At 40.2% G+C, this 72,089-nt stretch overlaps 6 protein-coding genes across 6 annotated transcripts in view; 1 reads left to right on the forward strand and 5 right to left on the reverse strand.

Moving 5' to 3' along the window:
• The window catches only part of LOC308525452 (olfactory receptor 52P1), a gene marked incomplete at both ends in the record, with an annotated part of 990 nt that extends 921 nt beyond the window's left edge, over positions 1–69 (reverse strand). The window contains one exon of the mRNA XM_081100272.1: positions 1–69. This exon is cut by the window's left edge and continues 921 nt beyond it. Coding sequence (XP_080956398.1) covers positions 1–69 — 69 coding nt within the window.
• A 10,627-nt stretch (positions 70–10,696) lies between these two features.
• LOC308525453 (olfactory receptor 52P1-like) lies at positions 10,697–11,632 on the forward strand (the record flags this gene model as incomplete). The annotated part of the gene is made up of 1 exon (XM_081100273.1): positions 10,697–11,632. The coding sequence occupies one exon, from the start codon at positions 10,697–10,699 to the stop codon at positions 11,630–11,632; it is 936 nt and encodes a 311-aa protein (XP_080956399.1).
• A 9,268-nt stretch (positions 11,633–20,900) lies between these two features.
• Positions 20,901–21,878, reverse strand: LOC308525454 (olfactory receptor 52P1-like; the record flags this gene model as incomplete). Its single annotated transcript, XM_081100274.1, has 1 exon — positions 20,901–21,878. The coding sequence occupies one exon, from the start codon at positions 21,876–21,878 to the stop codon at positions 20,901–20,903; it is 978 nt and encodes a 325-aa protein (XP_080956400.1).
• Positions 21,879–25,453: 3,575 nt separating this feature from the next.
• Positions 25,454–26,467, reverse strand: LOC308524050 (olfactory receptor 52D1-like; the record flags this gene model as incomplete). Its single annotated transcript, XM_081098204.1, has 1 exon — positions 25,454–26,467. One exon carries the CDS (start codon positions 26,465–26,467, stop codon positions 25,454–25,456), a length of 1,014 nt encoding a protein of 337 aa, XP_080954330.1.
• An 11,662-nt stretch (positions 26,468–38,129) lies between these two features.
• Positions 38,130–48,640, reverse strand: LOC308525455 (uncharacterized protein; the record flags this gene model as incomplete). Its single annotated transcript, XM_081100275.1, has 2 exons — positions 38,130–39,107; positions 47,705–48,640. The coding sequence occupies 2 exons, from the start codon at positions 48,638–48,640 to the stop codon at positions 38,130–38,132; spliced, it is 1,914 nt and encodes a 637-aa protein (XP_080956401.1).
• Positions 48,641–61,896: 13,256 nt separating this feature from the next.
• LOC308524041 (E3 ubiquitin-protein ligase TRIM22-like) overlaps positions 61,897–72,089 on the reverse strand; it is a gene marked incomplete at its 5' end in the record, with an annotated part of 10,916 nt that continues 723 nt past the window's right edge. The window contains 6 exons of the mRNA XM_081098195.1: positions 61,897–63,133; positions 63,384–63,410; positions 63,708–63,808; positions 66,632–66,654; positions 70,753–70,971; positions 71,603–71,698. Coding sequence (XP_080954321.1) covers positions 62,538–63,133; positions 63,384–63,410; positions 63,708–63,808; positions 66,632–66,654; positions 70,753–70,971; positions 71,603–71,698 — 1,062 coding nt within the window. The 3' untranslated portion in view covers positions 61,897–62,537. The remainder of the gene's footprint in view (positions 63,134–63,383; positions 63,411–63,707; positions 63,809–66,631; positions 66,655–70,752; positions 70,972–71,602; positions 71,699–72,089) is intronic.

Raw genomic sequence — 72,089 nt, forward strand, 5'->3', positions numbered from 1 at the left:
GAAGAAAAGAGAAGTGTCCAGATTAGTGTGATTTGGAGACTCCATGGTCTGGCCAAGAGTTCTGAGCATCATATCTGGTCAGAAGCTCACACACTATATCACATTACCTGAAAAGACAACACAGAACAGGGGTATCAGTGAGACTAGAGTAAGACTTATTAGCTATACAATGTTAGGCAAGCTTTATCATCTATCAAATGGGGTTAATAAAGTACAATCTGTAGGATTGATAAGAGAATTGTATGGGTTAATATTTGTAAAGAGCTTTGAATAGTGCCTGATATACCATACTTGTTAAATAAAATTAATGAATGTGAGACAGGGCTCAAATAAGCATTTATATTAATTAGAGTTGTTTTCTAGCTAAGATCTGTTGTCCTCAAAAGTACTAGACCTCTCCTTTTTCTCACTCTCCTTTCTTTACCCCCCTTCCCCACCTCCTTCTCGCCTTTCTTTTCTGGAGTATGGGGAGAGATTAGGCAGAACCCAAACTACCAACAGTTCCCTGAATGAAGATGGACATCATTTTGTTTAGTTTTTGAACTTAGAATGGATTCTGGTTTGGGACCTAGTGCTTGATAATTATTTATGATCATAAGATTAACATAGTTGTTTCCACTGCTTTCACTAACCAAGAGATAATCCCAATATCCCCAATGAACTTTCATTTGAAATTCCAGAACATGCTTTATGTACCCTCCCATGTCCAGTTTCCACTTCCTAAGATTTTGAAGTTAATCCTAAACAGGGTTCTACTTCTGAAACAAACACTTGCAGTCTTTTACAGTCTATTGCTGCATTAAACCTTTATTCACATTTTATCTGTGGTTCTTAGTGATTTCAAAGATAAGATATAGCCCAATCCTTCTCAATCTGGTCCTTTCCCAATGTCAGGAAGTCAGTTTCTAATTCTACCTTAACTCGTGCCTGGACAGTGAAAAATCTTTGTGGAAAAATCTTACGCAACTATCTCATTCATCCCACCTTTCCCTTACCTCTACTCCCTAGGACACAGTTCAGAGCAAGGAGTACTTAAACCCAAAGCAATTCTGCAGATCATGTGAAACCATGATGGTAATGGGGTAGAAACGAAGGTCTATTCGTTAAGATAATATCTGAGAAATCACTTTAACTGGAAGTTTTCAAAATGGGAATGAACTTGACTGACTAGAAATTCATATTCATTTATTCAACCACATATATTTAATGGGAACCTCCTCAATAAGTCACTTTATTCTCAAAGCTGGGTAACCAGTCCTGCAATAATCACTACAAAAAATAAAAATAAAAAAGCCACAGGTTCTAGGAAATTTGAGGAGTGAGACAATAGTTATCAAAGGGAAATCAACTCTGCCACATGTACCTAACTCTGTCAGGTGAGAAGAGATGTAAACTCTCCTATCCTTAATAGTCCAGGTACTGTGTATGCATAGTCACTGGAAAAGAAAATCAGAGAAGTTCCTTTATTTTTGGACGTAAGAGCAGATTATTCCTTACTGTGTAGGTGGTTTTAAAAGACGAAACAACACTTGATAGCCCAAACATGCAGGTAAACAAAGTTAATTATTGTTTTGTCTTCATAGACATAGGGACTAACAGCAGGAGAGGAGATTGGTGACAAATGCTATTCTAATCACAGCTCAAGGCCAATAAGCCACATGGCTTCCACAGAAGAGAGATAAATGTGACTTGTACCAGTAGATGTGTATGAAGAGTTTTGTTGGACATACTACTCTGTGAGTATATATCTGTGAGGTCAGATGCAGAAAAGATCTAAGGTTCTCATCAATTTGACCCAGGGTCCTAACTTCCATAAGGAAAAAACACATCAAGGTTAAAGTTTGAACTTGTCCAAAAATGTGACTACTATTGATGTGATTTAAGCTCTTGAGACCACCTAATATTCATATAAAAGTATACTACGGATTTCATGCTTGCTTTCAACATATTCTTTGAAGAGGCAAATATTTTGAAGGCATAGGATCTTTGAATTTTTAAAGCAGGAATGTGTGGTGGCAAAAAAGACTGTAGCCATTGGCATCCATAAAACTGGGAACAAACTTTTGTGTTTATCTTTTGGTGACAGTGATGCCTTGGACAAGTTAATTTTCTTGTAAGATCTTATAGTTTTCTGACCTGTAATGTGGTAATAATAATACTCTATAAGGTTGTTGAATGGAAAAGAACTTTTTATTTCATCGAGAACCTTCGAACGTGCTCAATAAATGTCATCGCCTTCCTTTTAATAGGAAAGTGACCTCATATCTCATACAGAATCCTCACGCAGTTTCCTTAGCCAACTAGAGTCTATTCTTAGCTTGAAAATTTATATAATAAAAATTGTTCCATTCTAGGGCATACTTGCTGATAAAATCAATGTTCTTTTTATTTTATTTTTTCTATATGCTTTCTAGGGTCACCTAACAATCATTAGGAGATAGGAAAATAGCTTCCCTGTCTGCTCTCAGCCAAACTAGATGCACTCAGTTCTGGTTTTTATGACATAGGTTTGCTTTCTGAGATAATGTTGCCCTACCTATGCTCAATTGGGTAGCTCAAGAGAGAATGGAGCTAGAGTTAGAGGAAGAACCAGAAAAGCCATGCTCACTACACCACCCCAATCACTTTGTTTATGCCAGACATTCCTACAGTTTTCAATCATCTCACAAATTCACTCACCCAAAGCCAGGAGGCTTAACTTTATTCTTCACTGAGGCTCCTTCCTGCTCTTTAGGTTTTTGATTCTATGCTTTTTAAAAAAAAAACTGAACTGAGCACAAATTACTACAAATTACTGGAATAGATTTACTTCCTAATTTTATTAATGTAAGTGAACATTATTTACAGTCCCTGTAATTTATAAGGAATTCCAACCTTTATACACACCAGCTTCTTTCTAGAGCTGTGTATGCTTATCATGCCACCCAGTCCCACCACCATCCCATCCAACTCACAGGAATGAGTCAGTAGTCTCGAACCATCTCTTGTATAAAATATGATATTAATAGCTATTTGTGACCATTCTTACCCAGTTTGAACCTGTCCGCCTGGCTCAATCTCTAACCAATTCTAATTGTGACATTAAAGTCAATGTCACCAGTAAGATAAAAGTTGTGACACAAGTTGGGAGAAAGGTTGAGGATAAAAAAGACATATTTCTGAAACTGCACCACAGCCTACGGCTGTCATTCTATCTGTACAATAACAGCTAAACTTAGGCTACCTCTGCCTATTGTGAGGACACTGGAGCACATCAAAGCTCAAGATAATCAATGATGTCCGGCTGATTCACCTGCCCAATTTATTGCTGTTGATCTCTGCACTGTCATTAGGCACACACACTTCTCAAGTGCTTAGTGCAGTGATGGCGAACCTATGACTCGTGTGTCAGAGGTGACACGCGAACTCATTTTTTTGGTTGATTTTCCTTTGTTAAATGGCATTTAAATATATAAAATAAATATCAAAGATATAAATCTTTGTTTTACTATGGTTGCAAATATCACACAGCCATCTTGGTTCTCCAAAAAACTTCTATACGTGACATGGCACCAGAGTTAAGTTAGGGTTTTTCAAAATGCTGACACGCCGAGCTCAAAAGGTTCGCCATCACTGGCTTAGCAAGTAATTATTTCCTTTTAGTGATTTCAGGAATATTATAGCAAATGCTTAGACTTTCTTCACAATGCCTCCCATTTTCCTGGTCTAGCTAACAAACCACTTGCTTCTTTCTTTGCTGTGAGCTCCCCACTCTGCTCCCTTCCCAGCCACTGAGCCTAATAACAAACTAAAACTATTTTAGGAAGCCAGTTAAGACTACACGGAAGTGTTATTCGGCAAAATCCCTTTGCCTGCCCTCTAAATCTCATTCCTCCTGCTTTGAAGTAAACTTCCCTTCACCAATTGCACAGATAGACTTCTGTTAAGAAATGTCTTTTCCATACTTTTCCCTCAACCCAAACTCACATGTTTCCAGCTGCAGAAATTAGGAAGCACAGCATTGTGGAAGCATCCTCAGAGGACAAAAAAGCACTACTAGTCTCCCATGTTCAACTACCTGAATGCTGGGACCAGAGGTATTATACTGATGAAACCTATCTCACAGGCCCACATGGGAGTTTGGTGGGTGGCCCTGGGCTTATGGCTAGAGCCATCTAGGGAGCTTCTGTGTTCCCTAGGAAATCACTCATTCAAGCTCTTCTCTTCTATTTGCCCAGACCAGAATACAAAGCTGAAGGCAGAGGCTTTTGTTAAAAAGTTAGGGAAAATATATTTGTAACCTACTTCCTTGGAACAATATCTATTTTTTGTTTGTGTTTTAAATCTCCACATGTCAGATACAACACACACACACACACACACACACACACACACACACCTCCTATTGGTTATGTTTTTCTGATAAAAACTTTAATGATACAGAAGCTACTGTATTATCTTAATTTATTTCATTGTATCATTAGTGTATATCTACCAGAAATTTGGCATGTTTGAGAGAAGAAAAGGGACAAATAAAAGAAACATAAAAAATGGAAAATGATACAAAACAGACGTAGAGCTATGAAAGTATTATATGATGTTACTCCAAAAACCTAATGAAAATATGTATGAAATCTGAGACAAATTATATAATTTTCAAGAAAATATAATGGGAAGAAGGTGGTATTAGATATTTTAATTTTAAAAAAATAGAAATGTGTAATAAATCATGAAAATTTGAAAACATTTCTAAATGCTTTTAGAGCCAAAATGCAAACAAATTCACAATCACCTTCACTCCTTTTATATTGAGCAGTGTACTATATGTCGAATTCATGCACTAAGAAAAAATAATAAAAGAAATAAGTGTGGCCGAAACTGGTTTGGCTCAGTGGATAGAGCGTCGGCTTGCAGACTGGAAGGTCCCAGGTTCGATTCTGGTCAAGGGCATGTACCTGGGTTGTGGGCACATCTCCAGTAGGAGATGTGCAGGAGGCAGCTGATCGATGTTTCTCTCTCATCGATGTTTCTGACTCTCTATCTCTCTCCCTTCCTTTCTGTAAAAAATCAATAATATATATATATATATATATATATATATATATATGAATGATATTAGCAAATTTTTTTTGTTTGGTTGGTTTTTGTTTTTTATCCTAACCTGAGGATATTTTTTCTATTGATTTTTCAGAGAGACTGGAAGGGAGAGAGGGAAAGAAGGAGAGAGAGAGACACATCAATTGGATGTCTCCTGCATGCCCCAAACCAGGGCCAGGTACATGCCCAGGTACATGCCCTTGACCAGGAATAGAATCCATGACCTTTCCGTCCATAGGCTGACACTCTAACCACTAAAGTCACACGGGCTAGGGCATGATATTAGTATTTTTGTAGACAATGTACAGAGAATTGATTAGACTATTACAGGAGTTCAGCAAGATTGACAGATATAAAATTAACATAAATAGGTGAACAAAATGTATGAAAAATATGAGCAACATAAGAGATTTTATAAACATAACATATGTGCTTAAAGAACACCACAAAGGAGCATATACTAGTATGCATAATCCATAGACACAGACAATAATGTGTGAGGGCCAAGGGAAGGGGAGACTGGCACTGGATGGAGGTGGACAAAGGGGAAGGAGGAATGGGAGACATCTGCAATAGTGTCAACAATAAAAATTTTAAACAAATTTTTAAAAATGATAAAATGTGTACTCATATATATAAACCTAAGCATAGTTGAATCAGATCACCCATATTCCAAATATATGTGAAAATGGTAACTGTCATGTTACATGAATTTTACCACATGTAAGCTCCAAGAGTTTTCACCCCAGAGTGCAGGCTAAGGCAACAGAGGCCACCTGGGGCATGCTCTTCTCAGAATAGATCCCTGGCATACAGGGCCAAGCCCAACAGCACAAACACATTTAGGGCCTCTCCTTGTGTTATGTCTGCAGCCTCCCAATGTTCAAGCAAACCATGGTCAAGTCCCACATAGATGGAGTGGGAAAGAACATTCTGCCCGAGGTACAGGGGAGTCATATTTGTTAGAAAATAACTCACACTGCCATACATGTTTTTAGTATTCACTGAGTTTCCCTAATAAAGAATTAAAGACTGGTCCTAACTTAATTTATTTAGAACTTTACCAAGAAATGTTAAGTCAGCCCTGGCCAGATGGCTCAGTTGGTTGGAGCATCATCCTGTACACCAAAAGGTTGTGGGTTGAATTCTTGGTCAGGTCACATACCCAGGTGGTGGGTTTGATCTCCCATCAGGGAACCTACAGGAAGCAACTAATCAATGTCTCCCTATCACATCAATGTCTCTCTCTCTCTCTCTCTCTCTCTCTCTCTCTCTCTCTCTCTCTCTCCCCTTCTTCTCTCTCTGAAATCAATGGAAACATATCTTTTGGGAGGAAAAAAGAAATGTTAAGTCTCTAATGGCAATGTAGCATGTTTTGTTTGAGTTCCCTACACCACTCATTTCTATCCAGCTGCATTTGCAACTGTCCTGTTTATAGAGACTAACACCTAACTTCACTAGATTTCTGTTTCTTATTATGCCTGAATATCAAATATTGGAAAACATACTGCTTGTCTTTATTACAAATACTAGAGGCCTGGTGCACTAAATGCATGCACTGAGGAGGGGGGGTGTCCCTCAGCCCAGCCTGCACTCTCTCCAATTTGGGATCCCTTGGGGGATGTCTGACTGCCAACAATAGGACTTCCCTCTCACAATCCGGGACTGCTGGCTCCTAACCACTTGCCTGCCTGCCAGCCTGATCACCCCCTAACCACTCCCTTGCTGGCCTGGTCGCCCCAACTGTCCTCCCCTGCAGGCCTGGCCCCTATAAAATACCCTCCCCTGCTGGTCTGATGGCCCCCAACTGCCCTCCCCTGCTGGCCATCTTGTGACAATATGAGGGCAGCCATCCTATGACAATGTGGGGGCTGCCATCTTGTGGTGGCCATCTTGTGATGACATGAGGGTGTCATCTTGTGACAAAGTGGGGGCGGCCATCTTGTGGTAGCCATCTTGTGACGACATGGGGGCAGCCATCATGTGATGATGCAAGGGTGTGAGGGTCAATTTGCATATTACCTCTTTATTATATAGACTATATTAAACATGCATGTGTATATTACACATATACTTATGATATATGTATGTGTCACATGTTATACATAAATTATTACCCCTATTGCAAATTATTTTGATTCTCTTCTGTATTACAACTAGAATACTATATAGATTTTTGTTTATAAAGTAAATTAGGCATGGAATTTTATAATTAAAAATTATGTAAGAATAATTTGGGCTTGGGAGGGATAGACTCACTGTTTAGCATACATTAACACTAAAAAGCAAAATTTTCTCCATACCATCATCATCTCAAAATGAGTAAAAATAATATTAATTAGAATCTTTATCAAAGAGAAAGAATTTAATGCCAAATTTAGAATTCTCAAGAGAATTCTATATCTTTATAGGTTAAAGGCATCACCAAAAAGCTGTCCCTATTTTGACAGAAATGAGAAGAAAAAAACTACCCAAAGGTGAAAGATTTACATCCTTTAAATGTGGAATCTTGAGAGCTTGCATCAGCATCTCTGATCAGCTGCAACTAAACATGAACATGTTATCAGTTAAAACTTATAAATAGTCCCTACTTGCAGTGCCCAGAATACAACTGCCTATGCATTAACCCCACACTTCTCAAGAGTGGGTAGAGGGTGTTTCAGAAAAGCAGTATCATCACCTGAGGATTTGCAAGACAACAAATTATTGGGTCCTACCCCACACCCACTGAATCAGAAATATTGGGGATGGAAATCAGCAACCTGTGCTTTTAAAATCCCCCTAAAGTTTGAGAATAACCACTTTACTTTTTTTTCAACAGTGGTTATATAAAGAAATTCATTAAGGAGGCGTTAGGATGCAAAATTATTGTCTTTTTGTCTTTTAAAATTAGTGTCCATTTAGAGAATTCTATTCTCATTTGATAGGAAGTTATTATTTGTTAAATCAGTCCTTCTCTTATTATAATGGCACAGACATGCCTGAATTTCCTCACAAGTGGCATTAATTGTTTTGCACAAAGATTATAAACTATTATCTATTGAAAAATGACCTTATTCAAAAGTCTCTGTTAAAGGGTTAAAGCTATATCTATACAGGAACACTGAATGGAGGGAAGTCACATAACACCATCATTACATGAAAACTGAAAATGGCCAAAATTATCCCTTTTCCTCTGAGAACTGCTTTTCAGGTCTCATTCTCTTTGAATACAAGGCCCAACGGGATCCCCTAATGAGCTATTTTTTTCACCACCCTCTTTCCTTGCCCTCTGGAGAGTCATGGCTGTGCTTATAGTTCTTGGATAATAAAATCATAGAGTTTAAATTTTCCCTTATGTAGTGTGAGAGCCTTGGTCCACTCTAACAAGAAGTCTTATATGTTGTGTCTCAAGACAAAATACAGGAGGAGAGCCAGGGTGGTCAGAAAGCCCCTTCCCAGGAACTAACATCAGCTCAACAATGACAACAACAACAAAAATAAACAGTGTTCCATGAAACATGAGATAGACAGATTCAAGTTGTAACTTCCAAACAACAAGGTTCTGGTTATCAGCAGAAGGGAGGCTGGTAGGAAGAATATAATAGAGCATTTCCAGGTAAGTACCAATATAAATAATTAAAACTACCCACACCTCCCCTTCTTTCAATAATATTGTTGTCTCTAAGTGAAGTCTATCTGTAGCCCCCACAAATTCTGTTTAACTGGTATTTATTTGCTAGCCACCCAGCAACCTCTACCCCAGATACCTAAAAGTACTGCCTCACTTCTGAAAGTTGAGCAAGTTTACAGAGGATGTAGAAGGTGAGAGAGAGAAAGATTTCAAGAATCAGGTTGATTCCTATATATTTCTTATATAATAGGAAACTAGTAAGAATTATAGTATCATGTTGCTGACATTTTTTAAGATAACAGGGATACTCTGTAGACAATAAGCCATGTGTAGGCAAAGGAGAAGCAGAAAGAGCAGTGAGGAAGTTATTTCAGTATTACAAGTGAAAACTAAAGGTGCCCTGGATAGAATTGGAGGTGTAAATGAGAAGAGTGGAAAGTACCACAAGAAAAGGAAAAGGTAATTAGGCAGGGGACATTAGTATAACTGCTGGAAAAAGTTTTGTGTGAGGGAAAGAAAATATGATTCAGTTCAGAACAGTAAACTCTATATAAAAATGAGGCAGGATATTATTTTTAATAGGAAGGTACAGTTCATGGGTACTAATACAATCAGTTCTATTTTGATGGTGGAGAAGTAAGAAATGTATCTTTTAGTTTATTCTGTGTATTTTTTTTAATGAAAAAGAAAGGAAGATCACCTTCTGATTTTGAGGAGAGAGATGGGCATTCTAGGAGATGAAGAAGAAAGATAGTAGCATGTCTACTAGTGTGTGAATAAAAATGTTATGTTATGTTTGCCTGGCTATGATGAGAACTCACTTAGGGATTGTGATAAAACTAGAATCAATGATTATGTTGCATGTTTCTTGGAAGTCATGTTCAGCTGCTCCTGTCTAGATGTAAAGAAGACAGATTTGGGTTTAACAGGATTTTGTTCCTTTACTACAGTAGTACAATTAAGAGGAACAAAGAAGTGGAGAAAAAAACACACAAGAAAGTGATTGTAATGATAAAACACTAGAAGCCCCACACACAAAATTCGTGCAAGAGTAGGCCTTCGCAGCCACAGCAGCTTCCTCAATCCCCCGGCTGCAGCCCCAGCTTCGTCCGGAAGATATTCCAGTCTAATTAGTATATATCATTTTTATTATTATAGATGCTTTCTGTCCTGGTGAAGAGCTAAGATGGCAATAGATAGGAAAGATGGTAAATATATATATATATTTATATTTATTAAATATATATTAAATATATATTACCAAAGAGAAAAAAAATCTGCTTAATTCATGATGAGTACTCTTAGGTAGCCCATTGGACTGATTTGAGGTAAACCCTTCATGACTAAGGGAATTAATTTACACATTAGGGCCAGTTGTAATAGAGAAAGGTGCACGTGTCATGTAAAAAACTTCAGAGAACTGGCCAAGTGCATAGATGCTTAGCTTGATAAGTAGTGGTTTTTTTATTTGGACAATACATCTCTTATACTTTGTCCAAAAAGAGAGAGCCCCAGGGAGAAATAGAATTATGACCAGAGAGTGGATCCATAAAATAGGGACAACCCATAAAAAGGAAGAAACTCAAAGAAGATTTTCCCCAGTAGCTCAGCACAAATGCAATAGGGATGAGGAATCATATTTCCTTTTTATCTAGGAAGCTTCCCAGTGAGAAAATACTGGTTCTTCTATGGGGTTCTTCTATCATTTAATCAATAATAAAAACTCAGAACTCTAGATAAAAAATTTAAGTGTATAATTGCTGAACTGGGAGGGGAAAGAGTAAACGTCCCACATACAGGGTGAAAAGACTGAACATCATACAAAAGTGACTGTGAAAATAATATAGTGCTTTGATATAGATGTAAAGCCCAGTTGCACACTCTATGATTTCAAAGAGGTATTCTTCCATCTTAGCAACTCATTTAATGCCAAACTGATAAAAACAACCTACTACCTATGTCTCATTGGCAGGTGTCTAAATTTAACAACTACCAACAGTTTCTACTATGCTATTCTTCAACCATTCCAGCTTCCTGACCTTTACTTTGATGGGCATCCCTGGCTTAGAGTCACAGCACTTGTGGATAGCTCTTCCTTTCTTCTTCATGTTTTTGGCTATTCTCATTGGCAATGGTGCAATCCTCTTACTGGTGGCCACAGAACCCACACTTCATACACCAATGTACCTGCTCCTGGCCCTGCTGATGGTAGCTGACCTCATATCTACTCTGGCTCTGATGCCCAAGCTCCTCTGCCTCTTCTGGTTCAATGATCATGACATAACTTCCAATGCCTGTTTCACCCAGATGTTTTTCATCCATGGAGCATCTGTGGTACGATCAGCCCTACTTGTTGCAATGGCCTTTGACCGCTTCGTGGCTGTGTGTGAGCCATTACACTACAACACAATTCTGAGCCGCACCTTAGTTGGACGCCTGGGACTCATAGCTCTAGCTAAGGGTGTGATTATTGTCTTTCCCATGCCTCTTCTACTTCAAAGGTTGACCTTCTGCCACATGATCATTCCTCACACCTACTGTGACCACATGGCTGTGGTAAAAATGGCCTGTGACCACACCAGACCTAATCGTATCTATGGGCTCTTTGTGATTCTGCTTGTGGTGGGACTTGATTTGCTGCTTATTGGCTTCTCTTATGGACTTATCTTGAAGGCTGTGGTACGCCTCAAGTCTCAAGATGCTACCTTCAAAGCTCTCAACACCTGCTCAGCCCACTTCTTTGTCATCATTGTCACTTACGTGCCTGCACTCTTTTCCTCCCTTATTCACCGCATTGGTCTCAATATCCCACCTCAAGCCCACATTCTCCTTGCCAATCTTTACCTTCTTCTACCCTCAATGCTCAACCCCATCATCTATGGTATAAATATGAAGGAAATACGAGGCAAGATGGTCAAATGTCTGTGCAGAGAACTTGCATAGTCTGTGGGTCCACACAACAAACAGTGAGGGCAGCTGACAATGCCTTTGCCATATTTTGCATTGAAGGTGAGAATATGCAGAGAGACTTTATGTCTAACACTCATGATCAGCATGTCAGAGTTTAGAGAAAAACTAATTAAAAAAAATACTGAATATCCTATTGTCATCAAAGTATAATCTCAATTACGAAGACATAGCATTCAAACCTTGGATAAGCAGATGATGACACTGGATAATAAAAACCATAAGAAAAGTTCAGGGCAATAACTAAGGTTGAAGTAGCTCTGTCCTAAGGGAGGAGAAAATGGAAGACTCCTATCTTATATTCTTCCCATTTTATTAGGCCCAGAAGAAATACCATCTGTTGAGGTGGCTCTGTGCTAGTTATTCTAGGTATCTATCTATAATAATAAAAGCGTAATATGCTAATTAGACCAGATGTTCTTCCAAAAGACCTTCCAGATGAAGCCTGGACTGTGAGGGAAGCCTGGGTCCCAATGTGTCAGAAAGAAGCCAGTCCCGGCAGCTGGGTGAAGGAAGGCCTACTCTTACATGAATTTCATGCATTGGGCCTCTAGTCTATATATAAAAGCCTAATATGCTAATTGTCCCTCTGACCATTCTTTTGACTATTTGACCAATTGCTATGATGTGTACTGACCACCAGGGGGCAGACGCTCTGACTGTAGGTTAGCTTGTTGCTGGGGTCCAGCCAATAGGGTCTTGGCGAGATGGGTTGGACATGCCCTGAGCCAATTGCCCCGGTTTCTCCCTGGCCTCTAAAATATTTCTTTCAGTGTGCATGAATCCGTGCACTGGGCCTCTAGTTTTTATATATAATAGACCATGGAATCATTTCAATTTTAACTCAATTTATGTAATAACATTCATTTTTCAATTAAAGTTATGAAAGCTCAATTTCTTTGTAACTTTCCCATAGTCACACAGGTAGTAATTGGTTAAGCCTGAATTTAAATAATAATCTTTCTGATTATAAAATATCTTTCCACTCTACACGTTGCCTCTCTAAAGACAACCAAGAGTGAAGAAGTTATACATCAAGACTAGGAAGAACATTTAACAGAAATGGCTTTAATCATAAAACCATAGCAACTATTTTTTGCCTACCTCATTCTTACCATCAATAATTAATTAAAGGTATCTCTAGTTTTATACCTAAACAGTTACCACTATTTGGAGAACTGAAAATATCTCCCTTTTCTAGTTATTCTGTTTTCAATGCCCCAGTCAACTCCCATCTAATCTCCACTCTTCTGAGACATATGTTGGCCTCTAGGAGTTGGCTTTGATAGAATTCATTGCCCAATCTCCATTATTTGGTTTGCCCAAGGGAGCTATGTCAGTCTGGGTCTTCAAAGAAAGTAATGTGAAGAATAATTAAACATAACATAAATTTACTAGTGGAAAAACCTATGAGAAAGAAACTAGGGAGGCCTTCAGGGTAGGCTAGGAAAACCATCTACAGTCCAAGTTTGACCCTGAGTGAAGAAGGAAGAGAAAGTTGGGTGGAGGTGATTTAGATTTCTTGGAGCAAAATCATTGGAGAGTCTTTGAACTAAAATCAGCAGACTTTTTAAAAAAATCTCTCAGGTGTGGGTCTGCTCCTAGTAGGGACATTGTCAGTTACTGCCTGGAAGTAGCCTCTGCTGGGCATGACCCTGGCAAGCGGTGGGAATCCTCAATTACAGTTACACTCCCTCTAGTACAAAGTCTGTAATCCACTCTTTATACAGCACAAATCTATTTCTCTACCTGGGTTCAGAAAATGACTTGCATATGATTCTTAAAGACCTTTTTCCCAGTTGGAAAACTCAGGAGAAAGGGGTTAGTGGGATGAATTCTAGTCATTGCCTGTGCAGTTGATCACAGTACTGCAACCAATATTCATTTTGTCCCCCTCCACTAGACACTCTAAATTTCCCTCACTATTCATTATCACTAAGGCAGGTACCATGGTTTACCTGGTTTTATAACCCCAAATTTCATTCCTGAAATGTCTAAACGCTTGATAATGATATTCTCAGTTTGGAATTACTCTACATCTGTATTTATAGTGGGCAAAGAAATAGCAGTAAGTACCCAAGTAAGTCACCTAGTTTTACATAATTCCCTCTTATTGACATTTTGAAAGCCTTCCTATATCGTTCTGTTGATTAGGGTCACATACCTTCAAAATTATATTGGCAACAAACAGACTGATAAACTACTCAACTCAAACACATGCTGCTATTCGTGAAAAAGTAAGGATGACTAAGCGAGTGTAACCATGAGCCCAGAAGCTAGAATCAAGAGCCCACAGAGTAGAGTCAGGAGCCATGAAGGAATATTTCTATGACATAAAACCTAATTCAGTGAACTCCAGCTAGAGTTTGCTTGCTTGATTTGCAGTAGTTCATCATTGACCAGAAGAAAACTAATATGTGTATTCAGTTCCATTCCCAAAAAAGTGAATTAATTCCTGATCATCCAGCCTTATATTCTAACACCTTTGATCCAGCACACTCAAAATTTAATTTCAGAGAATATCCCTGTCTCCCACCAGTACATGCCAGCTACGCCCTGTAATTATTTAGGGTTATATATTTTTTCTTCTTGTAAGAATTCTAGAATGTAGCTAGCTGTGTTATGCAGTGATTTAGCCCTATGTATCAGCCTGAGAAAGAAGAAGAGGAGAGAAGGTATGTCATGGGATGGGGACATCTGTTGTCATTGGGGGCAGATGCTTCTGCAGCATCTTTTGTCACAGAAGTAGTCTTAGAACTTTGCAGGGATCTCTGCCTGTCCAGGAAGTCAAAAAGAGATTACTGAGTCACCTTCAGTAACATTCATCTGGATGTTAATGCTGTGTTTCAGTTTTCAAGTTTCCATGTTTTCTCTACCAAGACACTGATCTACATATAACAGACCTGCCTTAGCTTAATGTTAAAACATCCTTGGAGCCCTGAGACTCCAGCCTGCCATTCAATTATACCTTTCCTTCCAATATTAGTGAGGAAGGTCTCTTTATATACTACCACCACTAAGGCTCTTTGGTTCTCCCTTTTAGCTATTAAATCGTTGCTACTGACTCTGTCATCCTTCTGCTAGTATAGAGCATAAAGACCAGTTCCCAGTAACTAGTAAATTCCTGTCATTGTTGTCACTACTTCCTCGATATTTTTCAAATTGTACTTAATACAAAATTTCCCACTATTGGTAAAATATTTAGCAATTAAAATATTTACCTCTCCCCAGGTACTATCCTGCCCCACCTACCAATCAGAAGAGCATTCTCTGCTTACCAGGCAGGAAGTAAGCTAGTCCCAATTTCCTATCTTACCACTTGTACCACTCTCAGTGTGAATTTGTAATAGCCTTGGTTCTCTGCAAAGCAGATGCCAAGATGAAATTTAACAGGTAAGAATATTATTTGCAGTAATATCTGTGTAAAAGAAAGTAAAGAAGACTATCAGTATAGATTGAGAGAACAGTCAGGCCACAAGTCTAACTCCAAGTTAAAAAGAGAGAAAAGGCCGAAACCGGTTTGGCTCAGTGGGTAGAGCGTCGGCCTGCGGACTGAAGGGTCTCGGGTTCGATTCCGGTCAAGGGCATGTACCTGGGTTGCGGGCATATCCCCAGTGGGAGATGTGCAGGAGGCAGCTGATCGATGTTTCTCTCTCATCGATGTTTCTAACTCTCTATCTCTCTCCCTTCCTCTCTGTAAAAAATCAATAAAATATATTTTAAAAAAAAAAAAAAAGAGAGAGAGAAAAGGCTGAGTGAAAGTATCTTAGACTGAGTGAAAGTATCTTAGATTGCCATGCAAAGACAAATCACTTGACCAAGGAGCCTACCAAGATGTCCCATGACCCCAGGAAGTGGTCTTCCTTCGCATCCTTGCCACACACAGTCATTGGTTGGGAGAATTCAATGTGAGACATCACTTTGATGCAAATGCAATGATGAATTTCAAATTGCAGCCGTTAGGTCCTTCAGTCAATTGACTCCCTATAGTAGGAGGTCTGTAAGGCACATTCATATGGTCATCATAGGACACCAATAGAATTTGGAGGGCAATCCAAAAGGAAATTCCAAGTAACATACTTTCTCTCTCTGACTCATGGACCCTTTTGAGGCAGGGTCAGAAAACTCTTTCTGTAAAGTGTCAGATAGTGAACATTTTTGACTTTGTGGATAATCTGGTCTTTGCCACAACTAATCAACACTATCACTGTGGTGCTAGTAGCAGCCATAGATGATCAATAAACAAATGGGTGGCTGTGTTCCAATAAAATTCTATTTACCAAAACAAGTAATAGGTCGAATTTAGTCCACGGATCAGGATCATAGTTTCCAACTCCTGCTCTAAGGCCACCTACAGAATTTTTTAAAAATAAAAATAAATCCAAATGTCTACCAATACAAGATTATAAAAGAGTTTTTAAAAAGGGGGAAAGGGTTGACTCTATATGTAATACCATGGGTTGCAGTTAATAATATTAGGTTAAATAATAATTTGCAAAACAGTACCGTGAACATGATTTTATTTTGTAGTAATAATACTTAAAGAATTTTTTGCATAAGGAATAACTCTGAATACATGTCCAGAATTTCAGAATGTGAACTTATTTGTAAATAACATCTTTTCGTGTATAATGGAGGGTTTTTTTTCTATGTTTTATTGAATTTATTGGGGTGACATTCGTAATAAAATTATATAGGTTTCAGATATACAATTCTATAATACATCATCTGTATATTATATTGTGTGTTCACCACCCCAAGTCAAGTCTCTTTTCATCACCATTTATGCTCCTTTATCCCCTTTTCTACCTCCCCTAACTCCTCTTTCCCTCTGGTAATCACCATACTGTTGTCTGTGTTTATGAGGGGTTTTTTTTTTCCCTTTGCTTAATTCTTGAGTTCAGATAAGGTTATACTGAATTAAGGTGGAGCCTAACACAGTTCCTGGAGTCCTTATAAGAAGAAGAAAATTTGTACAGGAAGAATGATGTGAAGAGATATACACAGAACACGCCACATAATGACAGAGACAGAGCTTGGACAATTGTGTCTTCAGTCTGAGGAATAGGAAGAATTGTCATCAACCATCAGAAGCCAGGAGAGAAACAAAGAAAGTCCCCTTTGCTCAAAACTTTCAGAGGGAGTGTGACCCTGCTGACAACTTGACTTTGGATTTCCAGCCTCCAGACCACGGAGAAAAAAAATGCTGTTTTAAGCTACCTAGCTTGTGATAGTTTCTTACATTAGCTCTAAGAAACTTAATACAATGTCAACTATTACCAGTCATTAGCTGAGTGGAATGTTTATTTTATACCCTTCACATTTTATTTTATTTCTATTTTTTGTTAATCCTCACCCGAGGATATTTTTCCATTGATTTTTAGAGAGAGTGGAAGCAGGAGGGAGAGACAGAGAGAAACACTGATGTGAGAGAGTCACATCAATTGATTGCCTCCTTCACGCACCCCGACCAGGGCCAGGGAACCTGCAACCAAGGGACATGCCCTTGACCAGAATTGAATCCAGGACCAATGCTCTATCCACTGAGCCAAACTGGCTAGGGCTATACACTTTACATTTTAATGCTTACATTTCATGTGGTGTATTTTGGTGATCAGGCAAAAAGAACAACAATAAGAAAGTAAAAAGACAATATATTTCCTTCCCTATAATGGTACCATATTTACATATTTACACTTCAATAATACTTGCCATATGCAGAAAAAAGGGCCAATGTAATAAGATGCTCATATGACCTTTTTAAACAACAAAAGCCTGGAACAACCATCTGTCCATTAATAAGTGACAGCTGAAATAAATTTAACAAACATACAAAGAAATGCTAAGGAGGCATGAAAAATAATAAAATAGGTCTGTTTGTGCTCATATGGAACAGTTGCTAAGAGATGTTATTGAATAAATTAACAAAATTATAATAATGTGTTCTTCTTTGTAAAATTAATAAAATATCATTTAATTTTGCCCAGAGAAATTGTTTCTTGTTTAATTCTCACCATATACCTTTTTCTATAAAAGACACTTAAAGCACCTATCTTATCTTAAGATTTAATTTTTCTTATGTTCGCTTAATAATTAACTAAAAATTAAAATATTCTACGACCAGATTTATAGTGGTCCCCAAGCTGTAGCTTGTTACATTAGACAATCCGGGCACACCACTTGCTTGGTCACACCTTATTCAGCCACTGTTACGGTGACCAGTTCCATGAAGGTGTAATCAGGTCATGTATAGAACATAGGGCTTCTTCCCATGGAGCTGCCCTAACTCCATGGCACAGGACACCCCTAGCAACCAGCTCTCTGTCATGCACACACAACCCAGAAGTATGGGAAAGTAAACACTTGGTAGGCAGTCCATGAGCCCCACATCATCAATTGAGTATGATCCTTTCATTCCCTGGGAAGGACAGTTGTGAAATATTTCATAAGGTTCCTCCAAGGGTCCTGGCAGGGTTGGACACCAGTCTCCACTAGCAGGGTAAAACTGGATTACAATTCCTTGCATTGGATTTTCTTCCTTCACAGCTTCACTCTGCCTGTTTTGCACTCCCACTCTCTGTGATCACCTTTTAAAATAAACTGCCAATAAGCAAGTTTTTGTCTTCGGCTCTGTATTTGAGGGAACTCTCTTTTTGAGTCTCCAATGCTAACCCTAGACTCTGGTCAGAGGTGTCACCTCCCTGATCATTTATTAGAAGACATTTATATAACTAGCATTATATAATTATTTATACTCCATTTGGGAGCTTGAGACCATTTCAAATTATACATAGATCAGTGGTTCTCAACCTTCTGGCCCTTTAAATACTGTTCCTCCCATTCCGGTCAAGGGCATGTACCTTGGTTTGGGCACATCCCCAGTAGGGAGTGTGAGGAGGCAGCTGATTGATGTTTTTCTCTCATCAATGTTTCTAACTCTCTATCCCTCTCCTTTCCTCTCTGTAAAAAATAAAAAATAAAATATAAATACATTTCCTCATGTTGTGACCCAACCATAAAATTATTTTCGCTGCTACTTCATAACTTTAATTTTGCTACTGTTATGAATCATAATGTAAATATCTGATACGCAGGATAGTCTTAGGCAACCCCTGTGAAAGGCATCTAGCAGGACCAAAGGGGTCATGATCCACAGGTTGAGAACTGCTGACATAGATAATGGAGATAATGACAGTGAAGTAGACCCTGTCATCATTCAACTTTGAAATACCCAACAGACAAGTGCAAGTGATTAAACTTCACCAAAATATGAAATATGTGAACATTTTTCTAGCTTTTACATGACTAGGAACAACTCTATAGCCATGGAAAGAAAAATACTTAATATTAGTGTCATCTGTCACATTTTCAGCAAGCTCACAGGAGAGGAATCAGGCTCATCCCTCAGTAGAAACAATCAACGATAGATCGATAACACCTTTGAAGAAGGAAGATGTCCAAGTCAGAAAGGACAGGCACAGTTAGTCTTTCTTCTTGCATTTTCTTTGATTTTCTTTAGTTCCCTTAATTCCCCAGAATCTATTGCTCCTTCCAGTTTTCCTGGCACAATTCCAAGAATATATATTGTGTTTAGGTGCAAATAAATCATTTTTTAAAACTATCTCACCAAAGAAAAAGGGAAAATTAAATAATTATGAAAGGTGGATAATATTTTCTGGCATATGAACTCTGCTTCTCTACATCAATCCCGTTTGAATCAGATCTTTAAAAAATCATTTTAAGATCTCAGCAAAAAGTAATTTTTGCAACCACAGCTCGTCAGGCTAATGTTGCCTTGGTCCATTTCACAATCTGATGATACTTATTGGTCAATTAAATGGTTCATCATAAAACAAATGTTTTATGATGAGTGAGTTTTAGCTGATGTGTTTTAACTAAATGTTTTAGCTGAGTGAGTTTTAGCTAAATGTTTTAGCTGAGTGAGTTTTTTGTTATTATATATTTATGGTGGGTTAAGTATCTACTCTTGGTATTCATTTCAGATAGGCAGTGCATGAAATATCCCAGCTTTCTCTGCCCTTGTTATTGAATTATTCCATAAACTTGAGCCTTTCTTATTATATATCATATCAGGCACCACACTCTAGAGACGTTTTGTTTATTTACTGTAGTTTAAATTTTTTAAGTCTTTTTAAAATAGTGGTTATGTAGCCTTAAGGGTAGGTATCTTTTTCATTAAATTCTATCTTCATACATTAGTTCTATAATATGTTGAATAACCTGAGACTCTTTCTGTTTTCAAACTTCATGCATCTTAAAATATTGGCCACTAAATTTCTAATCAGTGTCAAGAGTGATAAACAATATCTTCTGAATTTAATGAAATCCCATATCGGGCACAGGATCTGAATTACACAAGCTGTTCCAAGTACTTACTCTTACTTCTTTCTGGGCTCTCAGAGAAATTGCTTTGCAGAGGTCTGTAGCCAAATATTTCCAGTATAAATCTGACTTTTGTAATTATAACCACTAACAGAACATTCTCAGAACTGTCTCTGTAAGCGATTCTCTCAAACACTGGAATTAGTTGAGACAAGCAGGACAGTTTACCCTAGGAGTTTTTACAAGTGGGAAATTAGTTTAAAATGCATATTAATCTTATAAGCTTAGGAGCTTTCCATTTTTCTTTTTCTTCTGAAATTTCTTTGGGAATTAGAGATTATGTTTCTTGTCCATATTCTCTAGTTTACAAGAAAGCAACAAGTCATGTTGCCCAAATGCAAGGCTCTGACAGCAGGGATTAAAAAAAAAAGAGTTTAGAAATAGTTTTGTACTTTCCATGTACCTTCTCATTCCCCATACATAATCTTCACTTCCCACCTCCCCTTAAGCACACAAATACAAATACACACCCAAACAGACACACAACCGGACTTGCCTGTGCTAAGTAGTGAGCAAGTTATTGTTTGTTCTTATGTTCTGTCTGTAAGACAACATTTTACATGTGTTTGGTGTGTGTTGTTGTTTAAAGTGCTTTTACATAGATTATCACATATAATTTTTCTAACTCCCATGTCAGGTATGGAGAGCAGATGTCATTACTTTCCTTTCATAATTGCCTGGCATTGGAATCAGTGCGAGCAAGTAGTCTCTTGTGTCTTAGCATCATATTCAAGTGATTCAGGCAGCTAATCTGTCAATATGACAATTTCTACTACTAGCCAAGTCTCCCAGGAATTGAATCTACTTAGCCTGTTTCTCTCAGACCTACCATGCTGGATGATCAGTCAGGATTCCGACCCTGGGTAATGGTTATAGGCTCCTTCCTACAGCATATATGTTTGGTCACTTTTTCCTGAAACTCCTTGGTTTTCACTCCATAAATAATAGGATTGAGCATTGGAGGTACAAGGAAGTAGAGGTTGCCTAGAATGGTGTGGATGTGGGGTGGAATGCCCTGACCAAAGCGGTGAGTGAGAAAAGAGAAAAGCGAGGGAGTGTAAGATATAAGCATGACGCAGATGTGTGTGGTGCAGGTGTTAACGGCTTTGTGGTGGGCTTCCTTAGAAGAGAGCCGCAGTACAGCCCGGATGATTAGCACATAAGATGAGGCAATAGCTGAGATGTCTAGCCCAACAACCAGCAAGGCCACCACTAGACCATATATCCTGTTGACTGTGGTGTCCACACACACCATCTTCACTACAGCCATGTGCTCACAGTAGGTGGTGGGGATGACACGATTGGCGTGAAAGGGCATTTTCTGAAGGAGGATGGGCATCGGCATAATGAACAGGATGGCTCTCACTAAACTCACTAGGCCAATGAGCCCAATGCGACTATTGGACAGGATGGTGGCATAGCGCAGGGGCTCACAGATGGCCACATAGCGGTCAAAGGCCATGCTCATTAGGATGGCAGACTGCAAAGCAGAGATGGAGTGGATAAAAAACAGCTGGACCAGGCAGCCCTCATAACTGATCTTGCTCAGGCCAAACCAGAAGATGCAGAGCACCTTGGGAATGGTGGTTGTGGACATGCCTAGGTCTGTGAGGGCCAACATGCAGAGGAGCAGGAACATGGGCTTGTGCAGGGAGCGCTCTGTGGAGATGGTGAAGAGGATGGTGCAGTTCCCAAGGATGGTGAGGAAGTACATGGATGAGAAGGGGATAGATATCCATCTGTGTTTGTCCTCCATCCCAGGAATGCCTTGCAGAATGAAGAAAGAAGGATGGCCCTGGGAGGCATTGCAAATAGTCATGGTAGAACCCTGGTGAAGAACCTGAGAGGAACAAGGAAGAAACTGCATCAGTATCAGTTTAAGCAAAAATGAAGATTTTCAAAGTGGAAAACAAGAATTGGAATATTAACGTACATAAAAATAATTCTGAAATCGTGATAGCATATACTACAGTATCATAGTAGTAAAACACGCTATTACAACATTAATATCTGACAATGTATTTTGATAATGTTTTATTGAGGACAAATGGATTCATTATTCATGAACAAAATCAACATTACATATATAAGTATATATTAATAAATGAAAGTGTATCCTCTTAAAGAATATAACTTGAAGTACATAAAACAAAAATGGATAAAAATACAAAAAGAAATTGACAAAATATTACATATGCCTCTCAGCAGCCAGAGATCTAAAAGGTCAAGAAGAGTTTTCATAAAATAAGATAACCTAAAAAGTTTATAATAAAATTGTTCATCCACAAATTAAATAGTATACATTTGGAGAAGATAGGGGACTTGTGAAGACCTTTTTTTTATGAACTGTGCAATGATGACTGCAATTAAGCAGGTGGTGGGGTTTTGAGCTCCTGAACTTCAGAGACTAGGCTATCGGAATGTGAATACAAAGCCCACCCCCACCTAGAACTACTTACCTGAATGTGAGTGAGGTGATGTGAGAGAGGGAAACTGCTATCAGACACCTTCAAAAGTGGGTGTGTAGGTGTGTCCACATGTGTGTAGGTATATCTTATCAAATATTCATGTGGCTCTTGGAGAGCACACTAATGGCCTGGCATCTCTCTTCTCCTCAGTTTTAGGTACCCAGAATCCATGAAGTGGCCCTTTAAGTAACCTAAGTAAGGGCTCCCAGGGTGCCCAGAATTATCTCTTTGCTACTCCTTCCTTCCCCAAACACACACACAAGATACGACTACAATTATGTATAATATTGGCCCTGGAGGTTGTCCTGAGCTCCCAGAGGATAAGGTTGGACTTTAGTGATTACAAGATGTTCCAGACTTTGCCAGTCCTGAGGAACCTAAGGAGAGAGAGGGTGAAAGTACACCTGGGTATGTAACCTGTTCAGGGTCTGGTAGTTTGTGTATTCCAGAGGCCCTCATTCCCAAGTGAGAGCCAGGAATGGATTAACTTCACTTAATCCATTAAGTGGATAACTCCACAGAGTAATCATGTTCCTGGAGGCATCAGAGGTACCACCCATGCTGTTCTTAGCCTCAAGGTCTAGCTATTGCTAGCCTCTTTCTGATTTTCAGGCTCTAACTTTTTCCCCAGGCCAATGGCTTTGCCCCTGACATTTCCCAGCCCATTTTCAATTCACATTGACCCCACCTCCAGCCTCTCAGATCCCAGAATCTCCTCAACTTCTGGGGCCAGATGTTGCTTTATTTTTTTTCTGGTTCGTTCAGAGGAATTAAGTGATTAAAGTTTGTCAAACAGTATTTTGCTAAGTTTATTCAAAATGTACAAGGCAGAGTAAAACAATCACAAAATTATGGAAACACTAAACAGAAGCAGGACTTAGAGAGCCAGATTCTAAATCCTGATGTCATACAAGTTCTGCCCAGACAGGCCCTGTAGGGACTTTGTTCAGTTATGTGTCAGTAAGAAAGAAGCAGTGGCAGAGGAAAGTAAACGGCAGAATAAATGGCGTAGGACAATCAATACATCAACAGAAAGGGCCATAAAGAGGCAAGCACAGATACACCTGCTTTTATGGACACATCCACAGAGCTTCCCCCTGCAGAAATAATAACATGCTCTAATAACAGGCAGAAATCTTGGTCACAATCATCTTTTCTCTCTGTCCTGAGGTGGTCCTTAAGGGTGATAATGACAGGGAACAACCAAAAATTGTTGTGGAGTGTGAGCTACAGAATGACCAGAACTCCAGACGGATTAAGATTTAGAGAGCCTTTATTGACTGGCCAGTGTCCACTCCTCCACTCAGGAAGCCCAAGAGAGAAGCGGCCCCGATCATCTGCAGGGTCCAATATTTAAAGGGGACAGATACATCCATGCTCAGGTTCCCATAGCAGGCAAAGCCAAGTTACAAAAGCTCATTGCGTAGTTTTAGCCAAGCTATTCATCCTTCTCCTGTTACTCCTTTCTGGGTAACTTAAAGGTCAGGACTGTTCTTAATTTTGTTCTGTCTGTGCTTTGAGGGCCTGTTGCTCAGGTGTGTTGATCTGTTTGTTCTTTATGGGCCGTTGCTCAGGTGTGTGAGCTCAGTTCCTAGAGACTTTGCACAGGCTGTCAAGCTGCTGAGGTGACTAGGTAATTAAGCAGGCCTAAAAATTTTCCTACTCTGTAACAAAAATATACTCTCAATTTATGGACAGGTTGTAGCTTCTTGCCTCAGCTCATGGAAAGAGAGCCTAGAATCAAGGTGGATCAGACAATAATGATTACCTCACTGTAAGAAAAAAAGAAAAGTTTCTTAACATAAACATTTTTATCTTTGCTCCAATACCTTTTTACTCCTTGTCGCTGTAAATACCATATTCTATTATAGTTACCTTCTTCTCTCCCTAGATTGTGAGTTTTCTGATTGGGTACTGTGCCTTATTCACCTATGAAATTCAGAAGATTAATGTATTGTGTAGGGGATAGACTTATTATTTGCTTTTATTTCTTTCAAGGTTTCCAAAACAAACAAGCAAACATACAAAAAACCCAGCTCTTGTCAAAAGTAGCTTTGCTAGAGCACAAAGGCCAACACTGACTTTCCTAGGATACCCTAAATAACAATATCAAGAAACGCTGTGTTCAGGAAATTCTAATATACCCAAAGAGCTGATAACTAAATGGGGTAAACAAAAGGTCAGACTGAGTTCACAATGGGCCAAAAATAATCCACATGTGAAGCTCATCACTCTTTGAATATCATAAAAAATGCAAAGGTCATTTGTCATGAGGTAATTAGTTACAAGGCTCATCTTTGTAGTCATTCCTTTAGAAAGTTGTGCTATGGTTTTCCCATTGGTACCTGTGCTTCACAATAAGACACCCAGGAATCATCTTCATCTATTTTAAACCTAAACCTGGATCCAGAGGATCATGGAGCCTCACAGACATCTCTCATCTAGGGATGACAGCCTCACTGTAAATGCACTTGGTATAAGAAAGTGCTAGCAATCAATCAATCAATGTATGTGTGTGTGTGTATGTATTCTAAATTTCTTGAAGCTATAAGTAAATGGTTTTTTTATGACCACTTTTTCTCTACTTCTAGCACATGAGATTTCTGTACATCGAGAGAATAAATATTTTTGGCTCTTACTTTTAAATGTACTGCATTGCCTATTGACCTTCCCTTAAGAGGATTCAAGATCCACAGGCTAGTTTATGGGGCATATAATAGGTTTACAGGAAAATAGTATTCTGTTGATTGGTCAGGTATAAATAAGTTGTTCTAAATACTTCAAAAACTCTCAGGTAACATATGATACTGTCTGGCTTGGATTAACAGAAGCAGCAACCTCTAGTCCAAGGAAAGGAGGTGCTGGAGAAGGTGGGAGATTAATTATAACTTTTTCCCTTGGTCTTTGGGGTATGGAAAGAGTATAGTTACCTCCTCCACATAAAAAAGCTAAATAGTCTCAGGCGGATCTGTTTAGTGTTAATGCCGTAGACCAGGGGGTTGAGAACAGGGGGCAACAGGAGATAGAGATTTGCAAGTACAATGTGGACATGAGGAGGTACTTGGTGGCCAAAGCGGTGGGTGAAAAAAGAAAAAAAGGCAGGGATATAAAAGACTAGAATCACACAAATGTGGGCTCCACAAGTGCTAAATGCTCGGAACTGGGCATCCTTGGAGGGTAGACGCAGCACAGCCTGCAGGATCAAGCCATACGAAGTGGCGATGAGGATCACATCCATGCCAGTGACTGAAAGTGCCACAGTGAGACCATAAATGGTGTTGGGCTTGATGCTGGCACAGGCCAGCTTGGCAATGCCCATGTGCTCACAGTAGGTGTGGGGGATGATGTGATGTCCGCAGAAAGGTAAGCGTTCTATGAGGATGACAAAGGGGAAAACAAAGAGAAGGCCACGGGCCACACATGCCAGCCCAATCTTCCCGATCACTGTGGCGTTGAGGATGGATGTATAATGAAGTGGACGGCAGATAGCCACATAGCGGTCAAAAGCCATGGCCAGCAGAACAGCAGACTCGGTGGCAAAGACAGTGTGAACAAAAAACATCTGGGTGAGGCAGCCATGGTAGGAAATTATGTGGGACCTAAGCCAAAAGATAGTCAGCATTTTGGGCAATGTGGTCGAACAGAGTACCAGGTCAGTGATGGAAAGTAGACACAGGAAGAGGTACATTGGCTCATGTAGAGTTCTTTCTGTCAGAATGATGTACAGGATGGTACTATTGCCAACCAGAGCGAATATATACATGGAGCAGAAGGGGATGGCAACCCAAACATGCTGGTCTTGCATCCCAGGGATTCCAAGAAGAATAAATGTGGAAGGGTGGAAGGCAGTGTCATTGGAGGCAGATGCAGAGATCATAATGATGCAGAGAACAGAAGGCTTTCTCTTCCTAAAAGTGGTTAGAAAATGAAAGAAAGTCATCTCAATGCCACTTATTTTTCCTACATGTTTATTCAATTTCTTGCCTTTCATTCCCACCAATTCTTCTACAATTGATGCCTTCCTCATTTCTTGCCTGGGTTATTAAAATAGCTATATAACTAATATGCCCACTTTCAGGATTTCTATCTTTCAGTGACGCCTCTATATTGCTGCCTAAATATTTTAGCATGTGAATACAGTCAGCTAAAATGCAAATTTCTTAGTGTATGCAATACAGTATATTTTTTATTGACCTCCTCTGGTCTACACTCCACCACTTTCCATTATGTCTGGGCCTTGGGACACTGGTCCACATCAACAGACTTCCCTACCCTCTTACTTCTGGTTGGATTTGGCAATAAGAAACACCAACAGGAGATTGGAAGAAAGTCAGAGATTTATTCTTTCAGCTCCCTCCTGTGGGATTGCTGTAAACTGCTGCACCTCTCTGTGAACAGCCTTCTCTGGTCTGATTTCCACTGGCAACCATATTCTACTCTTTTCCATTTCACTAACCCTGGGACTTCACAAGCACTTGTCAGTTCTCTATGCTGACCCACATCTTTGCTAATGGTTTCTGTATCACACTGTACTCACACTACCTACTTGAGCATGAAATTTGTTTCCCACTAGTGTTTTTATAGAATGATGTGCAGAGCTCTTCTTGATCTTTTTCTTGCTCTTTGCCAATTATCTAGCATTAGTTATCACCACATTCTACTATATGCTTCATGTTCCAACCACATATAAGTCATATCTAATTTTGGACATTTTGAAATATCCCAAAGCATGTTTTGTCACATCCGCATGCATTTTCATATGATGGTTTGTTTTTTTGCCCAAAATGGCTGTTCCAAGTTGGTCACCTGCCAAGGTACTAACAATCATTCAAACCCAGCTGAGTAACCTTCCTCTATGAAGCCCTTCTAAGGTTGCTTCTGCTGTGGTGTGAGAACCATACATCTTCAGCATACTCTCCTTAGGAAATATAAACTTGTTTTAAAATTATATGTATGTTTCTTGCCCATTACACTATGAAATTTCTGCATCTCATTTATTTCTCTATATTCAGCATCAATGCCTTTGATACATTAGGGTAATAAGTAATGTTTAACAAGTACAAGGATAAAGGATTGAATACTACAATTGAAAATATTTTAAACATTTTTGAATAAATGACCATGGTTGCAAAGGGTGTTTCTTCTTAGGAGCCTTCCTTTTGGATCTTCTCTCACAGAACTACAATGCTCATTGTGTTTTTTTCACTCTATATACTCCAAGACGTGCTCCTTTATAAGGTCTTTGATATGCTTCTAATCTAACCTAATCTAATCTAATCTAATCTATACATTTTTTCTGTTTTCCTGATTGGCCACATGAATTAGTTTGATTATAAACATAACTTCGGTGTCTCTTTTGTCTACTTTAAAATGTGAGCCCTGATATGACAGGTCAGCCAGGAGCTACACAGGTATGTGCTCCAGGAAAACTTCAAGATGAAGTGTGCCATGGGAAGGGAAGCATAGTGGTGAGTTATATCAGTTCTTGGAGTGACTAGTCAATGAATTTAAGATTATGCCAATAGGAAAGAAGAAAATAGATACAGAACTATTTTTTCCTTGGAGTCATCTTACCTTGAGAGATTCTAGTAGGTGAAGTCAGAATCATCATTCCTACCTATTGAAGTTCAGTCTTTGTGACTCAAACACCCTGGTGTTTAGAAGAGACATCAATGTTAAGTTCATTTGCTGTCATCTAAAAAGTTTTAGAATATGGAAACACCTAAAATAATATAAAAAACAATATAATAATTAAAAAGAATATTTTCCTTCAATCCCCTATTCATCTACAACTGCATTATTAAAAGACCAAATCATTTTGTTTATTAATTGCAATATTGCAGGTATTTCTCATATATTAATGCAAGTTTACTACTTTAAGTCAACAGTTTACTGTAACTATAAATTATATAGATAATAATGTAATTATAAATATTAATTACCAATAAAATTATTATTTTGTTTGAATTTTAAAGCCAAACAATAGAGCTTAGTGCCAATCCTAGTGTAATTTTGTATATCCTTAAAAATTCAAAAATCGAGTTATAACAGAAAAATAAGATTTATTGTAAACATATCAATGCTTATGGTGGAAAAGTATAAATACTTTTTTACTTCTATCCTGGAAATTCCTAAGAATTTTAAACAATATAGGGTGTCCCCAAAAATGTATATACACACTTTGAATAATAATTATAAAGGCAGTGTTTATTAAAATACATTTCATTTTCAAACTTGAGCTATCGGCTGTTAAAGTATGTATATATTTTTGGGACACCATATATATATAAATCAATGGAATATAATATGTTCATAAATTGGAAAACGAGTTACAAGGTATATATAGTTCAATAATTATGTGATGCTTAACTCCTAACCTGTAATATCTTGAAAAGTGGGCACCTGGCAGTTGCTTATTCAAATCTAGTGGCAGAGAGTATGTGTGCTTTTGAGGGAGCCATTCTCAACATTAGACACTCTGAGTCTGAGAATATTTTCCTTTCATTAGTCAATGTCTCTAAAAATTCTACATTAAACAAGCATTATTCCCCTTCAATGTCTTAGGCTTCTATTTTGTGAACATTATTATTCTTTGTAATGCTGCTCTTTTATTTAATTACTTTGTCAAAAAAACTTTATTGAGCGTCTAATATGTACCAGGAATTCTTCTAGATATATGCTATATACTGAAGAGTAAGAACATACATGTTCCATGATATATTAAACTCATTTAATAAGAAGACATAATATAATAATGTTAAGACATAATATAACATAATAATAATGTCAAATAATCTCCAATATATGTGTTAAAATGTTACACTGACTTGCACACTATGAAAAAAAAGTTATATAAGCTGCCTACTCAGAGATGGAGACTCCATAAAAGAAGTCATAGGCATGAGTCTGTGCTGCCACTAAGAATGAAGAAATGTTTATCCTATTACTGTTAAAGAAAAAACAACTATTAGGCTGTTCAGTTGGCAGCCACTGATTTTGCCCTGGAAAAGGTACACAGAACCTGGGGTTTATTGAAGCAAGAATTCACGGCTTAGAGGTTTCTAAGTTTTCTGCATGTGAAATTACAGAAGGAAATTAGGGAATTAGATTTGGAGGGTTCAAGCTGTATTCAGTCACTAGGGAAACTGGAAATCAGATGAGTTTTCTGACCCTCCAGTCTTTCTCAGGGCACTGTGAAGGTCCTAGGTACTCAAGAACGAGGTCACTCCCTAACATACATGTACCTTAACTCTCATCTGGCTGGTCTGACCAATATAAGTGAGAATAAGATGCAGTTAGTCTTAAAAAAAAAATGACCTCATCAGTATTTTTAAGGAAAGCTGTTCCTGGAGATCTATTTGACTGGCTTGTCTTGAAACCATAAGGAAAATGACAAGAGACTAAAAACTCTAACTGTAGCAGAAAGAATTCAGGTACACAGAAAATAAGAACATATTGATGACAAGTTTGGGTATGAAATAAAGATAGCTAAATACCTAAGCCGTTCAAGAAACTGTACCTCCTAAAATAGAAAGCTGGGGATAATCTGAGATGATCTCCAGAATAGCCAAGGTCAAATCTTTGTGTGATTGTCATCCCTCTCTATCTTCCCCGACTTCTGCTCCTAGCTTGACGGAACTGTCTGTAACCTTAGTTTTCTGTTCATATTCATTCAATACTCACCACAGCCACAGTGGTCAGCAGAACTAGAAAACACTTGATCCAGCACAAGTAGCATAGTTCCTAGATCTGAGATTTGCTCCCACTTATCTCCACCCTCTGAAAGATTTTTGTCCCAGAGAGGCTGTGGTTGGCTCAGAGCACCAGTGGTCCCAGCTGCTAAAAGTAGAGGTGAATTTTTAAATAAGATCTCTGGGGAGACACATCAGTAATATCACAGTCTTCTCTTAAAGGCTGGGCATTTTTTAAGACAGGAGAAGGGTTAAAATTGTGAATAGGACTTTAAGGCAAGAGTCGAAACTTGAAAAAAAAGGTCCACAGTGGAGATATACATTTGTTAATCAGCATTACTATAATCAGATTTAAAGCTCTGAAGTTAAATGATAATTTTTAAAAGGGTGAATATGTTTAAAGAGCACCAAAAATTAATTCCTAATACAGATTACGTGATAAGGAAAAACTAGCGAAAGAGACAAGTAAGCAGTGTCTGTGAGGTAGGAGAAAAAAACCACTGCAGTCAAGTAAAAAAGTAGCTCAAAAGGGGGGAAATGGTCAACTATATAAAGTATTGATGACAAATCGATGAGTAAGAGAACCAAGCCCTAGCCAGTTTTCTCAGTGGTTGGAGCCTCAGCCACATGGACTAAAGGGTCCAGGGTTCGATTCTGGTCAAGGGTAAATACCTCAGTTGCAGGCTTGATTCCTGGTCTCAGTAGGAGCATGCGTGTAGAAGGCAACCAATCAATGTATGTCTCTCACAAAAGTTTCTCTCTCTGTCTCTCCTCTTCCTTCCACTTTGTCTAAAAATCAATGAAAAAGAAAAATACCCTTGGATGAGGATTAAAACAATAAAAAAAAAAAATAAGAGGACTGAGACCACTATTCTAAAAATTGCGGTCATTATTGACCTTGACAAGGACAGAACTGTGCAGTGATAATGTTTGAGTAGGAGTGAGTTAAAGACAAAATGAGAGGAAAGAATTAGAACTAGTAAACATAGACAGCTCTTTTAAGGAGTTGGAATGCAAAAGGAACTAGAGAACTGGGATAAGAGCTGGAAGGGAAACATAGTCAAGAATAAAATTAGAGAAATGTTATTAACTTTCTATATTGATGGAGAAAGATGCATTATAGAGAGAAAAACAATAATTAAAGAATGAGGAGAGAATTGTTGAAGTGATGGCTTTAAGTAGGATTAGACAATGGCGTTTAGTGCACAAGTAAACAGTTGGATCTTGATATCCATAGTAACCAGAGAGAAAGTAGAAATGAAGGTGTGGATGTAGATAGGTGGGTAGGTGTAATTATAAATGTCTGTGGAAGTTTCTTCCTTGTTGTTTCTATGTCTTCAGGCAAGTAAATGCAAGATCATCTATGAATGAGAATGATGACAGAAAAGAAGGTATTGGAAGTTTGATGAAAGAAAAGAGGGTATAAAATAATCATCTAAAGAGTGTGAGATAAAATAAAAAGAGAAATGTAATGTAATTGCCTTGCAATACAAAATGTAGGTGGCCATATATCCCAGTTTATGTGGGAAAAGTCCCAATTTATATTTGTTTTTTATGTGAAATTACTAATAGTTTTCCCTTTATTATCAAACTAGGGGCCCAGTGCATGAATTCATGCACCTTGAAAGAAACTGTGGGCTGAAAGGCTGTGGTGGGCACAGGGTTGGGTCTAAGCCCATCCACTGTGCCTCCACCTGGCCCCGGTCCCCTGTCTGCTGGCAGCCCCACTCCTGCCACCTCTCCCACATGCTGATGGTGCCGGCCCCACTAGCACCTGCTGACAGCACAGAGTGATTGGGGCCAGTGCCAGAAGCAGGTGCGAGTGGCGGCTGCTGCCCTGATTGCCCCTCAGGAGCAGGGGAGGGTGGAGAAGTCCTAAGGGGAGATCTGGGCCAGCAGGCGCTGCTTGCACTCACTGACAGAGCCAAGCGTTTGGGGCCAGCGTCATGCACTGCCAGTGGACGCAAGAAATGGCTCCGGTGCCAGCAGTGGGTGCAAGTGGGGCTGGTGCTGGTAGCAGGTGCAAGCGCTGGGCAGGACTGTGGAGTGTGGGAGCAAAGAATTTTCAGTAATCACCAGAGTCTCATCCTAATGACAGCAACCATCCCACCGCAGCCAATGCCCACTATGTTCCACACTCTGCCTCCTGCTGCCCATGCCCGCCATGTTCAGCGCACGCCCCCTGGTGGTCAGCACACGTCACAGAAACCGGTTGTTTGGTTGTTCTGCCATTCGGTCTATTTGCATATTAAGGTTTTATATATATACTAGGGGCCCGGTGCACGAAATTCGTGCACTGGGTGTGTGTGTGTGGGGGGGAGTGTCCCTCAGCCCAGCCTGCCCCCTCTCACATACTGGGAGCCCACAGGCGTTGACCTCCATCACCCTCCAATCGCAGGATCGGCCCCTTGCCCAGGCCTGACGCCTCTGACAGAGGTGTCAGGCCTGGGCAGGGGACCCTCATTTCCCCCCATCACTGGTTCTGCCCCAAGCCCAGGCCTGATGCCTCTGGCCCAGGCGTCAGGCCTGGGCAGGGGGCCCCCAGACCCCTCCGATTGCTGGCTCTGCCCCTTGCCCAGGCCTGATGCCTCGGCCAGAGGCGTAGACCCCCATCACCCTCTGATCGCCTGATCGGCCCCTTGCCCAGGCCTGACGCCTCTGCCAGAGGTGTCAGGCTTGGACAGGGGACCCCTGTCTCCCCCTGATCACTGGCTCTGACCCCCACCCCAGCCTGAGGCCTCTGGCCCAGGAATCATGCCTGGGCAGGGGACCCCCAACTCCCTCTGATCGCTTGCTCCACCCCCCACCCAAGCCTGATGCCTCTGACCCAGGCTTCAGGCCTGGGAAAGGGGAACATCATATCCCCCCAGTCCCCGGCTCCGCCCCCCACCCAGGCCTGATGCCTCTGGCCCAGACCTGATGCCTCGGCCAGAGGAGTTGATCCTCATCACTCTCCGATCACCAATCACCGGATCTGGCCCTTGACCAGGCCTGAGGCCTCTGGCAGAGGTGTCAGGTCTGGGCAGGGGACCCCCAGCTCCCCACGGTTGCAGGCTCCACCCCTGCCCAGGCCTAACGCCTCTGGCTGAGGTGTCCGGCCCGGGCAGTGGGGACCCGCAGCGGCAGCAGCGCTGCGATCTCCCGCTCTGCCCCTGCCCAGGCCTAACGCCTCTGGCCGAAGCATTAGGCCTGGGCAGGGGACCCCCAGCTCTCCGCGGTTGCAGGCTCCGCCCCTGCCCAGGCCTAACGCCTCTGGCTGAGGTATCCGGCCTGGGCAGCAGGGACCCGCAGCTGCAGCAGCCCCGCGATTGTGGATTCCGCTTTAGGCCCAGGCAAGGGACCCCTAGCTCCTGGGACTGCCAGCTTCGACCTTGCCCAGCTCCCATCGCTGGCTCCACCCCTACTTCCTGCTATCACTGGCCAGGGCGGAAAAGGTGCCTGATTCTCCGATCATGGCTGGGGGACAGGGCAAAGGCGGCCCCAGGGCCGCCTTTGCCCTGCCCCCCAGCTCTTAGCTCCCCCCTGGGTTTCTGATCACTGTCAGTGGCAGGGGGCTTCTTCCTGCTTTCCCTTTTGCCTCCCTGCATTGTGCCTACATATGCAAATTAACTGCCGTCTTGTTGGCAGTTAACTGCCAATCTTAGTTGGCAGTTAACTGCCAATCTTAGTTGGCAGTTAATTTGCATATAGCCCTGATTAGCCAATGAAAAGGGTAGCGTCGTACACCAATTACCATTTTTCTCTTTTATTAGTGTAGATATAGATTATATGCTATCTAATTAAGCATGTTCTTGAGTTTAGCAAACCTAAATTTAAAATATGGTGTTAACACATTTACACTGGCAACAGGCACAAAATTTGTGAAGAGTTGATTTAGAGAGTTGCTGAAAAAGCACGCCTAGCCAGTTTGGCTCAGTGGATAGAGCAAATGCACAATAAAATGTGTGTGTGTGTGTGTGTTTGTGTGTACACACATGGTGTATTTATGATTGTGTTACCAACGGAGAAGGGAGAGAGAGAAATAGAAAATTTGTATTAAGCAGTAATTCTAAGAATGAACCATGAAATTAATGTTGGTAAGGAGAATACATAAAAAATGAGGAAATGTAAAAAAAAAGAATAGGGTCAATTTATTATCAATACAAATTCTCAGGTCCAAGGAATTAAGAAGAGTAGGTAGGATCGTCAAGATCTTTGGGGGAAAAAAACCAAAGAATCAAATTGTTTTAGTTATTGACTATTGCACCACAAAATTAGCCCAAAATGTAGTGGTTTAAAACAGTTTATTATTATCTCTTATGATTCTTACTGGGGACAGATGGGCAGTGTCATTTGAAGCCCCTCTCTGATGTGGCTACAATCAATTTTGGATGAAGATGCAGTTATCTGTAAGCTTGACTAAAATTGATGCAATTGATTCTGGCTATTAACTAGGAGCTCAGACAGGATGTCAACCACATGAACTCTCCATGTGGCCTGGGACTCTCACAGTACGGTGGCTATGTCCTAGGAAGAGTGTCTAATAAACAAATGTCAAAAGCCACTAAAGGAGAAGACACAAGCTTCTTATAATCTAGCTTTCAATATCCTGAAATTTCACCTGTTGACTTCTTTTCTCAAGGAAGTTGCTAAGGCCAGCCCAGGTAAAAGGGGAATAGAATTAAATGGCACCTCTTGTAGGAGTGACAAAATCATATTAAGAAAAATATGTGGAATATAAGATATTATTTTAGCCATACTTTGGAAATAAAAACCTGAAAACACTCCACCCTCTGGCCAGAATAATGCATATATCCTCCTATATGCAAAATAAATTCATCTCTTTCCTAAGATCCCAAAGTTATATCCTCTTATGCCTTTTATTCAAAGGCTAGGATCTCAGCCTCTAAATCAGGGCAAAATGTGAATAGGGCTCATTGGGCTCAGTTCCTTGAATACAGCTCCTTGAATGCAGTTCCTCTTCATTTGAAGACCTGAATAGTAAAGAAATGAGAAAGAAATCAGCTGCCTACGTACAATGGTGATACAGAGATAGAATAATTGCAAAGATACTTATTTGTGAAATATTGCGAATGATATTAGCCTTTAAACTAGTGCATTAAAGATTTTAAAATACAGAGATATAGTACCAGTTTCTTTTTTAAAAATATGTTTTTATTGATTTTAGAGAGGACAGGAGAAGGAGTGAGAGATAGACCACCTGCCTCCGTCATGTCCCACACTGAGGATCAAGCCCATAATCTGGGCATATGCCCTGACTGTGAATTGAACTGTAACCTCTTGGCTCATAGTTTGATGCTCAACCACTGAGCCACGCTGGCAGGGCTATCGCCAGTTTCTTAATATAAACCCACTCTTGTTCCCTGGAAATGATTCTACTTGGCTCTTAGCTACAACCTCTGAGCAATTGGCTCTATATTCTATGTCATATTTGGTTTTCAGTGTTTACATCTGAGTATTTCTCTCTGCCTGCTTCCTGCCTAATGAAGTTGAAGATCTGAAGGTCTCTTTTCATTTTGCACTAACTAACTCTGTTCCTTTTTGTCCAAGCTAATGGTGCTTATATCTGTACATTTATCTTAAAGAACAAACAAACTGTGAGTTCTATATAAATCTTTTAGAACTTACTTCATCAGATAAAAAGTACACCCAAAGATATCTTCCAAGCTGCTCCCTGTCTGATTTTGACTGGAGTTGTGGTTATCTGGAAATTTTCCTTAAGATTCTTAGAAGCTTTTTTTTCTAATTGAAAATATTTTTTAGGCATACCCTCAAATGGCTCTCTACTCTTTTTTTTTTTGTCATTTGGAGAAGCTGGGGAAAAGTTTTGTTTTTTTAACCTATTCATCCATAACTTGTTTGTATTTAGTCTATATTCTGCTTGAACATTAAATAATTTAATTTTAGCTTATATCTCTTTATCTTACCTTATCATATGTGGCATAAAATTAATTCTGATACTTTCAGTACTCTGCTTCAAAATCTCCTTGTCCAAATGTATCAGTTAATTAGGTATCTATTTTCATTTTACTGCAAGCTATGGTTCCCACAACTGTATAGTACTCATACCTTTTTCTGCAGCCTCCAGTGATAATTTCCTTACTGTCTTTCAAGCCTTTGTCAACTACCTCCTCAAGTCCCCTTTTGATTCTGCCTGCTGACTTATTCCAAAGTTATTACATATTTTAGGTTTTTGTTATACCAACATCCCACTCCTTGCTAATAATTTCTGCAATATTTATCTATTGCTATAACTAATCATCCCCAATGTTACTGGCTTTAAACAGCCTATTATTACTTTGCATGTTTCTATGGATTGGTTTCAGTCAGTTTGGTGGTTCTCTCTTTGAGTCTCCCATGCATTGTAGTGCGATGTCAGTTGAAGCTACAAATATCTAAAGTCTCAGTTGGGCTGGATGTTCAAGATGGCTGACTGATATAACTGGCAGTTGTTGCTGTGTGTTGGCTGGGATTCCAACTGGGGCCATTTACCAGAACATTTAGACATAGCTTATCTGTGTTCCTTGGGGTTCTCATAGCAAAGTAGCTGGGTTTCAGCAGGAAACATGCCAAGATTAAGCCTTCCAAGAGACCCAGGCAGAAGCTGCAAAGATTTGTATGTCACTTGCACTGAATTCTTTGTCAAGAAATTGCTAATACCAGCCTGGATTCAATAGAAGTGGAATTTAGGCTCTAACTGTTGATGTGGGAAGCATGAAAGATGGAATATATTATTGTGGTCATCTTTGGAAAATACAGTCTACCACATCAACTTATTAAAGGGTAATTTATGTGGACATTAAAATCACCCACAATCATGGCAAGAATTCTTTTTGTGCCAGAAGCAAAAATTCTTTAATGGAGGAAGAATAATCCAGGCAGAGAAGATTATTGCAATATATAAAGATACTTCATAAAATATTAGATGATATTAAATTTAAAATTTCAGAGTTTTCAGATGGATTATTAATACTTGGCAAGAAGCAGTTATGTGGAACATAAAGGAGAGTTATGTTATTTTCAGACACAGGAAATTTATACAAGCACCAAATCTATGTTTTTTATTTAAAAAACAAACAAACAGGACTTTTCTGATTTCAGTAGAGCTAAGATTTCTTAGGCACCAGTATCACCTGAAGAACTATTAAATTATCCCTAGATGGTTTGGCTCAGAGATAGAGTGTCAGCCTGCGAACTGAAGGGTGCCGGGTTCGATTCCAGTCACATGCCCGGGTTGTGGGCTCAGTTCCCAATGTGGGGCATGCAAGAGGCAGCCGATCAATGATTCTCTCTCATCATTGATGTTTCTATCTCTCTCTCCCTTTCCCTTCCTCTCTGAAATCAATAAAATAAAAACTATTAAATTACACAGAGGTTCATTGCAATAGGATATAACTTGGAACTTTGCATTTATACAAAGTTTCACAGGTGATTCTGATCCCTGCCAACATTTGTGAACAGCTTTCTTAGGTTAATAATTTTCTTGGCTGCTCTTAAACTAGGATAATCATTTGCTATTAGCTTTAAAAACTCTCATTTGGAAAGTTTCCTACATAGGCATCCCAGATTGTTAAACTTTATTCATATCTTTTAGCCTGTTTATAAGAATAATACTCTATCCACTTTATATATGATCAAAACCTTATTCCCTAAGTCTTAAAAATACATCTCCAAATAAGACAGAAATTTCCCTCTGTTTTATCTTTTCAGACAGGCATAATCTTCTTTAACTTTTTTGTCACTTCTCTTGACATCTACGTCCTTGTCTTATCTCATTGATCCTATAAGACACAATCCATATCTAGGATTTCATATGTATTTAAGTCATCATTGTAGAGATTCCAGCTTTTTAAAAGATGAAAAGTATTCCAAAATATTATTTGTTTCCTTTACCATCATCTCAGTCTCATGTCACTGGGGCCTTTTAAGGAAGAAGTGAAGGATGATTTTTTCTCGAATCTGCTTTGTCTTCACCCCATAGATGATTGGATTGAGTGCAGGAGGAATGGCTACATAGAGGTTGGCAATTAGTATGTGGAATGAGTGAGGAATATCATGACCAAAACGATGGGTGAGGACAGAGAACATGGCTGGTGTGTAGAATATAAGAATAACACATACATGTGAACCACATGTATTAAGAGCTTTTTGGCGAGCATTCCAGGATGGAAGGTTAAAGATAGCATGAAGGATGAGAGTGTAGGAGATGCCAATCAGAATCAGGTCTGATGTAATAGTCAGTACAGGCACAGCAAAGCCATACCAGATGTTGATGGAGATATCTGCACAGGCGAGTCGGGCAATACCTATATGCTCACAGTATGTGTGGGGAATAATGAGTGTTCGGCAAAAAGGCAGTCGCTTTAATAGGAACACACATGGGAAGATAATACAAAAGCTCCTGCTGACAATACCCATTACAATCTTAGTAACAATCTTACTGGTGAGGATAGTGGTATACCTTAAGGGGAAGCAAATAGCAACATAGCGATCAAATGCCATGGCCAAGAGGATGGCAGAGTCCATGGCAAAGCTGTAGTGGAGAAAAAACATTTGAGTAAGACATCCAGGAAAGGTGATTTCCTGAGGACCTAGCCAGAAGATGCTGAATGTTTTGGGTACACAAGTATTAGAAAGGATGAGATCGGTAGTAGCCAGCATGGAGAGAAAAAAGAACATGGGCTCCTGGAGGCTGCGTTCCATGGAAATAAGGTAGAGGAGAACACTGTTGCCTGCAAGGGCCACAATGTAGAACATAAAGAAAGGAATTCCGATCCAGACATGGAACTGCTCCAGTCCTGGGATTCCCAGTAGGATGAATGGGCCTGGATTGAAGCTGCTCAAGTTGAATGTGGTCATCACGATCTTGGATTGGATGTGTCTCACAGACTGAAAATAAAAATGTCATGGCTGATAGTTACAATAATCTACAGACATCCACCTCTCCAATATTACCTCCTCACTTTCAGCTCTGGAAAGTGATAAATTGTCTGTTTCTCTTCTCCTTATAAATACCTACCAAACATTTAGTCACAATTTTAAATCATAATGAAAGTGGTATTAAAATAATTTTCCCCAGAGACACAAGTCATAAAACTTTGAATTCAGTCCTGCCTAGCTACCAGCAACCATGAAGTTTTCTAAGAAAAGATGTGCAAAAATAACATTAGGCGGAAAAATTGATTACTAGTCAGGGATTTGGAATCAGCTTCAATGTGAAGTCCCAGCCCTGGCCAACTGGAGTAACAACTGCAAGGCCACACGGGGCTGAATGAAGGCAGGCTCACTGTCTAAAGCCAATGCAGACCATGCAGTCTCCTTTCTTCTTTACTCTTCTCTACAAACTAGAACAAATTCCCTGGTTCTCATTAGTGTTATAGAAAAGTTTACCAATATAAAAATATTCTTTCCTAAAATCTAAGGTCCAGGTGGTTTGATCTGCCACATCAGATATTCCCAGATTGGAAAAGTTTAACAAGAGACCTTCTCCAATAACTTACTATAATATATTTGTCTCAGAGAAAGAATAGAACCCCTCACTCAACCCACAGAAAAGATAATCCCAGAATGGGGAGCCCAGTATCCTGGCCACATTATGCAATGGCTTTCTTGCACCTGTCTAAACAAAATAATGACTCATTCATGTGAGATTTCATTGAAACACTTGAGCCTTTCTTCCAAACTTTTCTATTTTGTGACATGATGCACAAATCTCTTCCACCATCTTCAGTAGTAACTCATTTTCTTTTTGCCTGTTTGTGAGTGTTGGGATCCTGCCATGCTCTCTCTGTGCCTGCTGTTTTTTAGGTTGACAAACTTCACCAGGGTGATAGTCTCCAAATGCCGTGGCTTTAACTGTGACTCCTATGTTGCAGATTCTGAAGTTTATAATTTTAAAAAATATTCCTCTCTCCTCAGCTTTTGAATTAGTTACCCTATTCCTGCCATTGTTACTGAGAAATCCCACAGCTGCATCCAACTCCCTCCCTCTAAATGGAGCCTAGTCTACACAGTTTAATAAAATAAATCTTTTTGTTTTTAAAGAGGAGATAATTTATGTAGGATGTAATTGATTTCTGAACATATAGAAAGCCTGAACATCTTCTCGGTTTATTTCAAAGGCTGTTATAACTAATTTGTAAAACCTAAATATGCTCAATTCATTCAAACAATATTTTTAGGTTCTAATGTTGTGTTCAAATGAAACGGAAACTCATTATTTTGTAAAAAAGCAATAAAGTATGAAAATTACTATAGTGAGATATATAATGGCAGCCTGCATTAAGGTAAAAGAAGAAATTCATAAATCGACTTTAGATATGTAAGAAGACAAAAATGGTAGGACTTATCAATTGAAAGAGGCTATGATGGAAGGAATAGTAAAAGGCATTGAAAAATCAGCAAACTCTTCCATCTCCATAAACTTTAAGCCATTTTTTTCCAGTTTTGTTTTCTTGGCTTCTATTTTGTTTCCTAATTTTGGAAAATAATTTTAAAGAAAGAATATTTAAAATATGCCCATTTGTTTACTATCTAAGGTAAGCAAATGGACATTAACCTGAAGACACATTACCTGGTGGTAGGAATAGAACCATATCTATAGATCTCTTGCTGGCATACTTCATAGCTGAAGAATTCGCATACAACTCATGGTTTTTATCTAATCAAACCCCATGGCATTATTGAGAACATATTAGCATATAGTATCTAGATGCCACTTTAAATACCTTTACTGATTTCCTTTATTCAGTCTTAAACAAGTATTATATTAACTAACACCAGACCTCAGATGAGAATATCAAAGTGGAAGAGGCCATACAGCCCTCCCCTATGTCAAAAGCAAAATAATAGTGCACCAAATGTGTCATCCCCAATTTGACCTCCAGCTTCTGGAAATTTGGTCTGAATTCTTTTCCACCTACATTTGATTTTTCACTGTTTCTTCAGGTTATTTCATCTCTCTCTTTCTCTAGCTAACTTCCCTTCATCTCCAGTACACACCAAGCTTTCCTAAACAGTATCCAAGCTAGGTAAGGTTTCCAGGTACACTCCTAGCACTCCACATTATCCATTCAGAGCGCTTACCACACTATTTTTAGTTTGCTTAGCTTTCTCACGTAATAAACAGTAAATGGTAAGAGGACAGATGTCAACTTTGCTTACTTTATTGTTCTATTCCCTAGAACCATGTCTGCTGCAGAATGTCCAATAATATTTGTTGAACAAATGAGTGACAGAGGGTCTGCTGGACTTTCACACTAATTAGTTTGATTATCTAAATAATATTGTGAATACAACTTACTCATGCTCCCCATCCTACCATTGAGCTACTCATTCCTTAATCTTGTACCCTCACAGCCTGTCATAATAGCATAAGATAAGCTCCTATACTTCAACTCTGGAAAACGGAAGATCTGGAAAATCATGCAAACTTGTCTCCCATATTTAAATACTTCCAAACTGGATGAAGACTCCCAACAAACAAACCTAGGGAATCCGGAGCCACTATACATTACTGAAAGATGTTCTTGAAGAAAGGGCACAACTAATGGCACCCTTCTCACTCACCTTCAAAGTTCTATATATAATGAAAAGGCTCATGACTTTACATTACCATTCTTTGTTGAAACTTTTCAGTTGTCACTAACTGTATGTTCTCTTTCACACTATTTACTAGCACTGTCTCTATCATTGATCACAGAATCCTGAATAGGATTTTGTCTTTAGCAGACATTCTACTCCCATCTTTTTGACGGGTCTCTGATTGATTACTGGGGTTTTTCTCCTCTTGCCTACGACTGAAAATATTATAATAATGTGCCCTATATCTCTACATGTTTTATCTTCCCCAGCACTAAACAAAGATAGGTTCTTCAGTAATATCTTGATCATGAAGTACTGTGGTTTATATGTTGTACTTCTTCTTTTAATTCTAAGTGTGTCTTTGTGAAGATCTCTCCTCTGTCCCCTTCAAAGAAAAAAATAGCCATGGTTTGTCCATGAGTCACAAAAGGACTGTTGTAAGATCCAATTCAGAAAGCAACTGTACAACTCCCTTATGTATTTGTGTTTCTCCATGATGTGTAGGGTGAATGGATATCTTAGTACTTGCCCCTAACATCCCAAAAGAAAAACAGGACACTCATTCATAAATGCACTCACAAATTTGAACCCATGCTTACCATCTAAGATAACATAAAATTCTTTGAGGGGGAAAAATAAATTCTAATCCCCAGATTGTTGGCCCAGTCTGGAATAGCTAGTCTTAAAGCAGTCTTTAATTTTATTACATGATAAACATTATAAATTTTGATCTTCAAAAAAACTTGGAATCATTTTGGGGAGTCCAGTGGAAGGGGCTCAAAAATAAGCCCCTAATAGACACAAAATCGGCATTCCAAGTTCTAATCTTGGCCTTTTCAATTTTCTAAAGCCCACTCTTTTCCCACCTCCATGTCTTCTCGCCACCAACTCCATTTCTCATCCACTCCATTCTACTCCCTACCAGCTTTTCTCCTTAATAATTGTACATTACTCACCACTGGCGTATACCTTGGAGGGCCTGGTCCTGGAAATGTTTTGCAAAGACAGAGTAAGGACCAGAGAATGTAGAACTACAGCAGGCACAAAACAGTTTTAGGATCCGTAAGGACAGACACAGAAACAGAAGGGTCAGACATAGGATCATGCTCACTGTAGGGAAGGACACAGAGCCTAGAGGAGTGGAGTGGAAATGTACTTCCCTTGTTTTCTCCAGGGGTTAAAAACAACTGAGAACAGAGGGCCTCTGAAACAGAGGGACCCATAGGCTCAGTTCCCAAGGTCCCAAGTAAGTCTAGGACAAGAGGGAGAATTCGACCAATTAACCAGCTTAGAAACTTACACCTCTGCTCATATTAGTGGTGGCTTGGGCATTGTGGAATCCAGGATGGTAGTATACGTGAGTGTCAATGGGGTCTTTATCTGGCTTGATGAGTAATTTGATTTTCACAAAAACAAACCCTGGCAAGAGCCAGCTCTGACATGTCTCCAGGTATAGTCTAGAGCTACTAAAACTTCTTTTGCAGAGACAGTTTTACTTTCTTCTGAATTCCTGGCAGAGCTTTATTTCATAGGTAATAATTAATAAATGTCTGTGGAATTAAATGAATCTGCTTCTAGCCTTAGATAACAAAACTTGGGAGACATTTTTTTACTTTTCCTGCCACCTCCCCACTTCAGATGTGAAAAGTCTTTCCTTTACAGATCCTTATAATAATGTTCATTCTTGCTTGACAGTTCTCTTCATTTTCCTTCTGTGATGATTCATCACTAACTTTACTTCATCAGTCCATTACTAGAGTACAGGCTAATAATGTATTTGTGTGGGGCAAATCTTTAACACAAAGTACATGCAGGTGTGAAAACCATAGGTAGCTAGCCTGATGCAGTTTCATCCTTCCAGCAGGAAAACCCTTGATGCCTTTTATTGGTTTAATGAAAAAGTCTACTTCCAATGTCTAGTGACCAAATATCTGGGATTTATCACTTGTTTTACTCATCCTTTCCTTTGTGCTCTAACAAAATACTTAACTGTTTTTAAAATCAGTTTCTGTATCTATGAATATTTGGAAATATTTAATTTAAAGAAGAGCTTGAGGAATAAGTAGGGAAACAATTATTAACTTACTGTAGAGAAAATAAGTCTCTAGGACCTGCATAATTTTCTCTCTGATTAGGTAGAGTTACAAATTCAGGTAGCTTCCCATCATCCAAAATAGAGATTTAATTAATGTATTACAGCTTATTTGTTTCAATTCTTACAATCAGAGAACATTTATTGCATGCTTATTCTGAATTAGGAGCTTTGCAGGTGATAGGAATGCAATGATAAACAAGGCAGACACTAAACTGGTCCTCAATGATACAAGGGATGAGATAAATGACCAAGTATACAAGTAATCACCTTATTAAAGTTGTGATAATTCCTGAAATAATACTACATTGTGCAATGAGAATCTATAGGCAGAATTAAAGAAGAAATATCTGAAGAAGTGTTGTTAATTGAAGTTTAAATAACAATTTCCAAGCAAAAAATGAAGAGAAGGCACTAGTAGTGGAAGAGACAAAATTTAATTTGATGCATTTGAGAAGTTGATACTAGGCAAGTATTGTGTCATTAACAGCAGTATCAGTCATCCCTGTGGGGCCATTTTTTCCAATGTCTCCCAAATACAAGGCTAACTTCATTAAGATTCCTGGAATATTTATTTCAACTCAATATGTAGAATAGACAATTGAGTTTATGACAAGTTTAGTTTAGGATAAATAAGAAAATGACAAAAATAATATACTGTGGAATCTAAGCTGAATAGAGAAGGAAGAAAGAAAAAGTTAGGGATGGCATGGAAGAAAGGGTTTCTGATGAAGTTTGAATCCGCATGAATCTTTATTGAGAACCCATAGTGTGTCTGGTATTTTCATAGGGCAGGGTATAAGAATATGCCTATGGCTAAGTTTGTGCCTTTAAGGAGCTGATAATATATAGATGTGGATGGATAAATACATAAGCAAATAAGAATAGAATTATTAGAATAGTGGCATCGCCCATCAGTGTGACTCAGTGCTTGAGTGTCTACCCATGAATTAGGAGGTCACGGTTCAATTCCCCATCAGGGCACATGCCAGGGTTGCAAGCTCAATCCCCAGTGGGGGCATGAAGGAGGCACCGATCAATAATTCTCTCTCATCATTGATGTTTTTTATCTCTCTCTTCCTCTCCTTTCCTCTCTGAAATCAATAAAAATATATTTTTAAAAACATATCCATGTGTCTTGTACTGTGGAGCACAGAAATATCTTAGTCTCCTTATCTCTTTCTACCTTCAAATAATATTATGTTGATCTATGTACAGTATAAAAACTTATAGTCAGAACACTTTCATTTCCTTTTTTTCTGAACTGCCCTGAAGGTCATTACAGACATTAAAGAAAATGTCAACACACGCACACACACGCACACACACACACACAGCATCTTAGATCATTATGCCAAGTTTACTCTATCTTTTTTTATAAGAGAGAGAGTAAGGGAGAGGGAGAGGGAGGTAGAAACATTGATGAGAGAGAAACATCAACATAGACTGGCTGCCCCCTACTTGGGATCAAGCCTGGAATTCAGGCATGTGCCATGACCAGGAGTTGAACTGATGACCTCTTGGTGCACGGGTTGATGTTCAACCACTGAGCCACACTGGCCGGGTGCCAATTTTACTCTTCATATCTTGTTGTTACCTGGTGTCTGGTTGTCTCTGAGTCTTAGTGATCCCATGAGGAAGAGAACAGTTTTATCATAGGGTTTCCAAGGAGATAGAGATGAAGAATAGAAAATGCAGCAGTGGTTTACCATTGTCTTCAGTTGCAGGGGGTGTGGGTCACACATGTGCTTGGGTCCCTGGTGTTGCAAATCACCCAATGCCTACAAAATGTAAGTGCCCTGTGAAGCTTTACTTCTTACTTCCACGTAATTTAATGTGTTCATCTTGATGAAAAGTATGGTTTCTTCCTAGTGGAGTCTTTAAGAAATAGATGTTTTTATCCTGGGACAGTTAGTTTTTTAAGAAAAACATAGATTGCTTCCACCCAACTCCACCTAATATACACTCTATCCACACCAAATCTTATTTTTTTTGTAAAATAGCAAGACAGTAGGACAACACACACAAAAAGAATATCACTTCTGCAATTACTTGCTCAAAGAGTCAAGGGAGTGAAAATAACATAAATGAATTGTAAATAAATGTAAATTAGTGTAAGGCTCTGAGTCTCATGGGAGGTTGTTCTTTTTATTAAAGTCTTCCAGCCCAGCCAGCGTGGCTCAGTGGTTGAGCATCGACCTATGAACCAGGAGGTCACAGCTGAATTCCAGGTCAGGAACTTGGATTTGATGCCTGGACTGGGGGCTCAGTCCCCAGTAGGGGCATGTGCAGGAAGCCGCCCATCAATGATTCTGTCTCGTCATTGCTGTTTCTATCTCTCCCTCCCTCTCCCTTCCTCTCTGAAATCAATAAAAATAAAAATAAATTTTTAAGTCTTCCATTCTCTGAACTAACCCTAAGAACAATGCTTATGTATGCTCCTGAGGACAATGAAATTATTAAAGAGTTTCAACACATAAAGTGAAACAATCATGTAAATTGTAAAATGACCATTTTGGCTTTTATATAGTGAGTGAATTGAATGGAGTGGGGAACTCCTTTTAAAACATGACTTTCAAATGCTCTCCTAGAAACAAATAATTGATAAGGGCCCCGGACAAGCTTGGTGATCATGATAAAGGTAAAAATGGTATGTATTTAGCTACTGAAATGACTTATAAGCACCTCAAAATCAAATATTTAACTCAAATATTGAGTTATTTTTGCCAGAGAGTGACATTGGATAAATCAAGGAGAAGCCATAAGTTTCTGGCTTTGAAATTCATGTTTGTGGTGGTGCCATTTACCTTAAAGAAAGACGGGAAAAGAAGAACACTTTTTATGGAGGAAGTTAGTGTTTTCCAAGTCAGTTTTAGAGAAATTAAGTTTGAAAACTTTGTGAGCCATTCAAGTGAGTAGATATCTAGGAGGCAAATCAATAAAGAATTCAGAATCAGAGAGACCTAGTTTTAGATCCTGAACCTACTAATTGTCTCTCTATAATCTTTATAAATTTCAGTTTCCTCATCTGTGAAATTAAGTAACTAATATTGCCCTCTCAATTATTTTAATAAGACATATTGATACTTGTAAAATATGGATGAAGGATAGTAAAGCTTTTTGGGGGGCATACAACTGAAAATAGATAAAAAAGATGATCAACACTATGTAATCTGAGATGGGTTGGAGAGAAGTAGAGCAAGTAAAAGACGCAGGAGGAAAAATTAATGATGCATAGAATCAGGACTGGAGTGTGAAGCAGTACATTTGATAGTTGCAGTAAAGAGAATTGACAGCTACTTAAAGAGGAAAGGCAAGAGGCTTTTTCCTTAATTCAGACAGTGAGAAACACAGATATGAGTTGCATGTTAGGAATTATCTAACCTTCAAATATCACAAAATCAGCAATAAGAAAAATGTAAACCTTAGTCTTAATGCTCTTCTATACCCTTCATCACCTTCTTCAAACAAGTGGAAAGAAAACTAAGCCAAGAAAACTCATTATTTTCTACAAGTCTCAAAGATTTTCTCTCTCCTATCTTACTCCTGTCTATATTTTGCACATGGAGAGAACTCTAAAATTTTAAATTAATAGGAGTTGCAGCTCTATTTTATTTATTTATTTTTAATTGTGTCATTTAAAAAAAATATTTTTATTGTTGAAAGTATTACAGATGTCCCCTCCTTTGTCCTCCTCCACCTGGCTCCTGCCCCAGTCCAGGCCTTCTTCTTCTGTCTTCCTGTGTTATATAAAATTTCATCTAATCAATTTTATCTAAATTTTGCCTTCAGTGACCCTCCCCACTCATTGTGTCTTCTTCAAAGAGAAAAGGAGAATAAATTTTTCCTGAATCTGCTTGGTCTTCACTCCATAAACAATAGGATTTAGAGCAGGAGGAATGGCAACATAGAGATTGGCAAATAGAATGAGCATGTTTCGAGGGACACTGTGCCCAAAGCGATGAGCGAGGATGGAGAAGAAGGCAGGTGTATAAAACATGAGGATAACACAGACATGAGAGCCACAGGTGCTGAGGGCCTTTTGGCGGGCACCCTGGGATGAGAGGTGAAAGACAGCACGGAGGATGAAGGTATAGGAAATAGCAATAAAGATCACATCTGAGATGACAGTCATGAGAGGCACAGAAAATCCATACCAGATGTTGACGGAGATGTCAGCAGAGGAAAGCCGAGCAACCCCTATATGCTCACAGTATGTGTGGGGGATGATACGTGTCCTGCAGAAGGGTAACCGTTTCAGCAGAAAAACATCTGGCAGGATGACAGAGAAGCTTCTCACAACAGTGCCCACCACAAGCTTGATGATCACCTGTGGAGTCAGGATGGTGGTGTATCTCAAGGGGAAGCAGATGGCCACATAGCGATCAAATGCCATGGCCAACAGAATAGCTGAGTCCACCACAAAGCTAAAGTGGAGGAAGAACATCTGGGTCAGACAAGCAGAGAAGGATATTTCCTGGGAGCCAAGCCAGAGGTTACTGAGCAGTTTGGGCACTGTGGCAGTGGACAAGACAAGGTCTGTGGTAGCCAACATAGAGAGGAAGAAAAACATGGGCTCATGGAGGCTGTGTTCAACTGCAATGAGGTAGAGGAGGATGGAATTGCCCACAATAGCCACGACATAGATGACACAAAAGGGAATCCCAATCCATATGTGGAACTTCTCCAGGCCAGGTATTCCAACAAGGATAAAGGAGCTAGGGTTGTAACAGCTCAAGTTATACATCGTCTCTTCAGTCGGGAATCCACTGGTGTTTTGAGCCCTGAGGACAAGTCAGCTGTCAGAATGGGCTATGAAAGACAATTCCACTTTGGTATTGCACAGGTTGAGGACTGCACTGTCACTTTCAGGGTTCCTACATGAGAAGCACCCTCTGTCCCCTAGATGAGCTGACACCTATAGAATTGACTTGTTATTGCCTCCTTTTCCTTACCATTAACCCTTCATTTTTATATCTACACTAATAAAAGAGAAACATGTAATTAGTGTCACTCCGCTACCCTTCCCATTGGCTAATCCTCCTGCCACTCACAGAGTAGGGCCGAGATATGCAAATTAGCTGGCAGCCAAGATGGCGGCCGGCAGCCAGGCAGCTGATGCGAACAGGGAGGCTTGCTTGCTTCAGTGACGGAGAACTCCAACGGAGAACTCCAACGTTCCCCGCCTGACTTGCCAGCCTCTCAGCTGCAACTCTCAGCAACTATGTTGCAAATAAAGAAGCTAAAAAAACCCCAGAAACCTGCTTTACTCAGCGGAGCTTCAGCCAGCCGGACCGCAACATTGTATCAAATACAGACGGTAAACAAAGGCCAGAAACCTGTTTTCAGCAGCCGAGGCCTCAGAGCTAAAGCTGGCCCAGAATAAAAAAAAAGAAAAGAAAAAAAGGAGAAGTTGGGAGCTTCAGTCCCAGCCTGAAAACAGCCCTCAGCCCCTCAGCCAGACTGGCCAGGCACCCCAGTGGGGACCCCCACCCTGAAGGGTGTGTGACCAGTTGCAAACAGGCATCATCCCCTCACCCAGACTGGCCAGGCACCCCAGTGGGGACCCCCACCCTGATCCAGGACACCCTTCAGGGCAAACCAGCCAGCCCCACCCATGCACCAGGCCTCTATTCTATATAGTTAAAGGGTAATATGCCTCCCAGCACCGGGATCAGCTTGACAGGGGGCAGCGCCCAAACCCCCTGATCACCCTGCAGCTCTGTGTGTGACAGGGTGCGGCACCCCCCCCACCACCACCACCACGGGCCCTGCTCTGTGTGTGACGGGGTAGAGCCATAACCTCTCCATCGGCCCTGCCCTGAGTGTGAGAGTGGCGGCGCCCCAAGCCCCTGATCGGCCCTGCTCTGTGGGTGTTAGAGGGCGGCGCCCCAACCCCCCCCCCCCACAGGCCCTGCTCTGTGTGTGATAGGGTAGAGTCATAACCTCCCCATCTGCCCTGCCCTGAGTGTGACAGTGGCGGCGCCCCAACCCCCTGATCCGCCCTGCCCTGAGTGTGACAGGGGGCAATGCCCCAACTTCCCTATCGGCCCTACTCTGTGAGTGACGGGGGGGGGAGCTCCCCAACCCCCTGATTGACCCTGCTCTGTGCATGACAGGGGGTGGCGCCGCAACCTCCCCATCCACCCTGCCTTGAGTGTGACAGGGGGCAGTGACCCAACCCCCCAATTGGCCCTACCCTGAGCGCGACTGAGGGTGGCATCGCAACCTCCCAATCTGCCCTGCTCTGTGCATGACAGTGGGGGGGGTGGCGGCACCCCAACTCCCCAATCGGTCCTGCTCTGAGCCCGACCAGGGGCTGCACCTAGGGATTGGGCCTGCCCTCTGCCACCCGGGAGCAGGCCTAAGCCAGCAGGTCGTTATCTCCCAAGGGGTCCCAGACTGCAAGAGGGCACAGACCGGTCTGAGGGACCCCCCCTTCCCCCCCAAGTGCACAAATTTTTGTGCACCGGGCCTCTAGTATTATATATTTTAATAAACCATAGGAAATGGTTATTTTTGTAGGTCAGCAATTTCATGTGATTAAACCTAAATAGCTGTTTCCTTTTCTTAAGGAAATAGGCCCTGGTTCAAATGGGAAGAAATATGTGTATAAGAAAGAGGTGTGTGTGAGGGAGGAAAAGAGGGGGTGGCTGGAGGGAGGGAGGGAGAGAGAGAGAGAGAAAGAGAGAGAGAGAGAAAGTAACTAAATAGGAGACCTTTATAGAGGAAATATTATATTTCAGACAATGGATTTGATAAAATCAGCTGAAGAATTTCAATAAAGCAGTAGAAAAAAATAAGGAAAAGGGAAAGAAAATAAATGACAGGTTCCAGTGCTGTGGGTGGTATTGGAGCTTTTTTTTTTTTAACCTGGTATTAAAATACAGTTCAGATTAGGATACTTACTGGTAACTAGTTCCCACTGTCCAGAAGCAATCCTTTCCCCACCTCTCAAACCCTTGCTCCCATATCCATAAAAATATATAGTCTAAGTTATATCTCCATGTTTGATGCAGACTAAACTCCTACAGTCACTGAACTCCTACAGGCACTGTTATTCTTATAGAATATAATGATAACAGTTAATGAAATCGTTCCCTAAAAGGATGGTGACATCACCACCGGTGGCATGAAAGCAGGTAGACTGAGAAAGCCCCAAATGTCTCTATAATTTAGGCTGGATTGCAAGTCCGTCTCTTGGAGCACAGGCTCACTGCCTCCTGCCAAGAAGCACATTTCCTCAGGGCTGCTGGGAATACATTTAAAGGGGAGAAAAATAAGCCACTAATCATTACAACTACAAAGGAGAGGAGTGCCAAAGGAAAACATCCAAACAAAGATCTGCTGCTTCAGTCACAACCTATTCTGACCTCAGTTCTTTTACCCAAAAAAGCTCTTTTTTCTAATGAGTTCCCTACGTTACTAATGCTTGCTTTAGTTGGTCAACGCTTGAAATCAATAGTTTTCTGCCAGGATCTGTCAACTTATTATGGAATCATTGCTATCAGAGGCCTTCTTCCCAAATCCCATTTTCAAGGGGACAGACCTTGCTTGGCCACTGAGTAAATGCAAGGCTACTTATTTGATAAATGATCGAGCCAGTGTAGGGTTTTCCTCTTCCCTAATTGACTGTAGTTTTCAACTCACCAAACTCTGTCTTCTCTCTTGCTTTACAGTAGTGGGATCTATTTAAACAAGTAAAAAATTAGGCTGGGAGAAGTACTGTAAGAGGTGAAATGGAAATATTTATGTAATTCCTTGTATTCCTAGGAGATAAAACTCAGATCATATGGGCCCCTCCATTACCCATGTCCAGACAAGGGATGAAATCAGCCATATTAACTCCTTTCCCTTGAGATGGAATATAGCCTGGTGGATTGAGTAAGCTGTGGATATTGGGTCCCTAGGAGATTCAGTCTAGGCAATTCAGACACAGTCAGTTGAGATAAATTCTCAGAGGCCTAAGTATGTTCTTGTATATATTTGAGGTATTATTTATCCTATTTGCATAAACGTGTTCCAATAATGAAAAATACAATTAAAAATTTCTAGTCTTGATATTGGAAATACCTCAATAATTTCTTAGCCATTTTTTTACACTTTGCATTGTCATGCAAGTTTTTACCCTTTCTCAATTTACACACACACACATTTTATTTTGTTTGCATTGAACCTATTAGTATGAAAATACTTGATGTTTATAATACTGTATATTTCTATATAAATATATGCCTCCATTAATGGAGCTTTCTTTTAATTTCCTCACTAATTAAAGTTGGTTAAAACACTAACTTGAAAAAAATATATGTCCTCTACATGTTTACTGCAGCGTTATTTACAATAGGCAGGTTATGAAAACCTTCTTCTGAGGCTCTTTCAGTGGCTAAACCTAATGGGCAGCCAGCAGGTCTCAGGGTGCCTTGGCCTTTTGCTGACCTGCCCCAGGCCAAGTACTGGTGGCAGCCAGCCTTATTACACAGCTTGACCCAACCTACATGCAATCAGACCCAGCACAGTCAGCTAATAATCGTGGATCACTTTGTATCTCCTAACAAGTAGCCCAGGGCCAGTCACAGGTAGTGCCTGACATTGACCCGCAAAAGAATATGGAATGAGAATATTCACAATAAAGACAAAATAAAGGTTTTTTTTAAGTAAATAAGACCTATAACAATTGTAACCAAGAAGTCAGAAAAAAATTAAGTGAAACTGTTTTGGCTACAAGTTTTTATACTGTATGTAGAGCAGCATAATATTATTTGAAGGGAGATAGAGATAAGGAGACTAAGGTATTTCTGTACTCAGCAAAACAAAATGCATGAATATATTTTTTAAATATATTTTTATTAATTTCAGAGAGGGAGAGGAAGAGAGAGTTAGAAACATCAATGATGAGAGAGAAGCATTGATCAGCTGCTTTATGCACACCATGCACTGGGGATTGAGCCTGCAACCCTGGCATGTGCCCTGACACAGAATCAAACCATGACCTCCTGGTTCATGGGTTGCTGCTCAACCACTGAGCCACAGTCCTGGCTAAAACGGCATGAATTTCTTAATGAAAAGGAAGACCTGAGACCTCTGAAAACATCTTAGAGAACACAGATACCAGTTGCAATGTATCATCAGTTTATTCTAGTTTGCCTAGGTTATATTAAACACCAAAAAGGTACACATGTTCCACATTAAACATAAATATTATAAAATTGTACAAATTTGTTAAAGAAAACTCTTGGCATAATGGCATGTTTGGCAGAAAGATAACTAACATTATTTATCTGCTGTGAGGGTTTTGCCCCCATACATGGGGGTTGTCTCATTGCCAAGGGAGTCTTGGATAAAAGCCTGGGGTAGTTTTATGGATGCAGGATCAAGAGGGACCTCAAAGAGGAAGGGCTAGGAGTGAAAAAGTACTGAGCACTGAGTCAGAGTGAAGAAAAGCATCTTATGTTTTCCCCATAAGGAGACCTCCAAATGGAGGGCCTGGGCTAAGAATATAACTATGCAAAAGAGCATGGCCTGAGTCCTTGACTGCCACTCTCATCAGAGACAGAAATGCACTGGGTATGCACCAAGCCTGGTGTGGGAGGACAGATTTGTCCTATGAGGCCTGCCCTGTGAGGCAAAGCTTTTTATAATTGCCAATGGTTGGGCCTAAAAAATTTTATGTGCATTGTCAGCCTGGAGTTAGACTCTTATCCCAATATGTCTTATTCACAGGAGAGCTTGTTTTTCATACCAGCCCCAGTTCTACTAGGCCCAATCAAACAGCCAGGCCAATAGCAATAGTCAGGTGATCAGGTAGGTTCACAGTCCTCCGCATGTCCCAGGAAAATGTCTCTGTGCTGCAATTTCCATCAAGGTTTGGGGGCAAGTTAGCAAAGATACATGGATGATTTATCAATACTGATAATATATTCAGTAATGGGGGCCATCACAATAGAGCTTTGTAGGGTCCTGAAATAACCACTCACAGTTTGGGCAAGGGGCCTGGGTGGTGACAAAGAGTCTCTCCTTGACCAAACTCTAGTCAGGCCCCTCTGAACTTTCTTCTCATTGAGCAATGACTTTTAGGCTTCTGGTGTCCATCTCTGTATTGTCCACATTTAGCCAAAATCCTGTTGACTCTTTTTGCCTGGAAGATGGCGACCTGCAGGAAGGGAGGGAGGGAGAGAGTGTGAGAGCACAAGGAAGTGATAGAGGAGTGTGTGGACGTGTGTGGTGTGTGTGTATGAGCTAGGGACAGTTAGATTCTGCAGGTCTTCCAAGGGGCTGCCAAACGGGGCAGTCTTAGACAGTGGAGCCCCGCTCCCTGTGCGGACACTCCTGGGCAGCATGGGCACAGAGACCATGCAAGCTTGAGAAACAGAGCTGCTTGAGACTAGGATCCTGGCCTCAGCACCACCCAGTCTGGTCTCAGACACAAACTAGGACCCTGCAGCCACTGCGGACAGAGACCTGCAACCACAGCTACAGACCCACAGCCAAGAATCCAGACATGCCCGTGGCAGATTTCTGTGAGTATCAGAGCCCACCCCCCTCCCCACAGGCTCGCAGGCAGCGCCATTTCTGCAAGATCTTGAGCCTAGGAGTGCTCAGACACTGAGAATTTGTTCCTTGCAGCACCTCTGCAGAAACTTGAGCCTAGGAGTGCTCAGACACTGGGAATTTGTTCCCCACAAGGCAATCTGGCGACCAAACCTGGAGCCCATACAGGGCGGTAGTGTCACCTGACTTTGATTCTGGGAAAGCGCTCACTGAAGCCCCGATTCTCCAGGCGGGAGGCAGCACTAAGCACCAGTGACTTGACTCTGTTTCTTATCATGCACGCTGGGGGTCCCTGATTCCCAGTGCATTCAAACTAAGAGCCAGTGGTTCCAATTCTTGGTGCATGCACACACAGGGACCCTGAATCTTAGCACGAGGCTGAGATACTGGATTCTTGGGGAACTCTGACTCCTGGCACATGCTAGGGGGCTCTGATTTTCAACATAAGCCAGGGGGGTCTCTGTTTCAGCGTGGTGCAGGCGGGGTCCCTGATTCTAGATGCGCACATGAGGCCACACTGAGCCCTGGTAATGCTGCCTCTGGGCGAGCCTGGTTCCCACCAACCCACAACAGTCACACAGCTTAGTGTCAGAGCTCTTCAGTGACACCAGGGTGGTGCGAAGCTCCCACTGCATATGGCCCAGGCCCACGCCCACGCAATTTGATGTTTGAACCTTCTGGTGATAGTCAAAATGGGAAGACGACTAGAAAGGAAAGAAAATGAGGAGTCACCAAGAAAGGAAATTAGTGAAATTGAAGCATGCAACATGACAGAAAAAGAATTCAGAGTAATGGTTGTACAATTCATTCACCGGATGGATGAGAAAATCAACAACCTATGCAAGAATCAGGAAGAAATTAAAAGTGATATAGCTACAATAAAAAACACCATGGAAGGTTTCAACAGTAGACTAGAAGAAGCAGAGGACCAAATTAGTGAGTTAGAAAATAAGGTAGAGAAACAAGCTCAATCTGAACAGCAACTGGAGAAAAAAAATTAAAAAACAGGAGGAAAGCCTAAGGGAGCTTTGGGACAATATGAAATGAAGTAACGAATCCATAATAGGGCTACCAGAAGGACAAGAAGAGCAGCAAGGATTAGAAAATCTATTTGAAGAAATAATGACAGAAAACTTCCCAGATATGAGGGAAAAAAAGTTACACAACTACAGAGAGTCCCAAGCAAGATGAATTCCAAAAGACCCACACCAAGACATGTCATAATTACAATGGCAAATCTTCATGACAAAGACAGAATCTTAAAGGCTGCAAGAGAGAGACAGAGAGTTACCTACAAAGGATCCCCCATCAGATTATCAAATGATTTCACAACAGAAACACATCAAGCTAGAAGGGAATGGAAGGAGGTATACAAAGTGTTGCAAAGCAGAGGTCTGAATCCAAGAATACTCTATCCAGCAAGACTATCAATCCAAATTGAAGGGGAAATCAGGAGCTTCACAGACAAAAAGAGGCTGAGGGAGTTTATCACTACCAAGCCAGCCATGCAATAAATGCTAAAGGGAATGCTGTAAAAAGAATAAATAAAAATGTAAGAAAGAACACAGGCAAAAAAATAGAAATGACTACAAACAAGTACCTTTCAATAATAATTTTAAACGTAAATGGACTAAATGCTCCAATCAAAAGACACCAAGTGGCTGAATGGATAAAAAGACATGACCCATATATATGCTGTCTACAAGAGACCCACCTCAGAACAAGGGACTCACACAGACTGAAAGTGAAGGGATGGAAAAATATCTTTCAGGCAAATGGAAATGAAAAAAAGTTAGGGTAGCAATACTTATATCTGACAAAATAGACCTTAAAGTTAAGGCCATAACAAGACATAAGGAAGGCCACTTCATAATACTAAAGGGATCGATACAACAAGAGGACATAACCCTGATAAGCATATATGCACCCAATGCAGGAGCACCGAAATACATAAAAAAAACTTCTGGAAGATATCAAAGGAGAGATTGACAACAAGACAATCATAGTAGGGGACTTAAACACGCCACTGACATCATTGGATAAATCCTGTAGACAAAAAATCAGCAAAGAAGCAGCAATCCTAAATGACTCACTAGATCAGATGGACATCTTCAGAACATTTCACCCCAAAGCCACAAAATATACGTTCTTCTCAAGTGCACATGGGACATCTTCAAAAATAGACCACATATTGGGTCACAAGCAAAGTCTCCCCAAATTCAAGAAGATTGAAATCATACCAAGCATATTCTCAGACCACAATGGCATAATATTAGAAATAAACAACAATAAAAACAATCCAAAAAACTCAAACACTTGGAAGCTGAATAGTATGCTATTAAATAATGATTGGGTTACCAATGATATCAAAGAAGAAATTAAAAACATCCTGGAAACTAATGACAATGAAAACACAACAATCCAAAACCTATGGAACAAAAGGAGACATATGTAATACTCTTTGTAATACTTTAAGCAATAAAAAATTTAAAAAAAACAACAAAAAAACAAAAACAAAAAAAGATGTCTTAGCCTGAAGAACTTTCCCTTTGTGTTTTCTAACTCAGGAACTTTTTCTGTAACTTGCTTCACATCTTAAACTGGAAGCCTGGACATTCCAGGGGATGAAAACCTATGAATAACTTTAGAGAGATACCTGTTGTATACCTCTTCCACAGAGTACATGTTTTTCTTAATGACTCTGGCTTCAGTTATTGTGGCAATAGGGTAAAAGGAAGACAGAGGTCAAAGGGAGTATAAATAAGAATCAATTTCCCTCAGTGTCTATGAAATAGGTGCGAGAGAGACACAGAGAGAAGTTGGATGTACCTATCCTATCTAATAAAGAGGGAATATGCATATTGACCCTCATGCTGTAGCAAAGATGGTGGCACCCACAGTCAATAAGGAGGGAATATGCTAATTAACTGCCATGCCCTCAAAGATGGTGGTGCCCACACCCACAAGATGGCTGGCAGGGGAGGGCACTTGTGGGTGATCAGGCCAGCAGGAGAGGGCAGTTGGGGGCAACAGGGCCAGCAGGGTAGGGCAGTTGGGGGCAATCAGGCTGGCAGGGGAGCAGTTAGGCGTAGATCAGGCTGGCAGGCAGAAGTGGTTAGGAGCAATGAGGCAGGCAGGCAGGCGAGTGGTTGGGAGCCAGCAGTCCTGGATTGTGAGAGGGATGTCCAACTGCCGGTTTCAGCCTGATCTCCTGAGGGGTCCCAGATTGGAAAGGGTGCAAGCTGGGCTGAGGAATACCCTCCCCAATAGTGCAATAGATAGTTATCTATTCCATAACTATCTTGGAATCCCTCTCCCACCACAAGTCTTCCAGAAATGGAGAACTGAAGAATTTCTTGTGAGTCAGGGACCAGAGCAGACCCTGGCCAAGTAGCCCAGTGTTTCTATTTCTCTTGGCTGATAAGCAGGTTGGGAAGAGTGGGAAATGAAAATGCCAGACATGTGCTGCAGGAACAGTCCTTCCTGTAGCATCTGCCCTGCTGTCTCACTGGAGGGGAGAAGAGGCTCTACTCACTCCTGAGGACATGAAGCCCTTCAGCTCCCCGGAAAGAGTGAGGCTGGCCAGGAAAGGGAAATATTGACCTACATACCTAACTGCTGAGGAGCCCATATAAAACCCCAGACCCTGCCTCTGTCACTGAAAGTCATAATCTGAACCAACACATGAAACATGGAGATATGCCTGGGCAAACAGAGGAAAGACTTTCTAATGAAAGAGAATTACTACCAGAATACAAAAGAATGTCAAATCAACTTTTATCTAGTATATTCACTTAGATTAAAAAAACTATTCCTGTACTTAAAATAAAGGAGTAGATAGCTACAAAAGATAAAACTTTCTTTTATAATAAAGAAATAATTACTAAATGCACAGTACAGTACAGTTACCTATAGGCAGAATGTTATTCAGTAGATCTTTAGAACATATTCATCTTGCATAACTGTTGAACTGCAATGTGATTGAGAGCCAACTGTCACACAGCAAATTCAAAGAGAATGTTTAGAGAAAATAAATTACAACCTAGAATTGTATAATAGAAAACTAACTATAAGATCAAATACATTTGAAAATTTTAAAAACAGAATGTTAGGTACAGTTAAAAGGGGTCAATGGGGAAGTAAAGTGGACATCTGTGATACTTTCAACAATAAAGATTTTTTTAAATAAATAGATAAATACAAAACACAATGTTTATTATGCAAAAAGATGAGATTAAAAAGTATGTGGTTCATTAATCTAGTTATTCTATTTCAAAACACAACAAAGGTACTGATATTTGAAGTATATTAGTATTCATTCCTAACATTAACTATTTGAACTCACAGAGAAAATTAATAAACACCAATTTGGACCTCTGCTTATGTGCTAAGAATTGAGAAAGTTAGTATAAAGGTTCTATTTTCTTTTCTTTTTATTTTATGTTCCTTTAGATGTCAGAGAGAGTAAGGAAGAGAGAGAGAGAAACATCAGTGGTGAGAAAGAATCATTGATCTGCTGCCTCCTGCACAGACCCTTCTTGGGATGGAACCCACAACCAAGGTATGTGCCATGACCAGGAATCGAACCATGATCTCTTGGTTCATGGGTCAATGCTCATCCACACTGGCTAAGCAAACGTTCTATTTTTCAATTCCCACATTATTACTTTAAAAAATAAAATAGCCCTGACCAGTTTGGCTCAGTAGATAGAGAGTTGGCCTGCGGACTGAAGGGTCCCAGGTTCGATTCAGGTCAAGGGCATGTACCTTGGTTGCAAGCACATCCCCAGTAGGGGGCGTGAAGGAGGCAGCTGATCGATGTTTCTCTCTTGTCGATGTTTCTAACTCTCTATCCCTCTCCCTTCCTTTCTATAAAAAAACCAATAAAATATATTTTTTTAAAAAATAAAATAAAATAGACTTCATAGAGGAAGGGAGAGGGAGAGATAGAAACATAATGATGAGAAAGAATCATTGATTGGCTGCCTCCTGCCCGCCCCCTCCCTGGGGATAGAGCCTACAATCCAGGCATATGCACTAACCAGGAATCAAACCTTGACTTCCTCATTCATAGGTAAATGCTCAACAACTAAGCCATTCCGGCCAGGCTCTCACTATATTCTTATCATGTTGTTCTTAGTATTTTTATTTCTAATAAGAACTGTATCCAATTTAACTTAATCTAAATTAAGCTGGTAAATAGCAATATGAGTATGATTATGAAATTCTATTTGATTTCAAAGTAAATCAAACTTTTTATTTTGAGATACATGCCATTTTATTGGAAATTTCCCTTTTGTTTCTTCTGAAATATTGCATGTGGGGTGTTATGTCAGTGCTTTTGAAAGTACACATGTAGGCAGGTTATCAGCCCTGGCTTTCATTTAAGGATAATTACAGAGGCATGACAAAATGTGCTATCAAAAAGGCAATGGGGCTGAGAAGTGAGAACCCAGGGTGTGAGGCATTAGGGAAACGATGCCGAGTGCAGCGGAGCCCTCCTTAAAGATCACAGAGGGGAAGGTTTTCTGTTCTGTGTGTTTTCTGCACCCACCCTGGCCACAGGACTTACTGTTAATTGAATAATTAGCCTAAAATAATAATTAGCCAATGTATCTCGTAATAGCATTCTATTTCCTCTAAGCATGCTTAAAAAAAAAAAATAAGTCCCTGATAACCCGGTACCTTTTCTCTGCAAGGAGAGGTACAAAACCTGAAGAGTAAGTCTGCACAGAAAAAGAAGTATGTAAACCAGAAGTCTCTGCTTTGCACCCGAGAGACTCAGTCATGTCGCATGGAAATGGATTTAATGACCTCTTACCCCCCTGCTGATAAAACATATTAGAAAACGAAGAAGGGTTTCAGATACAGCTCAACAATACTGAATTGGATATTAGAAATTGTGAGACTCTCCACGTCCCTAAGGCCTGAAAACTTAATATGTGCCTTTGAACAGACACACAAAAAAGTTAATTAATTTGAGAAACAAGTTTGTGGCCATAATCAACACTATTGTGCCACCTTCTTTACCATTATTTGTTTAAATTCTGCATTTCAATCTTTAGAACAGGATGGTGAGTCTGAAGTGTTCACTCTCTACATATCACCTGCAAGAGCACCCTGATCATTATGTATTCAACTTGTTTTTAACCATTACCATGAGCAGCTCCTGCTTCTTTAATGGCTATGTGGATTGAGAACGTCAATCACTATCTCCTGGCACCTAAGATTTTCCCATGATGCTCCAGGCTCCTTCTGTAAATCAGCATTTCCTGGCTTTTCCCTCCTACCCTCATCCTAGGGAATTTGGCACCTATGTTTTCTTGGGAAGTGAACTGCAGAAACAGCACTGGAGATGTAGAAACGCAGATCCAGTTCTAATTCTGCCTCATCTGCTCATTAACCATGGAATACTGGGACATATACCTCATAAATTTATAAAATTCCTTCAACTCCCTGAAGGAATTCATCCTTTTATGATATAATTGAAAATTAACTTCGGTAAAGATACTCTCTATATATTTATACATATCATTATATAGATATATATTTCTCCTCTCTCTCTCTCTCTCTCTCTCTCTCTCTCTCTCTCTCTCTCTGTCTCTGTGTGTGTGTGTGTGTGTGTGTGTAAGTATAAGTACATGTACATACCTTTCCCAGGCCGAGTACTCTCTTTTACATTCCACTGGGACATGTTATTTCCCCTCTATATCTTGATTTGGGTTCTGTGCAGTAGCTACCCTAATTTATAATGTATGATGCTCTAAGGAAACTTCGTTCCTTTACTATCCTCATCATAATTTGAAACTAATTTTAAATGTAAGGAAAAGAAAAGTGCATAGGACGGTATGTAGGGTGTTATACTTAGACTACAAACCCGGTGCATGAAATTCGTGCACGGGGATGGGGGTCCCTCAGCTTGGCCTGCACCCTCTTGCAATCTGGAACCACTGACTCCTAACTGCTCACCTGCCTTCCTGCCTGGTCACCCATAACCTCTCGCCTACCTGCCAGATCACCCCTAACTGCCTCTGCCTCGGCCCTTGCCACGGTGGCTTCGTCCAACATGACATCTGGAAGGTTGTACAGCTGTCTGGTCTAATTAGTATATTATGCTTTTATTATTATAGATGTTTCAGCACAAAGACAAGCTCTGAACACCAAAAGGCTATCTGTCCCTAATAAGAGTGGCTATCCCTAAACATGGCTCTCTCTGCTGGACAGATCTTGGAAATTCATACGCTTGTATTTTCTGACCCATTCCCAGTAAAGAGCCTTAAAACAGTCTAGTCTCCATGTAAAAAGTTCTGTAACACAAGACTGGGACTGGAGTAGTCTTGACAGCAGAGTCTGGGAACTTGACAAGTAAGCTTCAGTAGAATCATTTTCCGTTCCTCTGAAGGGCACACATCTGTTGCACAGGACACTGACACAGCTCATACTTTTCAGTGATTATGAGAGCAAATATTTATTAAAATAGTGCAGGACTCTTAAAAATGTGCTTTACATTGAGTAATGTTAGTTTTACACAACAATGTTTAGAATTAGGTGCAGTTTAAAATCCAATTTTTATTTTATGAGAAGAAAAAAATATGTATCCATCATTACACACCTTGTAAGAGAGGATTTAAACTCTGAGCATAAAATTTTCACTCTGAGTACAAATATTACTTTTTTTTGCCCCCTTCCCAACATCCCCCAAAATACTCTCTGGACAACCTGTTGTATGTCGGGCAACAAACAGACATACACTCGAACACTCCTCAGTTGTGGTGGTGATTATGGATTGTCCTAAGGTCATGGTTGGTAACTCTTCAAGTTAGTGATAAAGGAAGATATGGAGAAATGGGAGGGCAGAGATATTATACCAGTTCTTCTCGGTTTTTAAGAGTGATTGCCTGTCTTTTGCTGATAATACAGAAAATGGGTAACTGAGTAAATAAGCTTCTCTTCTAAGCCAAGAATCAACAGACATTCTACAGAAGGGAGACAGCAAGGAAGAGAAGGTCTGAATGGCGCAGTGAGCTCAGGTGCAGGTGATGAGTCCCAGGACAAGGGTCACTACACAGAAGTGAGTGAGGAAAGGAGAATGTTCAGGAGCTCGGTGGGCACAGAGTCATGGGAGCTGGGCAGTTCCAAGGATTGAAATAAGGATAAACGGTCTGGGAAAAGTGACATTTAGAGAACTTGTAGATGAGTGACCCATGGTTTGTGACATTAAAAAATGAGACAGTTCTTGCTTCATAGTCTAGGAAAACCCCAACTCGACAGGGAGGAACAAACATGGAAAGAGTTAAGACCTTGGGGTCAGAGGTAGAAGAGTCTTCAAAGGCATTGTACTCAGATTCATTCTGTAACCCTACAACCCAGTAGCCATTTTCAGGTCTGAATCTGGAGTAAGCATTTAGGTAATTTACATCTGGGTTAAAAACAAACCCAGAGGTTTTTTTTCTATTGAGATTACTTGTTTTGCTGTACACTCCCAGGATCCAGGCAATCTTCTTGGATACATCAACTTCCCAGTAATATTTTCCTGAGGAAAAATTTTGGCTGCCCAAGACATCAAGAGCAGAAAAATCACATGGATATACATTCCAAAACATAAAATAGTTCCCAACTGTCACTTGTCTCCTATCTTCAGAAATGATAATATCCGAAAGAGTGTTGAGTGGATTCAACATCAAGTCCACTGTAGGAAAAAATACAGTCAGGTGAATTAAATATGGCATGTGTCTTGTGACATTGTGAGAAGGAATATGGGAAACTGACTTGGAGAAACATGAGATAAGGGGTCAATGATGAGTAGATCAGTTAAGAACTGTTGTATGTATACCTGTTTGGATGGAACACATGTAACTAAGATCATGGGACCTAAGAGTAAGCACAGCTTCTGAAAAGGGATCAGAACATGGCGATTTGAAGAACCTGCAACTTCTTACCCCAGTAGCTTTGGGCTTCTGCCAGCTCTGAAATGACAAAAGTTTCAATGGTGTTGTTAGAAGCAAAAAAGGCAACTCTCATTCCCATCTTTTCTCTTGAGTCGAAACAAGATAGGGGAAGCCTATGATGCTGTCAACTGGTGAAGGAGGACAGCTGGTCATTCCCACTTAGATGTGTTCACATCTTCAGCACAGGGTACTGGGATCTTCTTGTGAGGCCTACCTCACCACTTTTTATCCTCATATAGAAAAGCAGCCATTACCCCATGTGCTCTGGGACTATAAGAATCCCCCCCCACACATCCGTCCTCTGGCTCTCCTCACCTTTAAACACTTGCAGCATCCAAGGCAGATCTGGAAATCGGAGTGTACTCTTTAGTTTCTTGGAAACAATTTTTGGCTTCTTCAAGGTCCAGACCTCACTCCTAGAGAAGACAAAAATTGATCCCTCTCACTTCTTACCTTGTGTCTCTCCAAGACCACTGTCTCTCTCACCTTTCATTCCATTGATGCCTTATCACTTGAATCCTCTTCAAGAGAAAAGCCTGAGGGAGGTGCAGGTGAGAGTCCTGACACTGCAACCAGAAGGAACGTCTTCGTGTCTACCTTTCTATTTACTCTCTGTGTGACCTTGGGAAGGACTTCTTCTCAGAAAGCTCATGTTCTTCCTTCCCAAATGGAAAAATTAACCCCATACTCTCTACCTCTTAAAATAATACACTATTAGATGTATTGGTGGTACCTTTAAAAGTTGTTTGGTGCCTCTAATAAAAAGTATTTCACATATGGAGGAGTCACTGCCATCTCAGTGGTTCCTACAGGAAGAGGCCAAGGATAATGGTGCCCAGGCAGATGCTTAGTGGAGACGCTCTAGAACCTAGTTTGCAAATCTGAAGTGTTTTCTATGTCTATTATTCCAGTACAGATGCTGAGTATCCTATATAATAAAGAGGTAATATGCAAATTGACCCTCATTCCATAATGCCACCTCAAGATGGCACCGTGTACAACAGGGGAAGGGGAGCAGGGCAAAGCCAGCGGCCACTCTGCACAGCTTCTGCTGGGGTTTCCAAGGCCCTGTGTGCATGCTGCCGGGGCAGGGCCTGGTGGCTGCTGCACATGGCTCAGAGGCGGGGCATCGGGGCGGCACTCCAGGACTTGGGGCCATCCCATGGCACACTGGCCACACGGGGGACCCTGGGACTCGAGGCAGTCCCATGGCGGGGGGGGGGGGAGAGGAGCTAGGGAGGGGTCCCAAATCTTGTGCAATTTCATGGGAAGGGTCACTAGTAACATATAAAGTCACACTCTCTTCTGGGGAATCATTTCAAACATTTGGGAAAGGGGAAGATAATACATCCAAATTACTAATGGTCAGAATTTCAAGTGCTTGATGCTGCCAAGAGGGTAGGCAACTTTAGACAAAGGAAGCCATTTTTCCTAGAAGTTGCTAACACGTGTAAAAAGAAAAGAAATTTATTATTGACACCAGAACTAAAGTCACTATTCCCTGAGATTTGAGTCTTTCATTTATTTATTATTAATTAATTAGTTAATTAATTAATTGCAATCCAAAGAACATCACCTAGAAAGACCTTGTTTCACTATAGAGAAATGGATATGTAAGGAAAATGTCCTTGTAGAAGATTTGGGAGCCTGTGAGGTAAAGAGGAAAAGATCTTCCCTGTGATAAGACAGATACCTGTTAAATATAGAAGGAAGAGATTAAGGTTTGACTAAAATGAGTTAAGTTATGGTATTCTGATACTGTAACCTATTCTTTCTTTCAAATCATTTTTTATTTTTTCAATTACAGTTGACATACAATATTATGTTAGCTTCAGGTATTCATTCTAGTGATTTGACATTATAAAACTTACTAAGTAATCATCCCCCAAAATCTCATACCTACCTGACACCATACAAAGCTATTTCTCCCATCTGAATGTTCTCTGTATCTATGAGTCTGTTTCTGTTCTGCTTGTTTATTTTTATTTTTAGATTTAATTGTTGACAGATATGTTTTTATTGGCATTTTATTGTTCATATTTGTAATTTTTACTTTTCTCTCTTCTTAAAGAATACCCTTCAACATTTCATGTAATACTGTTTTGGTGGTAATGAACTCCTTTAGCTTTTTCTGGTCTAGGAAGCTCTTTACCTGACCTTCAATTCTAAATGAGAGCTTTGCTGGGTAGAGTAATCTTGGTAGTAGCTCTTTGCTTTTCATCATTTTGAATATTTCACGGCACTCCTTCTGGCCTGCAAAGTTTCTGTTGAGAAATCACCTGAAAATCTTGTGGGAGCTCCCTTGTAGGTAACTAATTACTTGTCTCTTGCTGCTTTTGAGATTCTCGCTTTTGCCTGGTTGGCGTGGCTCAGTGGTTGAGCGTCAACATATGAACCAGGAGCTAACAGTTTATTCCTGGTCTGGGCACATGCCCGGGTTGTGGGCTTGATCCCCAGTGTGGGGTGTGCAGGAGGCAGCTGATCAATGATTCTCTTTTACCATTGATGTTCCTATCTCTCTCTTACTCTTCCTTCCTCTCTGAAATCAATAAAAATATATATTTTTAAACAGATTCTTATTTTGTCTTTAACCTTTGACATTTTAAAAATTTAAATATATACTTATTGTTGACAGTATTACAGATATCTTCCATTCCCCTCACCTCTTATCCCTCTCTGGCCAGCCTCTACCCCTCCAAGGCCTTCATTAAACTATTGTCTGTGTCCATGGCCTATGCATATAAGTATATAAGTTCTTTGGTTTATCTCTTCTTGTTCCCACCACCACCACCCTGAGATATGTCCATCTGTTTCTAGCCTCCATGCCTTGGGTCTTATTCTGTTGGTCAATTCATTTTGGTCATTAGATTCCACAAATAAGGGAGTTCATGTGATATTCCTCTTTCTCTTATTGGCTTATTTCACTTAACATAATAGTCTCCAGGTGGCATTTTAATTATAATGTGTCTTGGTGTAGGCCTCTTTGGATTCTTCTTCTTTGGGACTCTTATTTCTAATGCTTCTATTATCCCAAAATCTGTGACCTCCCACCACCCAAATTCCATACCATTACAAAGTTTCACCTGTTATCAACAATTTGAAATACTGTAATACCCAAGTTTACCACATCTGTGATTTTTTAAAATTATAATTGATTCAAAATTACTCTTATAGCTATAATTTTGTCATCATACAAAAAAGAAAAAAAAGGGACCATGCTTGGTCTCACACACACATACCTTTTAAAGGTGTTAATCATATCCTGGAGAAAAGAGAGAAAACATAAGTCAACAGTAAGGTTTCCAGATTTAGAAAATTAAAATGGCTAGTTAAAATGTAATTTTGAATAAATCATAAATATGTTTCAGTATAAGCATGGCTTCTGAAATATTTAAGATACTCTTACACTAAAAAATAATGTGTTATTTATCTGAAATTCAAATTTAGCTACACATCCCTTATTAAGTCTTCCTACCTTTCAAAGTTTTGCTCACCTTCCTCTTCACATCCCTAGCACCCCTTGATCTGGTGTAAATAAATAGATGGTCAGAATATAGGTGGGGGACAAACTGTAGAGATAAGACCCAGACCAGCCATCTTAGCGGACTCATGTAAGGATAGTGAAAATATGCTTCCAGGACCTAAAGACAGTATATATTTAAAAGGAAGAGAGGAGCCTACTATTTCTTTATACACATTCATGAGAAGACCCCCTTAATTTATTATAATTTTATATATTCCAGTGACAAAGGAAAATTTATTTTTTAGACATAATTCCAAGCTCTGGGGAATCAAAGATGATTAATCAATAATTACATTCCTCAGGACATATATTTTGCTTTTGCTGTAGGAACAAGCAAACTAGTACTTCAAGCAAATGTTTTTCCCTGTCTTCTTCTACTCATTCTATACATTCTACACACTACCCTAAGGGAATCTCATCAATGTGTAAGTATGATGTAAGTCACAGAAACCAGCAGTAGAGAAAGTCTAAAATGAAATTGACTGTTTCCCAGCCATTTACATTCCATTGTCCAGAATAGTATCAATATCTATTTCATCACTTTCTTTCATTAAAAAGTGTATCTTAGCCTGGCTGTACTTCAGTGGCTGAGCATCGGCCCATTAACCAAGAGATCAGGGTACATGCCTGAGGTGCAGGCTCAATCCCAGGAGAGGGCATGCAGGAGGGAGCTGGTCAATGATTCTCTCTCATCATTGATGTTTCTATCTCTCTCTCCCTCTCCCTTTCTCTGAAATCAGTAAAAACATATCTTTTAAAAAATGTTTTGAAACTGCATCTTACTCTGAATTCCAATATTGTATTAAACCAGTTCAGTCCCTATGCTAAGCTTCTTTTAGCCATTTACTCTTTCCCATCATAACATTATTTGCTTTATTTATTTGAACAAAAATACACCAATATATTTGGTTTCCCCCTCTTTAGTCTAAACCCTTTTATACCAACAAAGCCTTGGCTACCAGTTGGCTGTACCTGCTCAAAAAGTTTTACACTCTGTATTAGGTTTTTGTTGTTATTGTATCTGACAAAAAAACAGCCAGAACTGCCTTAAATTTAAAAGAAAAAGGAAAAACTCAGGCAACAGGCAGAACTTTTGTATTAGCTAGATTTCTAGAAAAAAATCTTGTCACTAGGGTCTGTTCTTTCTCAAAATTCTATTTTCTACCTGCTATTTGGACTTTCTTTTCATTCTCTATATGGCATCAACTTGAACATCCTTGTTTAAGTGATAATCCCAAACATATCACCTAGCAGAAAAGATAATTTCTCTTTCTAGGCATAACAATACAATTCTAAGGCATACAGATCACTGCCCTGAATGGGTCAGGTGCATATCTTAAAATAATTACTGCATTTTTGGAATAGATATGCTATTTTAGGAATTAAATATGCTGATTTACCTAGAATTGAGAGACATATATATCCCTCACATATATTGATTTTCTCAACCCTAATCAACTACATGGACAGATGGTAGAGATGGGTTCCTCAAAAAGTAATTCAAGAGATGGTTACAAAAAAAAAAAAGTAATTGAATGATATTGGATAGACAAACAACTGTCTCATACAGAAACTGTCTATTTCTTAGCAGACTGCCATCTTCTTACTCTACAAAAATCCCAGCATGTTTTTAATAAAAATTAGCAAGATATAAAAAAAGTTTCATAGAAAATTCTATGGACCTAGGAGAGCGTTTCTGGCCCAGGTAGTTGCAATGGGGTCTGCTCTGTACTCTGTAGCTGGATGATCAGCATCTCTGGCCTCTACCCACTAGATGGCAGTACAATTCTCCGATCCCTGGGACACCCATTTCTTAAAATGGTCTCCTTAGAGAACAACTGATTTACTAGTACAATAGAATTGTTTTGAATTGAATAGAATTGTTTCACTTTTTTTCAAACAATTTTGAAGGGGAAGAAATGTTCTATGAAACCACAATAATGGGAAACTTAGAGTATGAGTGCAAAAATATAAAGATTCATGTGAAAGAGTGATCATCTAGAAATATAATATAGCAAATTGGATTTTGACAAAGGTGCCAAAATAATTCAGTGGAGGAGGGGAGAGTTTTTTCAATAAATGTCAAACTCCATCTATACATGGTTTAACAACTCAATATATTTATACAATTCTTTGAATTGTATACTTACAATGAGTAGATTTTTTATATAATTTACACCTCAAAAACATGGTTTTAAAAAAGAAGTAATGATCCAGCAAATAGAAATTAATTCCTTCAGTATTTGAAATGAAGTTAAGAAATTCTTGTTCAGCTATCAAAAAAAAATGCAAGAGGTCAAACAGAGAAATGAAATATCCTGAATTTCCAATATGTTCCATAGCTTAAGATCACAGTCATGAAGTTAATTCCATGAAAAAAAAAAATAACACTCATACTAGGTTCAATTCATTTATTGAGTCTCTATATGTTTCCCCCTAATCCTTTCCTAGGCAGCACATGTGCACGTGCACACACACACACACAGAAGCACACATACATATTCATACATGCTCATCCTTCACACAGGTGTCATTACATTTCCACCTCTTAACAAAACAATAACAAAATCAAACATAAAGAGAGATATGAATTGTTTGATTAAGCTTAATGAAAAAAATGCCTTACAAATGCTAGATCACAGATAATAGAAGCCTATAAAAATCTTCTTTCAAAAGATTTCATAGCCTTTTATAAAATAACTAGAGGCCCGGTGCACACAAAAAATCGTGCACTCGGGGGGGGGGGGTTCCTCAGCCCGGCCTATGCCCTCTCGCAGTCTGGGACCCCTCGGAGGATGTCCACCTTCTGGCTTAGGCCCGCTCCCTGGGGGATCAGGCCCAAGCTAGCAGTCAGACATCCCTCTGCCAGCCCGGCAGCCCTCGGGGGATGCCCACTTGCCAGCGGGGAGCAGGCCTAAGCTGCAGTCTGACATCCTTAGCGCTGCTGAAGAGGCAGCCTGGCTTGTGGCGATGGAGGAAGCCAAGCTTCCTGCTGGCCCTGAGCCAGCTGCGGCCTCTGCTCATGGCAACAAAGTTTCAATTATAGAAGACAAATAAATCCCAGATACCTGCTTCCAGCCAGCCTCCACTGGGAGCTTGGGTGGTTGGGGCCGTGGCCAGCCTGCAAACAGCCATCAGCCCCTCACCCAGGATGGCCACACCCTCATGGGGTGAGGGTCCCTGCTGGGGGGCTTAGTCAGCCTGAAAACTGCCATCAGCCACTCACCCAGACTGGCCAGGCACCCCAGCAGGACCCCCCCCATCCTGAAGAGGGTGTGGCCAGCCTGAAAACGACCCTCAGCCCCTCACCCAGGCTTGCCAGGTACTCCTATATAATAAAAGGGTAATATGAAAATTGACCCTAACAGCAGAACGACTGGGAATGACTGGTCACTATGACACACACTGACCACCAGAGGCAGTTGCTCAATGCAGGAGCTGCCCACAGGGGGAGCTCTGCTCAGCCACAAGCCAGGCTGGCGGCTGCCAGTACAGCAGTGGTGGTGGGAGCCTCTCCCACATCCTTAGCAGCCTGCTCCCCACTGGCAAGTGGACATTCCCCAAGGGCTGCTGGGCTGCCAGAGGGATGTCTGACTGCCAGTTTAGGCCCAACCCCCAGGGAATGGGCCTAAGGCAGCAGGTGGACATCCTCCGAGGGGTCCCAGACTGCAAGAGGGCACAGCCGGGCTGAAGAACACCCCTGAGTGCACAAATTTTAGTGCACCAGGTCTCTAGTCTTTTAATAAGGAAGAAAATGCAGATACGAAGAGGGGAAGGAAGCTTAATTTCTGTGATTTCCCCAAATCTCATATATAGGTGCTCCGGCCCAAGTCCTACCTGTACCATGTCTATAGATGATTCACACATATGATGTTGGAGATACGAGATGAACTCTCTCATGTACTGCCTCTGCTGGACCACCTGGTCTTTAGCCACTGCAAAGTTATCCAGCACATGCACTTCGTCTTCCCGCAACTTTTGCAGCTCCATTTGCTCCTCCCTGTCCAGGATGTCTCTCATTTCATCAAACCCTTTCCGAATCCTCTCTCTCTCAATCTGCATGTGATTCGTTAGGGAAGAGAAGAGGAAGAAACAGTCAGTCTGTCCAGCTGAGGGCCTGGGCCTTGGGATCCAAGACAAAATCTATATTCCTCGGGCACTTAGGAGATAAAAGAAAATGGGCCATTCCTGGGAAAAGCATTTTCCCAACTCTTTTCCCTTGAGCTGCTTCCAAAGTAATTCATTCAAGTTTACTTTCTCAAGGCTCACCAGGAAACACAATGTGCTTCCTGAATGAGACTTGGATTGCAGGCACCTGTCTTGGATAATCATACCACACTGCATATGAAACTCCTCTACTCATATCTCCAAAACAGGGAATACTGAGCCTTCCTTAACGTTTCTTCTGGAAGTATCAGAACCTCAAACTTGATGACTGAAATGGGACACAGATGCATGAATCACTTTTACATTGGTCTTCTCTATGTCTTTGCCTCTGCTTTCACTTGGGAGTGTCTGCTCTGTAGCTCCCAACTCTTAATAGGAATGGAACTGAATGAGGACTGAGAAAAAGTCTTCTCGACTTATTAATTCTGAGGTAACAAGGAGGAAGGGGCATCCTTGTGATTGGACAAGGTGCTGCTCCGTTTGCTGTTTTAGAGCTGCCTCGAGAATAATCTCTTTTTACCTCCCAGGTAGCTCTCTCTTCATTGATGACAGCTTCCAACTCCTCAACTTCCTGCTGCTCCTGTGTTAGCCTGTCCAGAGCTGCCTCTAGCTTCTCCTGTGAGAAAGGAACCACCAAAGTCAAGCAATGAGCTTTCTCAGCACCTGGATAGAGGATAAATGGAGAAGAAATCAGGCTCATCTCAGAAGAGACTAGAATTTCAGAACTGAAGCTAGCAATTAGAACTGAGAATGCAGACAGAAATCTGAGGAAGTATGTGTGTCCTTTATCCCAGGGTGATGCAAGTTTCCATCTCTGTGTCAAGAGTAGCTTGGATTTCTCTTTTCCTAGAGAAAGAGCTGGTCCTGCAGCAAGCAAAGTCCTTTCTCCTCAAGAACACTCTTCCCAGATCTAACCAATCATGTTCCTAAAAGTTCCGTCTGTTCATGGGGCATCAGAACTTATCTTGAGAAATTCTCACTCATACAACTTCTCTTTGAAGAAAATA

Source organism: Myotis nattereri (genome assembly GCF_964212035.1).
Source record: "Myotis nattereri genome assembly, chromosome: 9".
Taxonomy (NCBI): Eukaryota; Metazoa; Chordata; class Mammalia; order Chiroptera; family Vespertilionidae; genus Myotis; species Myotis nattereri.